Genomic DNA, 72,089 nt, shown 5'->3' on the forward strand with positions numbered 1-72,089 from the left:
TTTCAAATGGAAACATAGTAGTGTGGGCGTGGCCGAAGAATGGGAGGGCTACATCCAGCAATAAAGAACTTTAAAGAACATTAAGAACTTATTTCCAAACTGCAGGGTGCATAACACCTTTTTTGGGCACAAGACCATAGCCTCAGAATTGGAGTTGCCCACTCTCATCTCAACTGCTTCACACTCGGCTGAAACGTTTGATAATGATTATTGTTATCCGGAGAGGCTGAAAGGAGGTATACGTTTCTACGTAAAACCCTGGGGAGCTAACATTGGCAGAGTACGTTAGCACATCGTTAATTAGCGTTCGCACTTCTTGCACTTGCTACACCCTCTACTGAGGGTATACTAATTGTATATTCTGCTTTATCTTGATAATGGTTGTAACAGTGAATAAACATCTACCCAGCTTTACGGGAACATTGTCCTCTATCTCAATTACCTGGTGATGTGGTTCTTCGTCTTTTTAACCTGTTTTCGCTGCTGAATCAGTTTGACATCCTGGATGTATACTTCCAAGGCATATTGTAGATCCTTCTGTCTGAAGATCCTCCTTTTTCCATTTTTTTCGGCTTAGCGAACGGTCAACTGTCAAGATTGTCATTTCAAGCTCCCTGTTATTTTACATACATGAATAGAATGTATTTGCAGTTTCACTCTCAACCTTCAAAATAAATACTATCAGTCAGGCTGTGTATGGGGAGAAGAGAAATAAGGACAGAATGGAGGGAAGGAGTGGGTTTCAAAGTGTACAATGAGAGTGTGTGTGTGTGTGTGTGTAATTGTGCGTGCACACCTACACACAGACATATAAAGAATCCTTCCATCTCTTTCTGCCACACACACATATAACAGGCAGTAGTTTGCTGAGGAGCAGCCGATTGGTTCCGATTTTTGCCGGTGGGGAAGGAACCTGTCTGATTATTTAATCGGCCTTGGAATGGACCTCACAGGGAGCTTTGTGCGTATGTGTGTGTGTTCAGGTACTTCTATCTTTGTGAGGACTGTTCACGTTTTTTTTACCCATGCAATGAGAATTTATTTGCCTGATGTTCAAAAGCTTGTCAGCCATCTGGACTTTAGGCTTTAAAGTTAACTTAATAACCCATGACGTACAAATAAATGCTCACTCTTCCACTTTTCATCACAAATTGCCACAGCTCAACCAAAACCCCCTTTATGAAAGCTTTTATTTTTGCTCCTTCAATCACCTGAGGCTCTCATCACTGTGAACCAATGGCGCACAGCACAAGACCATCGGGTGTGGCAAGTGATTTGTGGTAATTTTTGTGGCCCGAGGTGCACAGCATAACTGCAGCAGAGTTCTCACACAGTATGGGATTAGTCAGACTATATTAGCAGCTGGTGTGGTGATGACCAATCATATCACCCCTGTGTCCTTCCCTGTAAAAGCAGAACCCTATCGGAGCAGAGTGGAGCCATCTGACCAAGTTGGACTCCCGTGCCCTTATGCAGAATGTGCCACAGCAGTTCAGATGAATGATCTTGAACAGAGGATGGAGTCAGTATCTCCGGACTACATGCATTGCAACACATTCTGTGGATGAACATAATTCACACCACAGACATAACTTGCTGTGGACGTCGGGGGTGCTTCCAATGTCAATCCTTATATACAGTCAGTCTGAAACAGCATAGACTTTGCTTTATAAATGACACAGCCCTGTTCTCTCCTTTGAGAAACACATCTAAGCCCAAAAGAGGGCATGGCACCTCGAGGAGTCTTACGGGGGGCTTAGCCCCCTTATTTCTATTTGTTTGTCCCTTCTGAATACTCAAAGAAGGATTGGACCCAAACACAGAGCGTTGAGGAGGCTACAAATATGATTTCTGTGATTTATTGAAGATTCAGCAGGTGGCAGAGAGTCATGCAACAGAACACCACATAATAACTGGTTTGGGAAGTCGGGACAGGTGAGCAAGATTACTAGGAAAGGGCAGACAATCAAAACCGGTGGGAAGAAACACACAAAGGCCGGAAGGGAAGTGATCTGAAGTAAGAGAGGAGAGTGACGAAATACAACAGGAGAAGATGGTGTGTATTGGTGCAGCGCTGTCCGTAGTCCTGAGACAGAGCGAAGAATATTGATTGACGGACAGACGGAGAGAGCAAACAGCTTTCTCCACTGCAGATTTTAACAGAGAAACATTCATGAATTCAAAAAATATTTAGCTTTCTGACAGCACTGCATTCTTTTGTGAGTGCTCTGATTCATAACTCTTTTCTGTGATTTTGAAACAGAAGCCTTATGCAGGCTGGTCCCGTCCAGAATTCGGAGCAAAACCTCCGAAAAATAACGGGCGGAATGTGTGAATATCCTACAATTTTATCCAACTAATGATGGACGAGGACATATAAAGACCACTAAAGCACACAGCAGACGGGAGAAGAGGTGGATGGGTCCATCAACCTTTCAGCCAGGAGACAATGTTGATGTTTTGTCACGTAAATACGTTTACTACGTACGTTTCTATTTCTTCTTTTTCTTCGTTAAATGATAGCGCACCTGTGTCCTTGCATGTCCATGCAGGATAAGGGGAGGGAATGTGACCAATGGCAGGTCCTTGCACGTATAGCTAAACAACCAGGCTTTGCAATGTTTGTGTGTGCCTGTTTTCCTTTGTGCCAACATCAAATGACTTTTCAGATAGCGGTGTGTTTTCATCAGTCCCACACTGACAGGCTCTATTAAAAACACCCTTGGACTCATTCTCATCACAGTTTGACGGGAGTAGTTACCATGGCCAGCAGGAGGACGAGATGGGGAGCAGGCAGGAGTTAACACGTATCCAATTTCAACGTATTTGTATTGAACTTGATTGATTTACTCCATCAAGCATATACTAGCATGTAGGTTCTTGGGCAGTAAATAGAATCTACAGGGCAAATAACTTGCCTCATTTGGATTGCAAGAAGAGTTCAGTCGTGTTTTTCTTAGTTTGTCAGAGGCAGACTTTCGAGTGAGCTGAATGAGGGTATTGTTACTGAGACTTGGATCCTGCTGCATCAGGCCATTTGTGCACACGGCAATCTGTCCTGTACTTAAAACTACTGCCTGAAGAAAGTCAATTTGCACAATCCTTGTGCCTCTAAAGGAACCATCTTCTTCTTCAGCTCGTGTGAAAGCATGGAGATCGCCGTAGTTTGGAGATGCAAGTTTTCACATGAAACCATCCATTCGATGCTTAACAAAGTACAGCAGTCCGACTCAATTTGGTCAATGACATCTCGACAACAGCTGGCCCTGAATCAGTCCTGTCGTACCCACCAACAACTCTTTTGTCTAAAAAATACGTTCTCATTCAACTAAACTGAATCCTCTGTTACGATTCGACTGAAACATATTTTCTCCTAGATTATGGTCGCAGAACAACGCATCAAAACTGTTTGGTTAGATTTAGTTAAACATAATTCTTTGGCTTAATATCAGTATGTTTGTTACAACACATACTTTACTATGTACTGTACGTTACATACTAAAGTTACGTAGGTGACTTTAAATGAGTCGGTGTTGACCTTTGGTTTCACACAGGACACAAACTGTGGGCTCTTGGTGAATGTCCTGTGTGTGTGTTTGACCCACCCATCAATGGACATATACAAACATATGTCAAGAACAAATGTAATCCAGCATGAAATATGTTTCCATCTAACAGCAATTGACAGTGCAGTTTTGTTGTATGGGAACATCATTTTTAGAAGACCCGGCTACTACTAACCCTGCTCAGTTGGAATGGCTCATCACAGTTGTTCACAGTTCAGCCAGTCGGTTGAATACAGCTTTTGTCTGGGCTAATGTCATCATTTCATACAATACCTTGAAACATATCGATATTCAAATCATTTTCAATACCATGGAGAAACTTTGAGGTTATCAAATTTTAAATTTGTATTCAAAGATATATAGCGCTGCTAATCCCCAAATTTGAGCTGGATCAACTAAAACGAACAATCACATTGTTTTTTTGTTGAACCTTGTGGTCAATAAATGCAGTTTATGTTAAATGGTGCCTCATGCATCTTCATCAGAAGCCAAAGGCTGTGACAGAACATCTGTATTTGACACCCAGGGAATGAGACCGGGCTGATAAACATCAAACAAAAAGTTCTGCACTACAAAAATCAGTAAGAAGTCATTAGAGAAGAACAGACACACTGGAAGTCAAGATAAGGAAATGTCAGCTCGTACATTTATTTTATTATTCACAGGTGAACACAGCAGAGGCATGGAGTGTTTCATATCCCCTCTGGGGCACATTCAGCAGGGGACAATGTCCACGTATTATCAGAAATAGAAATATGTAATGCGGGGCCGCATATGCCCCCCAGAGACACAACATTTTATTTTACCAACACAGTTTGAAACCATTCAACCACTGATCTCTATCAATTTTTACATTGTTGTTTTGTGTGCAAGAGAGTCCGGTTAGAGTTCTTGTGTCAAAGATTTACCAACAGTCCAACAGGCAGAAAGCACAGCACCAAAAGAACCGTGAGGATGGATCGCACACTGAAATAGCGACGAGTCGGGGAAAGCCCTGTGGTAATGGGACTCCCCCACTCTGGCACTGTACACACGGACATGCTTTCGACAGGAAGTGTGTGTGTGTGTGTGGTGGTGGGGGCTTGGTTAATGTTAAATGCAGTACATTTATTTCCACCTGTGGCCGCTTGTCTCTTGGGCTTTAGTCCGGAGTAACCTGATGGAAAGGTTTATGTTTGACAGGATGAAAGCGAATAGAGACAGATCCGTCCATTCTCACACAGAGGGATGGAAAGAGCAGAGCAGAGTTCTCTTCAAGTGACAGCTCAATCCGCGCTGCTGTCTCCCCTTCAGAGAGACAACTTTTCATTGAGTCAGACTGTGCAGACTCTCGCTTGCGAAAAGCCAGTCTCATTTCCGAGTCTGTGACTCTATGTGTGTGTGTGTGTGTGTGTGTGTGTGTGTGTGTCATTGCCTCAATCTCCACAATGTCCCCAGGAACCTGCCGAGATAAGAGGTGGGGGATGAGGGAGGAGGGGGTTGGGGCTCAGTCAATCAGGGGGGGGGGGGGGAGCATCAAAATGGCCGCCTCGCCCCTTGCCAGGTGTTGGGGCTTTGAAAAGAATCAGACTTCCGAAGATTATTCAGCTCCATTTACCTTTCCGGCATCACGCAGGGTGCAGGGTGCAGACCAGGGTAACCATGGCAACACATGCCGACCGTGACATCTTGTGCATCTGTGTCGGCTGGAAAAAAATCATCAAAAGCAAAAGGGGGGGGGGGGGGTCCTAGAGGAAGTCCAAAACTATTCATCCACTACACATTCAATTGTACAAAAATGATCCCAGTCACGAAGAATGAGACGATTATACATCTAAATACCAAATCAACAGCACAAATCTGGGCATGTGGTGAAATTCACTGCACACAAATCTCTTATTACGCTCAGTGGGACATTGTTTAAGTTTAACTGGCCACAACAGAACACTAGATTCTGAAAAGATGAGAGAGTTTGTGCCTTTTGAGGGGGGTATCAGAGTTCTTTGACCAATAAGGTAAATATGACATAATAGACATTGGCCAGGAAGTGTGGTCTGCCTCTCTGGCCACTGCTGACTGTGTCTACAGTTCATTTCAGATGAAACTGATAACTCACTAAAGGGAGACTGTGGTCCTTTTGAAAGACGATTGAACACATTCTTCCTCATGCAGTGAAGAAATCTAATTCATTAGACATAAAATGCACCATTGCTCAATTCAATACACTGAGGGGTATTTGCTGCGACAGCCTCACTTGGTCTGGTATGAGCAGTAACTTGTAGTCAGGGGTGTAGTGCTATTTGTTTAAGTACCTGAGCGCACCAATTATGCGTGCAGCGGCAGCGCTATGTATATATACACATCACGCGTTGTGCGCAGGGTACTGAGTGCCTGGGGGGGGGGGGGGGGGGCTGACACATGAATGTATGGCCCCAGAAAAGGCAACACAAGTCGGGGCAGAGAGAAGAAGAAAGAAGGAACTGCATCATTTTATAACCCGTTTGTAATGTAGGTGACTGTTCAGTGTGCTGCCTTATTGTAAGCTTTAAACATGTGTGAGGATCAGAAGCTTCTGCTGGATTTCTCTGATTTCTTTACACTAGTAAGTCTCAGAAAACAATTGAAATGTTGTCTTTCCACAACACATTTTTATATAGGTTTGTATAACGTAACGATGGCCTGCCTCGGTCGGCGCTAGCTGCTATTGGCCTGTCTCGAACGATTCCGTCTTGACGCCCTTTCCGGTCATTTTCTTCGGCGATCGCCAACCAAACGTAAATAATATTAATTCATACATATCAAATAATCTATGTGTCAAATTTCATGAATATATATGGACGTTTATATGTCTAAATACTATAGGAAAGTGACTTTGATGAGAGGAAGCAGAAAGAACGCTCGGGCGACGCTAAAACAGCTCAAACGGAAATTAAGGAGCTTTTATTGCATCATTTGGAGTTGTTGAAGCGTGATATATTATTGTGAAGGACAGAACTACGGTCCCGGATGTGTTGACAGCATTGATGGTCATTTTTGCGACCCTGGAACAAGCGAATATACCCGAAAAACCAGCAGCAGCCAGTGTTTACAACGAGGATAGAAGTCCCCACGGATTAGGCCAATAGCAGTGCACGGCTAATTCACCGGTGTTAGCATCATTTTAACGACTCTGGTAAAGGCAAAGCTAACTGTAATAATTACAACAATATTTCGTTTGAAAGGTACGAAGTTTAACTTCAGTTTAACACCATTAAATCAACTGAAAACATTACACGATCATTTTTATCAACATTGTAAGTGAATTGTATTGAAACATTAGCTAAAAACTGTCCGGTTTGGGGTACAACTCCGTTACATTTTGAATTGATCTATCACGGATTATGTTTTATTAAGATCAAAGGATTTGAAGTCCTGGTTAAGTTGTAGCCACACAAAATCGTGTGTCAGTGATGATCGCACCTTCAAGCGCTTTAAAAAATGTATATGCATTTACAACTGGATTATGGACTATAAATATTCTGTTTCCTTGGCGGCACATCATTCCGGTGCGCTCTGGTAGCACTACACCTATACTCATGGTGGCCAATGTTAGCTAACGTTAGCTAACTTTAGACAGATAGAAGTAGTGACTCAATAATAGCTATTGTTACGCTATGTTTTAGCATTTAGCATTAGCCGGTGAATGGTAGTTGTAGCTTAAGGGTCTACTGTTGAGCAAAAGTTACATAGTCTCGCTTCATTCGACTCGCATGGCTTTTAATGGAGTCTCTGAGTGCTCCATGATAGTCTAAATGCCGTTAACAATCTGTCTGAGTGAGTTCAGCACAAAGACGAAGCCGGGGGGAAAAGCTAACGTTACTACAAAGTTTAAGAACGCACCTTTTAACAATTCAAACGCTGTCTTTTTTGGACAGCTCATTGCAGAGGCTGCTTTGCTGTTGTCGCCTATAAATTCTACATTTTTCGAGAAGTTAGTAGTTATTCAGAATCGTTTTATCAACTGTGATGAAGTTAGGCTAGCAGTTGTCCCCTGCTTCTGGTCTCTCTAAGCTAGGCTAAACATGTGCACCAACATGAAAGTAATATCCCGTTTTGTCTAAATAAGTGCACACATAGGTTAAATGTCAGGCAGTTCCTTCATAAGATACAATAACCCATAAATAAATACATAATAACAATGGGGAAGCAGGGTCACTATTAGCAAAGGACATCTGACTTTTGAAATTCTATTACAGTTATTTGCAATTGCTGAGTCACAAAAACTGGTACTTGTGACACGATTATCATGTATTTTATCGCTTGATCAGATGTGATCAGAACTACACACAGTTATCTTTATTAAACACATGATTTAAAGCTAAAAGCCTGTGTTTGTGGCTGTACCACACTCAATTCTAAACCCCCTGCACCCAGAATGCACCTGTGAAAATGCAACAGCTTGAATGCCATGAACAAGATTCAAGTTTGCTCTATGGCAGTGGTTCTCAACTGGCAGGCTACGGGACCCACCATCACACCTTAATGACAAGCTGGGACCCACAACCCAAATTATATATATATATAATTTATAGATATATATCTTTAATTTATATTCTATCTATATTCAAGAAGTCTAGTAGTAGTAACGTGTCTGTGTAGTAAACAACTGTCAAATCAAATAAAGAAAGTCCACATCAATTATATTTTAACAATTATTTTTCTCATTTTTCAAATTTAACTGGCTGGATTATAAATAACACGTAGAAATACATGAATAAATGTTCTTCTCATTTCAAGTAAAATAACGGCTGGATTAAAAAAATTATTACGTAACGAAATTTAGTTCATTCAGTGTGAAGTGAAGAAGCCACAATATTATATTTTTATCATCTACTAAAAAGAGAAATGCGTGTTTGAAGAATTCACCTCCATGAGTCTGTCCAATCAGAGTCTAATGACTCTGGTCTCTCTGGACATTTTTCTCTTTTGGAGATTGTCTTATGATTTGACTTCCACAACTCACAGCTCAACAGTCCTGCTCTGCTCATATGTCCTCGTATCTCCCTGTGTGTCACGGTGTGTGTACATCTCACTCAAGTCAGGAAACGTTTCAGAATGCCCACATTTGATTGGCTGAGCTGCATCATGTGGTGTGATTCACAACGCATTGGTCTGTGTTTTTCCTGCATCGCTGAACAAGTACCGTAAATGCTGGAATAATTCCGCTGCATAAAAAACGCCCTTCAAAATAAAATCACAAATTTTTTTTTCTTCTTTTTGTCAGGCAAAGGCCCACTGAAAACGGGTCCGCGACCCACTTTTGGGTCGCGACCCACCAGTTGAGAATCACTGCTCTATGGTGTGCTACTGTATTTTGTTTACGGTACAATACTGTGATATGCTCATGTCATTTTCAGTTAAGGTCATTATGGCTGATGCTGTTATGAGTTTACGAGTATTGAGAGTAAACTTGGATTCTACGTAATAATGTTTCATTCACTTTTTTTGGTGTTTGCATATATTTAGTATTTGAAATATGTTTTTGTTCTGTGTGTACAGTTTGGACAAAGAGGACCCAAGTTTCAAAAGTTGTGTTTTGGCCATTGCAAAATACTGTATTGTGAAAAACACGCCATATAATTTTGGTTTATTTCTTCATGCGTTCTGATATTTGTCATCCAGTCGCCCACAGTCTTCTCTCAGTACATCCTGTCACATTGGGTAATTCACTTTTTTGTTGTATCAGCTCTTCCTCGAACCTGACTCACCTCTGCGCGTCTCTGACAGATCATCACGCATCGAGATAAATGCTCCGTGCGACATCACCAGAGCCCCCCCCCCCCCCCCCCCCACACAAAAAAGGATTTACATATGCGTTTCAGGGGGGCCTTTTATCTTTAACATCTCTTGAACCAACAGCAAGAGCTGCAGGAATTTCATATTTAGCGACTGTGACTGTGTTTGTGCATCTCTACTTGCATGACTGAGAAATGGCGGCGAAAGAGTGTGTGTGTGTGTGTGTCTGTGCGTGGGTGCATGTGTGTGTGTGTGTGCCGATGCGTCAGGACCTACAGAGTGTGAAATGGAGCAGGGAGGTTCAGGCTTCAGCCGCGACACACTGAAACACACACACACACACACAGTCATGCCTCTCTGTCTCTTGCTCCTTCGCCCTGTGCCACCAACCCCTCATCCTCCTCTCCTCTCTGCCTTCATTTCCCTCTCCTTCCCTGCTTTTCCCACTCACACCCCCCTCTACCTCTTAATTTTCTTCTTCTGCTCCTTCCTCAATTTTACCCCCAACCCCTTTCCATTTCCTCAACTTCTTCTGTATCTCTCCTTTATTCCGCACGCTTTATCTCTCTCTGGATAAAGCTCCCCCCCCTTTGCTCTGCCTTTATCTCCCGTTTGGATGCCGTGTACGCGCAGCAGCATGGAGAGAGAGGTCGACGGAGAGCGAGAGAGAGCGAGACAGCATCCCCATGTCGGGCCACTGATGGATTACAATACCAAAATACTGGAGAGAGAGAAAGCAGACACACGAGACACTCAAATCTGACGTGTGTGTGTGTGTGTGTTTGTGTGTGTGTCAGAGAGAGCGCGTGCGTGCACTTTTCGTGCGCGTAAATCTACGTCGCACTAATAGAACAATAAAAGGAATGCTTCTTTCCGAGCGTGCGCGCACACACACACACACACACACACCCTCCTCTATTCCTCTGTCACCCTGGAGGCTTTATTTCTTTCTCTCTCTCTCGCTCTCTGGGTTGATTTAACGCATGGCTTCCCTGCTTGTTTATTTCAGTACATATTAATGTAAATCACCGGTGTCCACTTCCTCCCTCCCTCCCTCCCCTCCGCTGTCTCTCTTCCTCCCTCCGTCCATCCCTCTTGTTGTCCTGCTACCGGGTGTCGGCCTGACAACAAACAGCAGAGACAACAATTAAAATGAACAAGGGCTCCTGGGTAAAAGTCTGCCGCCCTGGCCACGCCAATCACACACCCGCCCTCCCATGCTGATCTCAATTAACCCCCACTATCGGGGGGAGGGGGGGGGGGGGACCTGCTATCTACTTCTGTGCAATGCAGGGGAGGATGGATGGAGGGAGTGATCCTGAGGTCAGAGGAAACTGCTCATCACCTTTTGAATCTCCCTCGCTGTTACAGACAGAGAGCTCTGTGGATGCGTTCCAGTGTCTTCAGCCCGTTGGACTGGAATCCACCTCAGAGGTGGTTCAATCAGCCAATGCAAGCTGACTTGTTTCAAGCACTCTCTAGCATCAAAGCGTCATTGGTGACTCGTCCTGAGGCCAGATCACTGCTCTTTCCCGGTTGTAATAACCCTGTTTAGACTCACTGGTGTGATCCAACATCAAAGAGAATCCTCAGACTCAGCTCACTCTCCGGCTGTGTGCGACCTCCAGCAAGCTGCACCGGTGGAAATCTCAGCGAGCCTTTTCTGATGGAGTTGGAATTGAGAGAACGATTCATTCATGTGCAGATATCTGTTTATTGAAATGAATAAAAAGCTTAATCGCAGACAGATGATAGGCAATGGGTTCTGAGATTGCACTTCCCTCAATGCGTTCCAACTCTTTTGCTCTCCACACGGACTATTTATTTGCAGCAACCAAAGTAAACTCGAACATGATTGGTCAATACTACTCGGACTACCAAAAACAAAATCTTGTCCCCTTTCCATCAGATTCTGCATTGATATGCAGATATGTTTGTAGAAATGAGTGACTTTATTATATGATTCATTTTTCTCTCTCTCAGATTTCAAATTTCTAACAATACAGCAGTTCATTGAAAAGAAGAAAGCTATTCTTACAAAATCTGTTTCAAACTTGGGTATTTTAGACCAACATAACTGTAGTCATAATAATCAATCCAGGTGGGACTGAGACAGAAAAAGGAAATCTGCTGTGGGAAAATGTTGAACTGGCAAAGTCCTTTCTATAAATGACAGCGTTACTTCTTCCCCACCAACATGGAATGGGTTCTGCTCCAGTTCGCACACCTATTGAACCAATCGGAGCATTCCGACCGACAATGAAACGGTTCGAAACCCGAATCGGCAGCTTTTCCTGGAACAGAAGTGCGAACCGTGACGTCGTGAGTGGGCGTGTCAATTACTACAACAGGTTCGAAAGGGAGGATGGAGAAGTCAAGTGAGAAGGCGTTCAAACCTTCTGCCCTTTACAGTTTGTGTCGCTCACAGAACAGGACAATGGCACCAACGGGCTCTGTAGCCCATTCTAAACTGCCAGCATGCCGCCGTGTGCGCTTCCTGTGTGACGGGTGCTGTTCTCACCGCAGTCCTTGACGACATTTCACTTTCCCATTACTTGTATTTTTATCCTGAACATGGGCTTCATCCACTTCAGCTGCTTTAATCGTGACTTCATGTTTACAAGTGCAAACAGCTGCTAACGGCAAACTATAATATCAATAACAACATTGTCTTGAATTCAGCACTATGTGCGCGTGTGTGTTGAATACAAATGTACTACATCTGAACATTCTTGTCACTGTAAATTCAATAAACACAAAATATACAAGTTGTCACGAAGGCTGTTGTGCTCATCTGATAATGGGCAGCTGCCGTCGCTTTAAAGAGACGGCTCCAAAGCACGGATGTCTCATTTCTTAAACGCCTTGACTCCCCTCCCCCTGGTGTCCCTTCCTCCCCAAGGATGTACAAACTGGGAGAGGAGAAAGGCCTTCACATGGGATTTGTTGACCGTCAGAATTGCACTTCATCCTCTTTGACTTTATGTTTTAAGGTGCACAGTGTGGTTCACGAGCTCTCTGATGAAGCCTGATGAAAACATTTCATGTCAACATTTGCAGCCATCACTATGAACGAATGTTTGATTGTAATCAGTGGCATCTGTCGGATTGAAGTGGCTGATTGCTGTCGGAGTATTTGCTCTTCAGCCCGCTGAATGTTTAAAGAAGTATCTCAGGTGAGCCGACGGAGCTTTCCTCCGTTTCTTATCGCTGTTTCACTTGATGGACAGGCGCTTTGTCTGTGTTCACATAGAGAGGCCTTGGAGATTGTGTGTGTGTGTGTGTCTTTCTCAGCAGTTGCACACAAAGAGAAAGAGAGGTCAAAGTACACTGCAGAGCCGTCACCCCTCTCTCTATCTCTCTATCTCCCCTCATCCTTTCATTCCCTCTGCAGTTTATTTCCTCTGTGGCTCCAACAAAAGCACAAACCTCTTCCTCTCTTTTATTTTTGTCCTTGATGTGCTTTTACTTCTCCTTCTCTCTGCTTTTCTTTTCTTTCATCCTTTCCCTTCACCTCCTTTCATTCCGCACTTCCTCTTTGTGTCCTTTCATTATTTCTGTGTTAAATGTCTGTTTCCTCTGTCTCATCTTTGTGTCTGCGTCTCTTCTGTCTATGCTTTCCCCCCCTCTCCTCCTCCCTTCCTTTTTCTATTCCTACTCTTTTCTTCTCTTCCTCTGCTGCTTTATTCAGTATCTCTTCTCTTTTTTTACTTTCTTCTCTCTTTCCCCACTCTTTTCTTTTCTCCTCCTCTCCTTCTTCTACTGTTTAGTCTCTTCCTCTCTTCAGTTTCCTGTCCGCTTTTTCTTCCTTTACTTTTATCCTTTTCTCTTGTTGTGTTCTTATTGGTCTATTTCCTACTTTTTTTGTCCTTGCCTATTTGCCTATTTGTTTCCTCCTTTTGTCTCCTATCATCTCCTTCCTTTTCCTTCTCTTCTTTCCCTCTGTTCTCCTCTCTTTCTTGTTTCTCTTGCTTTCTTTCCAATCCCCTTTCCTCTCATCTTTTCCCCCTCTTCTGTCTCCTTGCTCTCCACCTTCGCTGGCGCCCCTGCAGATGGAATTTGATTTTACACGTTCCAAGAAATCGGAAAAGGGGGAAAAAAAAATAGTGTCAGCAAAAGATTTATAAGACACAGACAATCAAGAGCGGGCGATTCTCTCTGCTATGTTTGTGCTCCAGGGTCTTTTCAGTTCTCGCTATAGCACACTATTTTTATCATTGCCTGAGAGACACACACACACGCACACACACACACACACACACACACTCTCTCCTCCCTCCAGGAGCCTGTCAGATGATAAAGAGATGTTGTCAGGGACTGATTACCAGCCTCCCAACTAAAAGCAAGTAAAACATCAAACGCACAAAGACCACACAGGGACGTGGCCTTATTTGTTTTCCAAATTTATCCTCCATAAATCTCTCTCTCCCCTACTCCTTCTTCTAACTCTCTTCATTGTGACGCTGTGTCGGTGTCAGAAGTACAGCGAGTGGTTTTGTTGCCTGCTGGGGAGCTATTTGATTTGTTCTGCCGTTTTAGAGCTCATATTGTTTCTGGTGTATTGTTTTTATTATGACGGCTTTATTCATATCGGTGCCCGTGGCAGCCCGGGTCCCGGCCCCGAGTCACCGGGGAGGGGCGATAGGGACGGAGATAGAGCAATAAAGCAAGAAAGAGCCGCATTGGCTCAATACATGGTGGGCCGCATGTGTATGTGTGTTAGTCTATATGCGTGGCTGTGCTGAAGTGGGTGGGAACGACAAAGTGCAAGACTCAAATTATGACAAAAAGCTTGAAACTATTTTCTTTGCGATCTCTCTGCCTGATCCCTGCACGCAGAAACACACACGTCACACACTTGGCACTTGATGTTCATTAAACAGTGAGAGACAAGTGTGTGATTTGTCATTCGCTGTGGACGAGGGGCGGCAGCTAGTGGGGGGAGGATCCCTCCATCCATCACCGTGATAAAGTCAGACTGATGCATCATATATCAGGGCCCCCTTCCCCCCTTCAGTCATTGTTAGGGTGACCCTTGGACAGGTAAATCACAACCAGTGAGACAAATCATCATCCATCAAAGAGTTCAAAAATAATAATAAATAACAACAACAAGGTCCGACTGCAGCCGACTGGCATTTGTGTATGTGTGAGGTGTTCACATCCAAGCAGCCGCTTGGCTACGCTCCCACTCAGATCCGTTGTTTGGCCTGTTTGGCCCATCGTCTGATTTGACTACAAAAAATGCACCATCTATACGTTTTTTCCCGTCATTTTTAAATTAAAACGACCCTGAAATTAAGATGGGCCATTGGCTAAATGAAGGACATTTTGCAATTTTTGCGTAGCTGGCAATGATAGCTAGTTAGCAGACTTTTGGTTGATGGGTGTTCATTACTTTGACTGTGTTCCCGATAAAAAAGTAGATTGCTGGATTTTGGAGGAGCTAATGTTATGGGAAAATATGTCATCGTCTTATGCTTTAGGATTGAAGAATGTAAGTCTTTAAAAGTGCAGGCACAAAACCTATTTGAGTAGATGATTCTATCAGTTTTGCATCCAGGTGTCTTGTTTTGTTATCTGTTATCTTGTTATCTGTTCTCCTGTGCATTGTTTCTGTCTTCAAAGACAGCGACACACAGAGGTTTAGATTACGGTACTTCCTGATGAGCATCAGCTGAAGAGCATGACCCTCTGTATGTATATGTGATGTGTGATGGTAAAACAGGCTTATTCAGAATCTGTATTTCTTGTATCTGAACTCTTTGATTAGGTCACAGTGACCCAATCAAAGGAAGCAGTATAAAGGTCCATGTATCTGACTATGTTGTAGAGCACCTCTAACAGATGACGGCGATGTGTCTGTGAGACGTGTTCTCTTTGCTTGCAAGCAAATAAATTGACTATTACAACCTTGATCGTTCATCCAGACTCTGTTTCATTTGACATTGATTTGATAACACTTTAACACTCTTCTCCCGACTTTTCATAGAAATATTCCACAACAATTTGGCGTTGTCGGCAGGATTCGCTGTCTGTCTGTCAGAGCTCCAGAGGGACTGACCGGGGGAGAGGCCTCTCCCAGGAATCCACAACTGTAGTTTCCTGTCTTATACCTCATTGGCCGAGAGAGAGAGAACCGGCAGACCTGAGGGAGTTTCTGATTGACGGCACGCGAATCCAACGAAAAAGAATTAATTTCTACAATATCGGGTAAGAAAGTTAAAATTCCAATTGTAAAAGTAATGGTAAAATTATACTAAGGTCATATGATTTAACAGACACAGATGAATGGTCAAGTAGTCATTTTTATTTTTTTTATTTGGGTAAAACAATTGTTTTTGACGTTCGTGGTTTCGTTTTACGAATGTGGTTCATGTAAACTCCCTTTTTCATTTTCTGGCATCTCACTATTTGCACGCTTTTACGTAGAAGACAGGATTGTGTTATACGGTGATCGTAGACACAGATCGCTTGACTACAGATATAGGTTTGTTGTAAGACCGTTGTTATGCGCTAAATACGTGAATTCTACTAAAGCAATTGATAGAATAAGATTCGTGCGCCAATACGTGAATTCTATACTGATAGAATAAGATCGTGATAAATAACTAACGTGAACTTCAAATAACATTTGAAATAAGAATCGTGATTTTCCACAACATAACGTGAGTTTCAAACAAGTTTGACATAAGAATCGTGATTTTCCACAACATAACGTGAGTTTCAAACTAGGTTTTTTGCAAAAAGTTTTCCTTCGAGAGAATAAACATACGCTGTATGGTGACGACTGTACTGTAAAGGTAACGTTAACGTATCCACGCCTGAAAGATGGGTGGAAAAAGTAGTAAAAGCGCAGCGCCCTCGGGCCCAATAATTGATATGATGCGACAGAAATATGGAAGCGGGTGTTTAGAATGCCTCACGTACTGGTCAAAGGAGTTTGGTTTTCCTGAAAACGGCTGATTGAGCGCCGCGAAGCTCAAAATGTTAAGAGGGGATTTAGAAGGAAATTGAAACAGATTAAATGTATGAAGAAAGACCGAGTCAAAGACTTAGAAATAAAAAGGTGAAGCAGATACAAATAAGTTGATGTCCGAGAGGAATGCAGGGGTGACACACACACACACACACACACACACACACACACACACGCACACCCACAGAGGCACGCACACACAGAAACACAGAGATCTAAGAATTGTATCTCTGCATGAGACAACGTCTAACATTTACTGCTGAACTTTCGGCAGCTGTTTTGTTTTGTTTGTTTTGTTGATTTTTAGTCCTTGGTCCTGGTCTGGGGATTCCGCTTCCTGCTGTATGCTCCCCAGCCACAAACAACTTGAACGACACCCACCACTCAACACGTCGAGGATGAAGAAGACGAACGAGACTCGTCAAAATCTACAGAAGGCTTTCCGCCATCCATAAGCCTGGAGAACATCACACAAGAGAGTTGTGTGACATGCAGCATGCTGAACATGAGGATCAGTTCAACAACGGACAACAGAGAAGTTTCGTCAGCACAGATGCAAGCATGCCCAGCTGATAATGTATCAGGGCATGAGAGGAAGCTGAAAGACACTTTGAGACTTTGACACACACCAACTGAAGACTTTGTGTGCCATAAATGTGGCAGCTTGAACATTGAGGAACAGATGCTCACGCTCCATGAACAAGGAGTGGTGGGAGGGCTCGACAATCAGCCATCAGGGGGGTGCAGCAGGGACCGGAGTGAGACCAGAGCTGGACCAACGACGTGCACACAAATACAACACAGAGGGTGAGTTAACTTCAGATTCTTTAGATGACAAACTTGTACATTTAATACACACATTAGATACTAGACAAACACCACTCACACCCACATATGTATTCGAATGAGATTGAAGAATTTAGATGATTTAGAGAAGTGGAAATGATATAATGGTATAATAAGAGTCTGTTGGACAAAAAAGTACTGCTGCTGTCTGTTTCTCTGTGTCCCACACAATCTGAGTTTGTAAAGGGGGAGGATTCCACATGTTTCCACATGTTTCCACATGGTACAAGCCCAGGACTGGTGTGAAGGACATGTCTGACTGGCAGCAAGTCAGACTCAATTCACTGACTTCAGCAATATAGAGGATCCTGGTAATGTACAGTAACAAAGATGAAGAGCCCCTCTCGACACGTGTTTATGCCAACAAACACAAGAAAAGGAGAACGCACAACAAAGATGAAGAGCAACCACGACCAGCGCAACAACACGACTTTTGACTCAGACAATGACAACTCAACGACGCATAACTGTACCAGACGCACCGCAAAAAAAAAAAAAAAATTGAAACATGATCTCTCAGCTATTCACCAAACAGCTGACTATGTATTGTCATGTGGCAACTAACGACCAACAACTTGACCTGTTTCCTATTACTGACTATGCGGACGACTTTGACAGCGACACTGATTCCTTTGATGATTTTGATGCGCAGGTCTAAAAAACAGTTTTTGATTTCTGTCTTTTTATTCTTTTGTGTTAATTGAATTATATTGCCTGCTACATTTATGGGATCTTTTATCTCACAAGAACTGTTTTTCTTCAGATATTTCAAGTGATGTATTTTCAAATCATACTTTTGGGTAATACTTCTGTTGTTATTGAAATGTCCTTATAACATATTTTTACTATATTGTGTGATTACTATGTAATCAAAGAGTGGAATGTTATGGGAAAATATGTCATCGTCTTATGCTTTAGGATTGAAGAATGTAAGTCTTTAAAAGTGCAGGCACAAAACCTATTTGAGTAGATGATTCTATCAGTTTTGCATCCAGGTGTCTTGTTTTGTTATCTGTTATCTTGTTATCTGTTCTCCTGTGCATTGTTTCTGTCTTCAAAGACAGCGACACACAGAGGTTTAGATTACGGTACTTCCTGATGAGCATCAGCTGAAGAGCATGACCCTCTGTATGTATATGTGATGTGTGATGGTAAAACAGGCTTATTCAGAATCTGTATTTCTTGTATCTGAACTCTTTGATTAGGTCACAGTGACCCAATCAAAGGAAGCAGTATAAAGGTCCATGTATCTGACTATGTTGTCAGAGCACCTCTAACAGATGACGGCGATGTGTCTGTGAGACTGTGCTCTCTTTGCTTGCAAGACATGTATCTGACTATGTTGTCAGAGCACCTCCTGCAGATGACGGCGATGTGTCTGTGAGACTGTGCTCTCTTTGCTTGCAAGACATGCATCTGACTGTGTTATTCAGAGCACCTCCTGCAGATGACGTGATGTGTCTGTGGGACAGTGTTCTCTTTGCTTGCAAGCAAATAAATTGACTATTACAACCTTGATCATTCATCCAGACTCTGTTTCATTTGACATTGATTTGATAACACTTTGACACTCTTATCCCGACTTTTCATAGAAATATTCCACAACACTATATATTTTTGTTCGTCGTTGACAACTTAACCAGCTAATTTCTTTAGCATGCTAAAACCTTTTTTTCTTTGCCAACGTAACACGTACTAACCTTTTTAGATGTCCTTATTGTCACATTTCAGGAAGCCAAAAGAGTATGTTTCTGCATCGCCAGCAATTTAATTATGTTGCAAGTAGATACATATAGAACTAGTCTGCTTGGGAATGTTCTTAATTTTAACAGAGCCGCTCCGATAAAATAAGCCGACATCAAGTGATGAACTACATAGAAAGTTACCATAATGTTGCAAACAGAATGCAACATCGTGGTAGATGTGTTTGAGTGCTAACATACTAATATTTTGTTTTGCAACACCCTTGCAGCCTAGCATGATATGTTTGTTATTACGGCAAGTTATTAGCATGGTAAAGTATGCTACGGTAATGTGATAAGTGCATTGTGTGCTATGGGGAATGGGATGAATCGGAAAGGGCTTTACGATGGTTAGCTCCTCTGCTAAAGGCTCACCTGATGAATGGAGATGTAGCCTAGCTAGCTTGCTACTTTCATCATGGTACATTTGTAGCCTCTTGCTAACAAGTTAAACATTAACTATGCAGTCGTTTCTACTCAGCTGCTTGCCGTTATTATCTGTACGATATGACGAGCCGATATATTTATTCTGCTCACACATCTTGCCTAATATTTGTGTGCTAGCAACCCAGCAAGCCACTCGAATTAACATCTTTTATTTCTGGACCTTTGACAGGAAGAGCTACATTCTGCTCATTGGCTGATGGCAGCATGTGAACACCTAACACGACTAGACCTTTTGTGCTCCCGGGACATTAATACACCACTGCAGCTGCAGTAAGACCACATTAAACAAAGTATCATTTTCAAAGGAGGAGAAGAACGAAGCGAGGAGAAAAGTGAGGAATCAAGAGGATGCTACTGACAAAATGTGAAGTCCATTTCTCCACGATGTCTCCTATCATTTTACAGCAATCAGTCCAGGATTGTTGGCAGGTCCATCATATGTGAGCGTGTGCGCGTGTGTGTGTCTTCTCTGTATCTTGTTCTACCCCCAGCTGAGGGAGGCAGATAGAAGCAGAAGGAGCAGTAGGATGGCTTTAGGAGGGCCGGCGGTGAGGGAGGCGGCCCCACCTGTCCCGGGGGAGCCCAGGTTGGAGACGGTGGCCCTCTCCGAGTACAGCGGGATGACATCAAACTGGCCACCTTCATCGATCACCTCTGCTGTCTGTGTCTGTTCCTCCTCTTCCTCACTCTCTACCACCTAACAGCGAGAAGATGGAGACAGGAGAAATCGTTTCTCAATTAAGATATTTTCACATTTCACACGATACTTATTTAAAGAAAGCAGCAGAAAGAAATGGCTCTCCTACACTCTCAAATGGTAAATAGTGAAGATGAAGTTTGCGCAAGACACGTGGATATGATTTGGTGATTCATAATTCATATAACATAATTTGTCAAGTTTTAAATTTGAACTTGAATACGTATAAAAAAGAAGTACATTTGAAATTGGTTAGAAATTATATAATAATTATGTTTTAAGACTAAAGCTGATCAAACGTAACTTGTAATGAATCATTTCAATTTGGAATTGACTTTAATTTCCTTTAAGAATAGAAAGGAAAATATAGTATATCGTAAAATACAGTTGATGTCAGGCACAAACCATCTCTCTGAGACATATTGAACAAGCACAGACAATATTATATCATCCTACATACTTCATACTAATAGTATAAAAAGCGATTGATGCATGATGTGAAGCCTTTTTTCATTACATTTTTTAATTTTATATCAAAATCATTGTAAGATAAATTATTGTGATGAAATAAGTGCACATGTTTACATGTAAATCTTTTTTATTTATTTTTGCATGTCAAATGTCATTTGTAATAGTCACGTAAATTGTATTACAAAAGACAGCTTCAAAAAAAAAGGACTGATAGTTCTATACAGCCCAGCCCATAGACCTCGGCATTGTGTTCATATTGGAATAATGTTCATATTGGACGCTTCCACATGGTTCATTCATGTGTAAAATTTTTAATAACTTTATAATACAGATAATTACAAAACGATCAGCTTGATTTTGGATTTTTCAGGGATTGCCAGGTGTCCATCATTAAACAGATTCATTTTTAGCAATGATTTTGAAGACTCATTCATTCTGCTGATAGAAACGCTTCAAAGTATCTTTCTAAAGGATTGTTACAAACAGGTCATTTGGAGGATTGTTTTATTTTGTCGTGCTGCCATGTGCAGATATTAGAAAGAACTCATTTTCAAAATGTAGAATTTTATATTTTTGAACATTATTGAATTGAATCGTTGCAACACAAATGATATCGATAACATCAACATTCTTGTCTGAAATTTGACTCAGAAGCAAACAAACATGCACAGTACAGATTATTGTTCAACACCTGCTCGAACAAAGATCTGCCAATAAAGATCTGATGCCATGTTTTTTATATCATGGAAGTGTAAAATCAAGGATGACATTACTCCTAATGCTTTGTCATGACATCCATGTTTGTTTCGCTATCAAACACCAGGTCCAACATATCATGCGTGTCCATGATGCGAGCACTTTGATGGAGACGCGTCTTTATTTCAAACTTTCGAGCAGTTGTCGAGTGTGATTCACTGCAGTGTTATGGGTGCTGACTGCTGAGGACGCCCAGCTGTTTGGCCTCAATGATATGCACTGACATCTGGAGGAGCCCCGGGCCCGCGCGAACTAATTGTGTTTCCAACGATAATAATGCAGCACTCCATCATTTCATTGAAATGCTTCATTTGATACCTGCTTGTTTTATTGCGTTCAGATTGTTTTTGAACTGATGTTTTTCGGCTCATTTTTAACTTTTCATCATCCGGTCTGACAGTCGCAGAAGTAAACAAGGCAGTTGTCTTGTTCCCCTCCGGAGCGCAGACAGATGATGGTTAGCTTTTTCTCACTTTTCTAAAGTGATGTGAAATTAATTTTGTTCATTACCAGTAAAATAAATACATATCTAATATGTATTGTGCGTTTCAAATGAAAGCCGGACCAGCAGTAAGAGCACCTCCTGTCTCTGCAAACAGCTGTTCTCCAGCCTATTCTTAGTCTCCCTCTTGCACTCAGAGTCTTGTGACCTTTTCTTTGATCTGCTGCTATTATAACACACTTGTGGGGGACAGAAAAAAAAAGCCTGAAGAACATTATTAATATTTCTTTGAAGATAATTGGAAAGAAGAAGACAGGCTTGGGTACTTTTCAGGACCAGCACATGTCCAGGAAACATGTACACAGTATTTGTTAATGCTGTCTTTTGCTGTAATAAGAATATAGCTGTTATTGTATTTTGTAGTAGACTCCATTGCAACCTGGTATTGGTATGGTAAATGATAAATGATAAAATTCACAGCACATTCATCCAAATGGCACATCGTTTGGGAACAACTTGGCGTTAAGTGTCTTGCCCAAGGACACATCGACATGGACTAGGATCGAACCACCGATCTGCCAATTGGAGGACAACTCGCTCTACCGCCCCACAGCTTTCCTCATCTACATCTGTAGTGTAAAGACACACAGAACACATTGCAGTCTGCATGTGACTGGATTAGATCTCTAATAATGTACCATAAACAGAAAAAGGCTGTTACTTTTTAATACTCAAAGTAACGTCACTTTCAAATGTTCTCTTATTGGCTGGATAGCCCTCTGCCAGTAAAATGAATATCTCTACAAAGAGGAAAATGAGCGGGCTACTGGTATTCAAAATGCCATTAGAATCCCACCTCACTACACATCGGATTGCCTTCCTTGGAAACATGTAAAACAAAGAGCAGTCATCTGTGTGTCCAAATATTTTTCTTCGCTGCCTGAGTACTCTGCTTTTTGAAGTGAAACCTTTCAAATTCTGGAAAAAATCACTCCGGAGAAACAAGCCAAAGCTCCTCGGAGAGACGAGACGAGCCGCTGAGTGATGGACGGCTGAGGAGATGGACGGCTGAAGAGATGTGCAGCAGGTATGGATGAGGGGGGGATGATCTCAGATCAGACAGACAATAAATGAGGAGAAGACAAGGTATAGGATTGGAGGAACTACGGAGAGAAGAGAAAGTGGGGGATTTGAAGAGAAAAAGGGGGGATACATATGGGCATGAATAAATTCATGCTAATGAAGCCTGACTGATGCACTGCTTCCAACCAGCACCTCATCTAATCCGCTCACTGGGAGAGAGACACAGATGGACACAGAGAGGGAGAGAGAGAGAGAGTTGGAATCCCCTCTTGTCTGGCGGCCCAGATTATCTCTGGCAGCGAGGCATGCTGGGAGCCGGGGAGCCACAGCAGATTGCGGTCCACCCAAGGTTACAGTAGCCAGCGCCCACAATTGGATTGGACCGCGTTTAACGGTCAGCGTTGGGACGAGGGCAGCAAGGAGCTGAGCTCTCGAAAACACATATGTGTTGGCAGCATATTTCAGCCCGTCTGCACATTACTGAGCTGGCAGACTCAGACCCGATCCAACGGGACTGGAATCAAAACACGTCCGGGCCAAGACTCGTCCGCGTGCCACACTGCCCGGAGAGGATGCGGTCGGAACGGCTTGAACATTTGCTTGCTTGTGGTTGAGGTGTGGCCCTGAACCCCCTCACCCCCCACACTGCTCAGCACCAAATAGGAGAAAATGTATATGAACTGAAGGATCGCTTGTTTCAGATCGGAACATTTTCACACTGGTTCAATCAGAAAAATGCTGTTCTATCCAACCATTATCCTGTTCAGGGTACATCCTGGACAGGTCGCCAGACTATTGCAGGGCTGATAAAATTAAAATAATATAAAATAATAATAGAAATGCTATTAATGTGTAAACACAACAACAACAACCTCCAGAGGTTTTCAGGCTGCCAGGCGTGCCCGTTCATTTACCCATCCTCCTCCCCCTCTGCACTTTAACATGGTGCAGTCCGAGTCCCCTCCACTGTAAAGCCCATTCCATGACCTCACTTCTGAGGAGGGTTCTGTCACTGAAGGCTACTTTGACCAATTCTTAAAAAGTTTGCGTCCCACAGAAAGTCCTAGAAATCGTCAAAAGGAACACACTTTTTAAACATTCCCATCTTTATAACTGCTGACTAATACATTTATTTGATGTTATTTTAGGTTTTTTTTTATTATCCACTTTAACCGTCTTTTATGGCCAACAACTGTTAACACGTTAGCAGTAGGTGCGTCTTTGCTGTGAATGAAAGCAGTAAGTGAGCTGATGACGTATGCAAATCCACGACTTCAGCGTTCACCCTCGAGGTTGAGCATTCACGCTAATGCTTTCCCTCGTCTCGCAGACAATAGGAGACCTTAATAAGATCCCCATCTACTTCTTCTGTTGAGGGGGGGGGGGGGGGAGACCCCCCAGCAGATGGTTGAGCGGGCATATCGTTTTTATATTTTTGTAACAGGCATTCTCCAGGTTATCTTACATCTTCTTTGAGTTCTGGATACTGTAAACTGTATTCATGAGGCCCTTCCCACCGCCTGGACCTCAGCGCCCCTGTTGGATGGTACGCTCTCTGTAGAATCTTTTGAAGGCTTGCCAAAGTGCTTTGATAATTCCATGCCCCAGAGCTGCTCCTTTGATCTTCAAATCTGATGCTGAACCACTATTATGTTCTACTACCGCCGAAGAGAGGTTTGATCTTCTCATGAGGATGACAACTGTCAATGAAAGCCTGATCTGATCAATCACAACTAATACCGAATGACTCATTCAAAAGAACGTGCAACGTTCCTCATAACATGTCCGTATATATGCTAAGAGTAAAATGCATTAGTGCACTACAACAGTGGCTGCCATTCAGAGCTGAGTTACGCATCGTGTTAATCTGCTGTTAGTGCTGACTAATATCCTCAGCACTTCCTGCTGCATGCCGCTTCACAGTAAAAGCCTTCCAGTGGCGTTCCATTGAAGCTGTGCATTACCATTAATACACTGCAATCTTTACGTCAATCATTTTACGAGATAGCAATGTGTCTCTGAGGTCTTTAAAAGAAATCTATGAAAGTGAACCAATCGTTGTGTTGGAATCTGTATGTTAACTCTGATGTGTTGCACATGGACGTATTTGTTAAAGGTGCCCTGACGACTTTTCTCCTAAAGAAACAAAAGTTCAGTTAATATTGAATGTTACTCCCCAAAATACATGTTGTGTATCATTGGGCTCTAACAAATGTGTTGAATGCATTTCCTTCCGCGTGAAACATTTGCAAAGCAGATTAGTATTTTAAATCCTGCGTTGTTTGCATCCATGTTCACTTGCTGTCCGTGTTCTTCTTCACTGCCTTTGCAGCATATGTTGCCATGTTACCGCCGCTTTTACATCAGTGAGATACACTCGAGGCCATTGACGGCTCAATAGGGCTCCTAGAGGTCAAACACTCCACAGGGAACCCTTAATGGAGGTCATCTTTCCTTTTTTAAAATTCATGACTTATGTTGTTAGAACTCTGCAACATGGATTCTATATTGTATTTGACTGCATTCCTCGACAAATTGCTTTGGTGTTGCCGTTGTTTTTGTTCTTTTTGATAATCAATTAATAATATTAATAATTTCCAGGCAAATTGTTTTTACATCCCTGAAAAAATTAATGTCTTTTGGATATCATTTGTCATTTGGACGGCCAAAGACATATATAAACGTCACCTTGAGCTGTCTTTTTTAGCAACGTAAGCAGCAACAATTGGTCAAATGGAGGACACAAACCAAAAGTGAATCGTAAAAGTAAAGTAAAAAAACTCATTGAAAAACAAATCCCCAGCATTGGAGATAAAACCAATGCAACAAATAAACACCATGCTGTGTGACAGTGACAGGATGAGCTCAGACCAAAGGAAATAGAAAAGGCCCCGGGACAAAAGGTCATTTGAAATGCGAAGGCAATGTGCGTGATGAGCTGAGGTGGTACTCACGATGTTGTTGTGCTCTGGCAGGTGGTTGTTGCTCAGCAGCTCGTCCTCATGAACCAGCGGGGAAGGTCTGGGAGCCGGAGGGGGGCTGATGTCTGCAGGCAGGGAGCCGGGGCTCCCCATCCAACTGATGGAGTTACCTGCATGGAGACACAACCCCATCACTGCCTGTGTGTGTGTGTGTGTGTGTGTGTGTGTGTGTGTGTGTGTCTGAACCCTCCTGGCCCCCGTGCTGTGATGCTGCATCTGAGTGGGCGTGAACCTACATATCTATTTGGCAGCTTTATTGTCCGAGCTGTCGGTGGCTTGATAAATCACTGAGTTTTATGGGAAGCGCATTGACGCATCGATCCCGGCTTTACTGTTTGGACATACAGGCTCGGTGTGTATCGACGGCCTTATCGACAGCTGCTGTGATTGAGTGACAGCCGGAGGGGCTTTCCCCTCCGGCTCCGCTCCTCGTACCTCCTGAGCCCTGCAGAGGCCCGGCGCTGCAGACACACACTGCAAAGCTCTGATGAATGCTGAGGCGGTAGCATGTGGCTGACACATAAAGAGGTAGAGTTCGGTTCATGCTGTGAAAGGCGCTGCAGGAACCAGCAGACAGATTCAGCAGACATTTTTTTAAAGTCATTCCCTTTTAGTTGTTCCTCAGAGTGTCTTCGATGGTGACACATTAATTCTGTTTTCATAAGTCGGGTCCTCAGATACATGATTCAAAATAGGGGTTATTAAAACAATATGTATAGCAGTATTGTTGGTAAGTCTTTTAAATGTGACAAACAATATCCAAAATTCTAAATAATCAATTGAGTTTGGGTAAAAACGTCTGAAACTGCACACAGGGCACCATAGGACAGGAATATATAACATGAAAGCATACGGAATAGTAATTATAATAGAAATAATTTGCTTTTAAATTCTATTCTTGATTAGACCTGAGAAAGAGCCTCTAAATAAATAAAAATATGTACATGCAGTAGGAATCAAAGGAATCTTTCAACTACATTTGCACAAATATCCTGAACACCAAGAATGAGTTAAGTTCCACATTTTGGGAAAATATTTTCATTTTGAAGTTGAGAAGATTGAAACAAATCTCATGTCTGTGTTTTTAGTGTCGAGCTGGATTCAGGATGCGGTTAGCTTAGCTTAGCATAAAGACTGGAACCAGAGGGAAACAGCTAGTCTGGCTCTGTCCAATGTTAGTTTTAATAAACACACGTAGAACTGAAGCTCACTCATTAACATGATATATCTCTTTTATTTTATTCAATGTAAAACAGAGTTTTACCTCGTGAGTTAATTTAATACCATTCTATTTTATTGTATATACTGTGCATTTTTAATTTTCTTTAAATGTATTATATTCTGCTCTGTTATTTTATTGTATTGTATATATTGAGCATCTTTCATACTTAATATCTTTATGTTTACTCTGTAACTTTGTTTGCTGCTGCTACAATCAAAAATAAAGTATCGATCTATCCATCCATCCATCTATCTATTCATCCATTCATCCATTCATCTATCTATCTATCTATCTATCTATCTATCTATCTATCTATCTATCTATCTATCTATCTATCTATCTATCTATCTATCTATCTATCTATCCCTTCATCCATCCATCTATCCATCCATCCATTCATCCATCCATCTATCCATTCATCCATTCATCCATCTATCTGTCTATCTATCTATCTATCCATCCATCTATCTATCTATCTATCTATCTATCTATCTATCCATCTATCCATCCATCTATCCATTCATCCATTCATCCATCTATCCATCTATCCATCTATCCATCTATCCATCTATCCATTCATCCATTCATCCATCTATCCATCTATCTATCTATCTATCCATCCATTCATCCATCTATCCATCTATCCATCCATCTATCCATTCATCCATTCATCCATCTATCCATCTATCTATCTATCCATCCATTCATCCATCTATCTGTCCATCCATTCATCCATCTATCCATTCATCCATCTATCCATCCATTCATCCATTCATCCATTCATCCATTCATCCATCTATCTATCTATCTATCCATTCATCCATCCATCTATCCATCTATCTATCTATCCATCCATTCATCCATCCATCTATCTATCTATCCATCCATTCATCTATCTATCCATCCATCTATCCATTAATCTATCTATCTATCCATCTATCTATCCATCCATCCATCCATTCATCTATCTATCCATCTATCTATCTATCCATCCATCCATCCATCCATCCATTCATCCATCTATCCATCTATCTATCTATCTATCCATTCATCTATCTATCCATCCATCTATCCATTCATCTATCTATCCATCCATCTATCTATCTAAACAAAAATAATTTCTCAAACTGCCTCTTGAGAAATAATCCCTGCACTTATGTGCAATGTCTCTGACTTCTGTGTGCGTTGCCAGATACCATTGCTGTGCACAGGTTTTGGTTTTGCTCTCTAAACAGGCACGCTGGTACCAAAACTGGCAACCTCACTGTGATAACAAGGTTGCGGTCGAAAAGTCCGAAAATGACCTCCTAACGTCTATTCCTAACCAATCATTTTCTTGACCTCTATGGAAAACGTCACAGGGTCAAGGAAAGGTGTGAAGGAGAATGCATGAGGAGCTAGGAAAGGACAGCCGTGGTGCTCAGAGGCTCTGACTACACTTTGGTAATTATGATGCAACGGCGGATGTCACATGACGTAGGTTTGGCATGGCGAAACTACAACGAAGAAGGACTACAAAAAGCACAACTGAAACATAACCCCATCAAATCTATTTTTTTCTTCTGATGCTTCTTGTTGTTACAATTACAATTTGTTCGTTGACAGTTTTCTGTATTTACTGTTCATTTTATTTTGTATTATTTTTTAAAACTTTGTTACATGTTCAAAGTATAAATATACATACAACTAAACTAATTGGTTGTCACTGTCTATTCATATTCATTCAAATGAATCCCATTAGTTTATAACTGTATGAAAATAATTGTGAAACCTGTATAAGACAGGTATATCATTAGTTTTCATGAATGGTGCATTACTTTAAATGAGGAATTGTGAGGCGGCATTATCTTCTGTCCTTTGGTAAAGGATGGTCTAGTGTTTCCTAAGCTAAAGGAGCCAAGAAGGGAAGCATTGAAGCACCTCCTTAGCATTTAGAGAATTCAAACTGCTCTTATCATGGCGGCCACTTGGATACTTCCGGGCTAAAAGCACTTTTTGACCACAGCCCAGGACTCCGGTAAGCTCTGCAGAGTCATGGTGCCAAAATGATGTTAGCCACAAAATAGTTCCAGCACATAACTCGCTCTAAAACGAAGACATGTCATGTTTGCATTTAAGTTTGTGTTCGGATTAAATGGACAAATTGGCAAATGTGTAAGCTTTGAAGGTGTTTTTGAACTACGGCCATACTAGCTGTTTCCACCTGCTTCCAGTCTTTATGCTAAGCTAGGCTAACCACATCCTGATTAAGCTCCGTACTTAGGCACCTTTCAAAGCAAGCTTTCTCAATCCACTCAATCCACCTGTTGCTTCAGACTGAGCCCTTGTATCAGTTGTCTATGGCTAGATTAATGAACAAATACAAGTTCCACCTCCTCGGCACGGTGGGGCTCCTTTTGGTCTGATTTTCACCAGACATTTTAATAACCTCACTATAAAAACAACAACAATAACAATGAGCAGAGGGCCATTATTGAATCCCCGTTCTTCCCGCTCTATGTGAATTAGTGTACACAAGTATCCATCAGATGCAGTGCACGTAGTAGAATCCATATGGCATTTTAATTCGATAGAGCCTATAGAGTCCCAGACAGCCACCAGTTCCCCTCTCCTGAAATACCTGCCGGCCCAAGGTCCTGTATAAATGATGTGGTAATTTCATTAAATGCAAATTTAGGTGATATTGTGATATAGCGGTGCATACTCCTAAACAAATTAATCAAATGTCCACAATCAAACTGGCACATTTAAAACCAAGAGCTCTGGTGGCCACTGGGCCAGTCGGGTCATTCTCACTCCCAACTCGTGAAATACAGCAGCTTGGTCAGTGGCCCTTCGCTTTCAGACTGTGACTCTCTAGATACCCGTCTGGTGTCAGTTCTCAGCTTGTGCACGTACAGTTTCTTCCCTTTACGAGCACAGAGTCTCTTTTCAAAAATAACTTCCAAAGTTTACTGGGTTTTAAGGTTTACTTCAGGAGAAAAAAGAGGAAAAGATTGTGGTTTGGGTTAAAATAAGTACGACTCTTGTTTTGCAACGGACGTTAATACGTATAAGTAATGTAACAAAACTAAGGGAAAATGAGTAAACCCCGACTTTGTTTCCCACTGACAGCTGTCTCCTTGGTGAAAGTCCTGTGTTTGTGACCCATCCAACCTCCCCTCCCATGCACCTTACTCTCGCTCTTTATACCCCGTCAGTGTCTGCGTAACAGGCAGAGCTGGAAACTCAGTGGCTATCTGCAGGTCTTGTTGGCGAGCTACTTCGGGCGGCAAGCTTATGTTTCAGAACGGACGCTCAACAGCGAATAGTTTAGAATAAAGTGCAGAGTACCAAGCGTCGATATTTGACTTGTCAGGAGGGGGAACGGGCTGCCCAGCCTCAACGGCGACATTTTGGATTAGAATCAGGAGTTGTTTGGTCTAAGAAAAATGCTGTATTAAAAGTGTGAAGCAGTCAACACATCAACTGCAAATACAACAAGAAATGATGATAACAATGATGATAAACTCTCTGAAATCTGATCGCAATGTCATCGCTGTATCCCTTCAGTTTGAAGGGACTTGTAACAGTCCAATGGACTGGTGCATCACCCTCCAACAGCCTCTTCAGCCTCCTGCCTTCAGGGAGAAGGTTCCGCAGTCTCCGTTCGAGCTCTACCCGGCTGAGGAACAGCTTCTTCCACCAGGCGGTCAGGATGCTGAACTCTCTCCCTCCCTCTCTCCTCTCGCTCCCCCTCTCTCCCCCCCTGCCATCTCTCCCCTGACCTCTCTACCCTCCCCCTCACCCACCTTTCCCCACTGCCTCAAATGGAACATACCAGGACATCTACTCCCCCTCACACCCCTTCCCTCATCCAGCACCAGTCACTTTTTATCAGCACCAGTCACTTTTTATCAGCACCAGTCACTTTTTATTCTCTGCTGCTACTTGTTTAATCCTTTATCTAGGCCCTTATGTTCTTAACTTTATTCTATTTTATTCTATTATATGTTATATGTTCATGTCTATATTACACTGTGGGACTGCGAGAAACGGCATTTCGAATTTTCTGTATGCATAACACATGTGGAAACTTTGACAATAAAGTGAACTTTGAACTTTGAACTTTGAAGAGACCGAACACAGCATCTGAAAAGACCAATACATGACACACGTGTGTGGCGTGTAGAGACTCACGCAGGCAGGTGTTGTGGGTGAACATGCGCTGCAGCCTCAGACAGTCCTGCCACTGGTTGCCGCTGCCTTCACAGTTACACCACAGCGACACGTCTGAAGAGCTGTTGCTGACGTAGTTGGGTGTCATGATGGTACCTACAGGTCAGAGGGGTCAAAGTTGGCAAATGTTAGCTTCTGTACAAGTTCAAGGACCGAGGGGTTTTACTTTACTGTTAATCTGTGTCACAGTAACTCAGGGATGTAAACACAATCACCAGATGCAACATTAGCCTGGAAGCCTCTGCTGGCTTCCACCCTGCATTTTACTTTGAGCAATTTGGGAGGAGAATAAGCTAAATTACTTACACAGAAAGAGGATGCTGTTCTTCTACTTCAAACAAAGCTGAAACATAGCCGGTAGAAATAAATGATGTAGCCTCTGTGACTTCTCATAGGGGAGCTGAGAGGACATTTTGAAGTTCGGAGTTGGTGTTTTTTTTTCCCGCTCAATGCCGTCTTGGCAAATTTTAGAGGCAAAAAGCCGAATTTTGACGATGTGTTGAAATCTGGATGAAGCTGAGGCGGCAAACATACCATAGCTGAGTGTGACACACACTCCCAAAGTATCCCACTTTTATGTACAAAAATTAAGAAAAAACACTTCACCATTTTGGGAAGTGTACTGACTGGCTTTCTTTCGGGGGGGGGGGGGGGTCATTAACTATGACGTTGGAGCTGGGTCAATTAGCCTTGCTCAAAGTTCTATAATGCACCGAAACATCTGTAATACTCACTAATTAACATGTTGCATCTAATTGTGTTGCAGCTTAATGGTCGTAACACCTGTAGAGTGCCAACAAAAAAACAATATATATTTCCGATATTGTTATCTTCTTCAGGGAAACAATGCACTGCAATCACATTATTTCATTATCTCTGGCAGCTACCCTTTGGTAAATATGTGGATTATGCAAGCTTTAAGAAAGCTATGAACCTCATAGAAAAGTCATTCATCACTGTCAGAGCAGGCAGAGAGACTCACTGCCTCATATCCACATCTCTTGTCAGCTATCACGCGTCCTCACTTTCTAGCTTGCTGCTTCTTCTCCTCCATGTCGGCTCCGTCTGATCACCTGGCTGACACACTTCCTGCCTCCCCCCCCCATTACTCTCCCGACCAACTGATGGTTTGGGCCTCTATGTATGGAAGTTCATTTATGAAACAAAAGAACGGAAAAATGAAATAAACCAAATACTAAATTGTGACAAAAAATGTGGTTATTTCCCTGGTTTACAAAATAGTTAAGCCGCGGTTCCATTCATTCTACAACTGAGGGTGCACCTCGGTGTAGCGTCCCACTTATGCACAGCTCCCGATCCACGCTCCATTCCAGTTGGTAGCGGTAACGCACCATAACATTATTTCCCAGGAATTCAACTCCATTTGGCTGTCTATGTATTCCTTAAAGGCAAATTCTATCAATGTGGGTAATAGCAGATTTCCTTGACAACAAAACAAGAATCCCTTTTGTTATCTTCTTCTCTCTCCTGGCAAACCAGCGAGAGTTGGATTCATTTCTTTTATCTTGGAGTCTGCACGGACCCTTGAGGAAATCAGCAGATGGCGACATTTATGGACCCCCGTGGACACAAAAAGTATGAATTGGCCATGATGTTTTGTTGACATACTCATGTAGCCTAGTAGCTTAGCTACTTAGTCTGGGAGATTGGTATTTGATTTGTAGATGACAGCATTAAGGAAGGGATTGAAATAAACATAAATAAACAAAGAACTCTTTGGTGGTTTATTTATATATATATATATATATATATATATATATATATATATATATATATATAAAATTGGTTCTTGATACTGAAGTCTTCAGTGGTGCACACTGGAACAAGGCTGCTGTACAATAAATGAGATGGTGGGATCCAACAGGATCCTGCTTTAGTTCTGGGTCCAATGCACTCGTGACTGCTCTGCTCTGAGGTTGGATCTGAGCACCAACATCAGTTGTGATCACAATACTGCGCTCTCTTGCTCCTCTGAGCTGACATCGTGACTTTATTGGTTATCATTATCTTTTTTTCCCATTTTTCTTTCTGTTTGCCTGCTCGGTAGCTCTACCTCTAGTATTTCTACTTGGTAGATGTCAGTAGTTGATCAGAAATCAAAATGACTGCCAAGTTATGTTACATAGTTCAAGTGCCCAAGGCCTCTCAAGTGTCAGGGAAATCTGCATTAGGATTTTCAAAATGTCCTACAGACAAACATATAACTTATCAAGAAATCCTCTCCTAGCAGTTATGTTCTGCTGGCAGTGAGAATGAAATTCACACCACTCCTCCTTTCCTAACCGTTCCCCCTGCATCCCGTACCGATGAGTCCAGCGTAGGCTCGGAGGCACAGGCCTGCTGAGTCTTTCAGACAGCCGCTGGGCGTCAGAGGAGATGGCTGGCAGTTATTAAGGAAATCCGCCAGTCTGGACCTGGCAACAACACAAACAACAACTCAGCATCAAACACAAGAAGTGGGTTGGAAATGCGGGTGTGCATGTTGGGGGTGTGTTTGCATGTAAATCAATTTGGGTTCAAGAGATGTAGGGTTTTCAGTCCAACACCGTTTCATATCGGACTTTGTGATTTCTATGCATTGTTGAGGGCAAATACCAACTTTGCCGGTTTTCAACATACACCAATTTGTATCACTGTTCTCTCGAATCATTAACATCACAAGATGGAAGAGCCAATCAAACTAAACACTACAATTAGTGAGCAATCATTGCACGAGATTTAAATCCGTAAATATATTAACAGAAGAAAAGTAAATCTCCAAGAATCGTCAGATAGAATGAACTTTGACATATGAATTGGCAAAGTGGACCAACAGCAAATCATCGCGACAGTGCTGAGCTCTACTTCTGTGTTCACACTACCACCAACAAAGCAACAGGCTTTTCATTGCACGAGTCATTTTCAAGAGAGGAAGCTACAAACTGAAGGCACATGCCACTGTGTGACGCTCCACAATTTAAAGTTTAACAGACCTCAAAGTTGACCACAAGCGTCTACCGATCATATTTTTTTTGTTTCACTATTTCCGGTACCTTTCTCCTTAACTCCAATTCCGTTTCACGACCCTTCGCCGTGTCGTTGGAGCGCTGAAAATCATTGATGTATGATTTGATGTATAGCATGTCTCGGCCCGTCACGCAGCAACAAGGGTTGGGCCTACAGTTGTAGCTTCATATCACTGGCTTCCATTGAACACTTGAAGCCTTTTGCTTTGCCAGTCGTAGTGTGAACATAAGGAAACAGGGCGCTGGAGAGGCCCACGCACTACACAACCCTACTGTGTCAAAGCATAAGCTGCTCCACAAATACAGTTAGAACATTTGAATTAATATATTTTACGACAATTTAGACTGTTATATGTTGGTTAGCTGCTTTTGAGGATTATTTGCTGCTATTCTACCTTGCCACCTGAAGTAGCTCGCCAACAAGCCTTGCAAATAGCCACTGAGTGTCCAGGTCTGCTTATTATACACACAGATGCATTTTGCTGTACATGCAACTGTGGTTAAATGCATACAGTGGGCGGATGATGTTAATAAGCTCAAATGTCTTTCTATGCCTTGCCCAATATCAGGGTATCAACAATGTGATCTTATTTTGCTGCCATGGGTTAATGACTATAACTGTTAGCCAGCACTGTGGGGGATCAATGAACCATTGATAATCGAATGTCATAGTCGCCACCAATATTTAGAGACAGTAGTCTAAATTCCCTGATTCCTTTATGGCACCAAATAACACTTCAACACTCTACAATAAATATGTAATCAAACTGTCTAGAGGTGCACCGATTGATCGGCTGACAAACCAAACCAGCCAGTCAGCTGATTGCTGATTGGCCATCACCGGTGACCAGCCGATCAGCCTCTTGAATCATGTTTTTTTAACACTTGTGAAACAGAATGTAGGGCCAAGCAAGTGTCGGAATATCGCATCGTTTATCAGCGGATGCTTTCTGTCAACACTGGGTCCGTCAAACATGCACTTCTTCGATTATGTCATGTAAACAAACCACATACCTATCAACCGTGAACTTGAGATCAGACTGGGGACATCACAAATGTTTGTGTATGCTGTCAATTAGAGTTTTTAGGAAGAAAATCTGAGAATCTGCAGGTCGGACTTCAAAAAAGAAAAAGAAATCAGCCAAGAAAATAGCAAGCGGTGCTTCTCTAAAACTGCCTTGAATAATCTTATAGTATAGCATCGGCCCCCTACATTGGTCTGGGCTTCATGTCTAACCTGCAAAGGTCGTCTCGGCGGCAGAAACTCTGCTGGTGGAGGCAGTTCGGTTGCAGACCCTCCATCTCCTGAAAGGAGCAGGACGGGACAATGGTTTTCCTCCTCCTCTCACCACACAGGGTGTCGGTGCAGGGGCAGAAGAGGACGCCCAGGCTGTACTCCTCAGGCACCCGCTCCAGGAAGCGCCGCAGGCCCCGGTGGCACTTGTGCTGGTTGCATCGGTTGGTCCCGGGCACCCGCTTGGTGCAAGCCAGGACATACTCTGATCGCAGAGAGCCGCACTTCTCGTACAGGCCACAGTCCTGTGCTGCCTTCAGGCACTGGTTCTCACCATCCAGTTGCATGAAAGATGACGCTAAAGGGGTTGAGGAAAAGTCAAATTAGCCGAACGCAAAGCACCAGTGTGTGCAGAAAGTTGTGAAGAGTGCCAAAAATGGAAGTGACAAACCTTGTACGATTATTGCTATGGTACATTTTGTAGCTTAGCCTGTGAGTTGCAGCAGAAGTAAAGAACTACATACTACATATAACATGTACACTGTTGAAGATGGAACACAAACTGCAAAACACGGACAGACAAGGAATCAACCCACTACTCTGACAGAAAAGACACTTTAGGAACATTTCAATGTGTGCTCAGTGTTTGAGATGGTGGTGGTAAAGGAAAACTCATCTAATCTCCAAAATCAAAACGTGTCCAACCTCTAGGGTGTCTCTGCATGTGCCTCTGCTCAGTAAACTTTTTTGCTGCCTAAAAGAGAGAAGGCAAAGAAAGGGCCACATTGTGAACAACGATCACTAATTGGTCAAAGAAACTTTGACGGAGGAAAATCTTTTTTTTTGTCTCGCATGCCTCGCAGGCAAACAAAAACACGAAAAAGTCTTGACGATTTGAAGTGAATGGGCTCAGCTTAAAACATTTAAACGGAAGGTTCTAGCGAAGATGGACGTGTTTCGAAGTTACACTGCACAAGTTGTGTGAGTTTGTAAATGTTTTGATTAGTTTTGCTGTTTCCCCATTTACCTCAATTCAAGACAAGACGTTTTCTGTTAGGCGTTGAGAAAAACAACATCTTCTTCAACAATTCAGGGTTACATGGGGTGAGTAAACTATATACAAATGGTCATTTTGTGGGGGAAGTATTCCTTTAAGGAAATTTAAAAAGCACTTTTCAAAGGGAGCGATGGTTGAGGAAAGATCAGGGAGTAATAATTATCAATAGAAATCCTCCTCTGGGGTCTGTAGATGTCAGTGTTGATCTGGCCAGCAGGGTTTTGCTCTGAAACAAAGTGTTGGCGTCCATCCTTGGGCTCCACTTCCGGTGGGGAAAAACAAAATGAAATGACTGACTGCAGCCAGGGAGCTCATTGGACCAATCCAGCCCAGGGCATTTCTTTTATTCTTGAGGAACTTAAAAGTGTTGTAATTATTTTTTGGCCCGACAACTGAAAAACAAATTAGCTAGCTAACAAATCAACAGCTAGTTAACCTTCCCCAGGTTACCCAGCACCATGTGCAAGCACAAAGTACAGTATGTGTGCGTCCTCAGCTGCTCACTAGGTATTACATCTTCATTGATTGATACATATTGATCACCATGTCTCAGGCTCAGTGATTCACTGGCATACTTGTATGACTCCATGTGTGACAGTGATGGACACCGACTCAAACTCATGAGTGACTCTGTGTGTGTGTCAGAGTGTGTTTTACCCGCTACTAAAGAGGCCATGCGAGTATCCATTAGCGTGTCGTCATAGGGAGATATTTCCAGCTCATCGTCCCCTGGAGAAACGGAACACACAAACGTTGGCAAACAATTGAGTGATCTCTTAAAGTGTGACCCACAGTAGCTTGGCAGGAACAAATGTAAGACAAACACTGTGGCAAAGAGAGCAAACGGTAATTGAAACTCAATGTGAACTCCCTCAAAAGCAAAGTAAGGGTATATTCAGTGTAATCTAGAATGAGGCCATGAAATGATTTGAAAAGATGAATAAAACCAAAGCATGACTATGATTTTCACACTTTGCCATGAAACTCTGAACTTTGGGGCACACCAACATACAGTAACTATTTAGCCTCTTTGAACAGGACTTCCAGAGGGAAAGAGGTTTCTTGATAGAAATCTAAACCAGTCCAGAACTCTGCTGGAGAACCCGAGTCACAATTCAAACCTCTAAATGAATACATTGATTTTTTTAACCATTCAAAAGTACTTTGATTTACAACTTTAAGCAAGACTGTTTCCGTGCTATTTCTTGCACAAAAGCCGGATCGATTGTTTGGGGGTATACAGCCAATGCAATTTGATAGGTGAAGAGAAACCAAGACCTACGGAAGCCCAAAGAGGCAAGTGACAAAATGATGTCTGGTATTGTTAAAGTCGGATCCGAATGGTTTAAATTCTTGTGTTGACGACTTAAGAACAGGTCGAACCTGACGCTACACCTGGTCAAAGCATGGAGAACAAGCTCCAGCTAAAAAAACTCTCCCATTACCCTTTAATGTGGGAGTATTTTAGACATTATTATTATTATTTTACATTTATTAGCATAATGCTCTGTGGGCACGAACATTTCCGAAAGTGAAAGCATCCTGGAGCGATGTGTCAAGGCGGCAGCAAGACAGCACCGTTGTTTTTACATTTTGTCTCCACCAAAGCGTGATATATTAGGATCATCGACATCTTTCTGTTACAGCAGTCACTTCAAATGTATTTTCTAAATGTTTCCTCATCGTGGCATGTTAAGAGTAATTTCGGCACCACTGCTGTTATGGTAACGTAACATTACACCATGCGTCATCTAACTTTGGCATTCGGCCATTTCATAAGTTCTGTTTACTTAATTGGCCGAGTTTCAGTGCAAAAATGGCTGAAACACAATAATACATTTGAAAATGATTATCTTAATTCCTTATTACTCGAGTGATGAGATACATACATGTCATGATAACCATTTGAAGTACTTGTGAAATACTGATCCTCCAGTAGTTTTATTCAAGGAGATCAAGGATCTGACAGATTAGCTCTGTTATCTTGTTTTTAAGAGAAGATGATTGAATATAATATTGAAATGATAATCAAACAACTTTCTGAGTCTCTGTGTAAATTAAATGTTGTATTGATCTGGAATTGGTTCAAAGAAATGTCTTCAGAATATTAAATAAATGAGTTGTTACATTACTCAACTATTCCAAAAAAGAATCGTAACATTAATTGTTAAAAATAATTTTCTTGATTCTACACCAAGAAAAGCTAAACAGAAAATGAACTTCTCCGTTTCATAAATCAGCATCAGCTGAAACAGCCGGAAAAGCTACTGGTTGTTTCTAACGACACATTTTAGCATAAATAAACAGGCGAACGAGTACTTAGCACTGAACTGCTGTAAGTAAAAGTTTAAGTCTAGAAAGTTTGATCCCAGTTTTAAAATTGCTACATTTTCCTTTAAGATAACAAGGTTATTCTAGTGCTTATGTCATGGCACAAAGAGTCAAGATAACACTTTATGGAGGTACGACTAAGCAATACAGGAAAGAGATATGACGGTGGTGGAACATCTCCCAATGATAAGAGGACCATGGGCGTAAACATGACTCATCTGCAACATCAACACATGCAGAATGTTCAAATCCCCCGACAGTATATTGCAGTCATAACAGATAACAGATCAAACCCAGTAAAAGCTGCCTCACCATCATGCTGCTCTGTGTAAATTATTCCGTGACATATTATATTCTATCTCTAAATTAAGTCGTCACTGTATTTTCTGACAGTTCGCAGCATGGACCTGACGTTTATGTTACAGAAGTTAGTTAGAAGAGCTGCCTCCCATGCACTGCAGAGGGGTCCCTGAAGTAAAACCACCCCTTTGCACAGCCTCTATGAGTCTGTGATGAATAACGCGCCAGTTTCTCTTAAGTCACTACGCGTAACATCACTAAGCGTAACATCACTAAGCGTAACATCACGACGCGTCTTGCATGTGATTTGAGGTCAGGCAACGTAGTAGAAAGAGCAAGAAAGTCCGCCTTTGACCTTATTTACAGGGACTACTTAACTTCTGTATGTCATTTACGTAACATCCTTATTTTAACATGGACAACACTCTGTTCTTGAACACAACCAAATGGTTTTGTTTGAATTCCCAACGTTAACCAAGCAATGTAAAGTAGGACTGTGCGTCCGTATGTGATGAGTAAGGAATGAGAACGGGGAGTAAAACGACAAAGCGAAAAGCTTTAAAATGTGGAGAAATTTCCTGAAGAGATCATGATGGCATGCGAGTCGTTAGAAGGAGGCCATGAGTTTAGCACTACACAAGTGACGAATTGCTGTCATTCTACAGGTTGTTTCATTTCTCATTTAAAGAAGTATTTCAACATTTTGGGAAATACACTTACACTATTGTCTTACAAGAATGAGATGAGAAAAAAACGGCGGGAAACAGCAACCCTGGCTCTGTCCAAAGTAAAAAAAGAATCGTACCGACACCTTTTAATATCATTCTTGTTCATCTCATTACTGAGGGCTCTCTCCCGTGTCACTCAATACTACCCCCCCTCTGTCATGTGATGTTCACCCTCAGTAGCCGACATAAGGATGGGAGATTGATGGGCAGTCACCATGAGCCTTGAGTGACTAGTGGCCGAGCCGCAAATGATCTAAAACACCCTCAACAGTTCAAACTCAATCAACAATGTAATAGCATGTAAAGTGTTTATGTATGTAAATCCTATTCTACACTATATATTTATGGTAATGACACACTAGAGCAGCCTAGCAGCGTTAGGAGCTGAGGAGTGTGTAATTACACTAATGCTCCGCTGACTAATAGGCCACAGGGGAGCAGGAGTCCGCTGGCGAGCGGTAGCTCACTTACTGATGCACACGTCACACCAGCAGCACGGATGTGCCTCAGTTACCGTGTGGGTGCTGAGAGTGAGGTCTTTTTGACGAGACCTCACACAGATACATGAGGCTGGATTGGAATGATGACACTTTTGGGTGGGTTTTCACGACGACGCAGCTGTGACCGCCCTATGAAAGCAGTGCAGAGCGGCGTTCGTCAGCTAACCAGTGCAGGAGCATGCCCTAGAAAGCATGCGTAGCTGGCCTGGCAATGTTAACAAAGCAAGAGGAAGCTCGGACAACGACACGTTCTGCTCAACTAGACATTACTCCATTATGTCTTTACATCGCAAATAGCTTGTTGTTGCTGTATTAATAGCTGGCCTTATTGTCCGTGTTAACAAATCTGATGAAAACAGCTAAACCAACAATAAATAGATTGTTACTACTGAAAAATTGTATCTGTGTGTCCAAAGACTGCCATACACTCCATTGTTGTCCACAAAGACATGAGCCACACCGTTGCTCTAGGTCAGACACACACACACGCACACACACACTGCAGTTTATTTTGATTCAATCTCACACCGTCTTGATTAGGGTTGGGTACCGAAACTCGGTGCCAATATGGAACCGGTTCCTGTGTATCCGGGTTAAACCTGGACCAGGTGTTGCCTCCTGTCGTGGTTGTGTCATACATTGAATGTGCTGTAATTACATTGAATGTGTTGTAATTCACTATCCTGTTCTACACATGACATCATTGCACTTCTGTCCATCCGGGGAGAGGGATCCCTCCTCTGTTGCTCTCCCACAGGTTTCTTCCTCTTTCCTCCCCGTTAAAGGGGTTTTTGGGGAGTTTTTCCTGTTCTGATGTGAGGGTTCCGGGACAAGAGGATGTCACATGTGTACATATTGTAAAGCCCTCTGAGGCAAATTTGTAATTTTTGATTTTAGGCTATACAAAAATAAATGGAATTGAATTGAATAATAGGTCAACATTTCACATAAACTATACAGTATTTCCAACACTTCGCCGCAGTATCAAAACAGAAGCTTGCTGAACTCGGCGCTTTCCGTAGTCATTGCATGGCAGCTCGCCGCAGGCTGCACCTTACCACTGCCCTGGTGTGTTTTTGGAGCTCTGATAACCGCGCACTGTATTGGCTTTAGCCCCCCAGGACCTTGAACTGGATGAGGTGACAATGAATGGAAAGAGGGAGACCCAGTTTTAGATATGCCCCCCCCCCCACATACAGACATGCATCCATGTCCACCCCCACACCTCAGCCCCAGCAGAGGCCTGACTGACCTGGCAGCAGGCGAACCCTCCAGTATATGCGCAGGCACTGCTCCTCCTTGCGAAAGCCACGCTGGCACTTGCAGGCCACGAGAGCGGGGTGCTTAGCCAGCAGAGCGTCCTGTCTCTCCAGGCACTCGGCGGCCACCTGCTCCCCCAACGGGGACACCGCTGCGTCGGCCGCACACAGCTCCAAGCCCCGGTACAGCGCCTCGCACCGGGGGTCGGCGGAGCACACTCGGTGAGCTTCAACACAGTCAGTGGGGGAGAGAGGTGGAGAGGGCAACACACCTAAATGAGTACAGAAGAGATGGAGAGAGATAAGTTATGTGTCAAGGCCTGCTCACACCCAGGCACAGATAATATGTGTGTTTGCAAAATATATGGTTCGAGAAGCTCGGTATCGTAATGACCCTATTTAAACCTGGCATCAACACTGTTGGGTGATTCGATCACAAGTTGAGAGCAGAAAGCTAGATGTCCCAAGTCCCAACAAATCCATAAAACACTGATGTGTCCCGGTTTCAACAGACACTACCAAATTGTCCCGGTTTTCACCCAACTAAAATAATAATCCCTTCTAAAGAGCTCCAGGAAGCTTACTCTTTCCTTCGTAAAGTACCTGGCCATTAAGATACTTCTTCTTCATCCTGCAAGAGTACATTTACGGTCGTGCGAGGTGGAAATGCCGATATGAAAGATCATATTAAGATGGTCAGATAGCAATACACAATAGCAAGCATTTGGTGCATGCATAAGTGAATGTGCGGTACACTTTAGGGTCCCGGTGTGGAGGTTTGAAAATATGGTCACACTGGTGTTACCAGAACTCGCCAGAGTTTGTTTGATTGAGACAGGTCTCAGATCATTTTCTCCTGATTCGTCCATGTGGATTGTGAATAAAGGGTCTAACATTTACTTCAGGGACAACGGAGTGAAAGAATCGGTCATAATCTGTGCTAACATTCGCTTCTCCACAAAGTGAATAGACTCAGGACCTACTTCAAAAGGTCCAAATTAGTGGTGAAATTATTACAAATGAACTGAGAGGAGTAAACATGAAGTCACACTGTGCCAAAATGAAACAGCGCTTACTTTGAGAGCTCCTGTGAAAATGCACAAGAGCGGCATCGTAACTTCATTTCATCCATATCTGTGAACCTCATCAACGTTCTCCTCTTAAGTCATTTCCTTTATCGTTCGAGTTGTAATCTCTGTAAAGATGTCTATTTTTCCGTCCTTGATCTGGCAGAATCAGGAAAAAGGTTCCGAACATCTCGTCTTTGACAGTTACCGTGCAGTAATTTAATGCTTTGGGTATGAATTCATGCTCTGATAGAACTTCATACAATCTCGAATTGGTCTGTTTTTCTTTCACACCAAAAATGAACCATGCCAGATTGTGATTGAAGGCAGATAAAACCCGATGTTTTCAAGAATGCTCGCTGTGGTTGTTGGTCTACATCAGAGTTGCGAAACAGCCGAACTAAACAGAGTTTGTTTGAAGCAGTTTGTGTGTTTGAGGTGTGAAAGCACCCTAACAGGTGAGGGAACACTGTGGGCCAGACGTCATGCCTATAGTCACACAGGCCGACTTCCACTCATCCCACTTTCAAATGAGGAACGTCCCATTTTCAACCGCATACCTTTCTGTTTCCTTTTCCAGAACACCAAAGTAGATTCTCCTCAGCCAAGACATTCAGCCCCGGATAAAGTTACCCCAGATAGTTTTCATTTATTACAGGCGTCTGCACTGTGTGGAACTTTCTCCAAGAGAGGAACCGTTGTTTTCTGAAGTGTGTCGGCTTCGATTTGCAATAGCAAAGAGAAGAGGCTTCATACGGGAGTAGAAATAGGGGAACGGAAAGACGGATGGGAAAATGGAGAGGTGTGGGGCGAGGGAGAGGGGCGAGAGAGAGGGGCGAGGGAGATAGAGGCAGAGGTGGAGAGCGAGCGTACCAATGTGAACCTTGATGGGTTGGACACGCGCACAGTATGAGACACAATCAGCATGCACCGCCGAAAATGAGGTTCTTCGAATCACACGAAGATGCGCATATGCACGCACACACACACACACGCACACACACACACACACACACGTACACGCACAAACACACGCACAAACACAGGAACACGCAATTACAAAAGAACAACACGTAAGCACACACACACACACACACACACAAGCACATGTCTGCCCTGGGAAGGACCCTTCTATGTGTGTGTCCTGCTGGGAGAGAGACTGGGAGGCACAGAACCCATCATTACTACCAGAATACAATACTGCACAACCACAGGGGAGGGGGCAAAGCAATCTGTCTAAGACACACACGCATACATACTCGCATAGGCTTCCACACACACAGACACACACACACACATATCTCGGTGTCAGAATAAAGTGGCTGAGAGAGCATAAACAGCTTAACATTCGGTGCCGGATCAGTAGACAGTATGTAAATTGAATACTGAGTGTGCTGATGAAAGACTAACCACATACATAAAACATTGTTGGTTGAACAAACAGCCTTTGTGGAGCGCCGCTTCCCGACGCTGTGCCGCAACTCACTTTGTCCACACATCAGACGATGGCTTGATCCCGACCACCTCTCTCTCTCTCTGAGGTTGTCCTTTCTCATGCCAGCGCCGCATCATCAAACTTTCACAAAACATTTTTTTTTTATCTCTGCTAAACTGGAAACACTGCGGTTTCTTCCCTTTTTCATCCCTTCAGCTCAGTCATCCAGGTAGTACGACGACAGTTCAAAATAAAACAATATATCGCTTCACAAAAAGAGTCCAATGAACTCCCTTCAGGGATTTGAAGAAAGAAACTCCAATGGAGTCCATCTGGCGTCACATAGTCGAAAAAATATTAGCATTCAGATCAGTTGCTAAGCCGAGGCAACAGATTAATTAACTCTGTGAATGGACTGCTAAACTGCATGCGCTTTAGATGCTATTTTTGAATGACGCTTCCAAAGCCAGAATGCATCTGGCATTCAGAATAAAAGTGTGGAATAATAATTCTGTAAAAAGAAAAAATGCAACCATCATACCAGTTAAATCATCATGCTAGTTAAAGCTACGACAAGGAACTTTCCTTGTTGTGTTGAATTTGGCGGCCCCTGTGGACAAAGCAGTCGTGTTTCCGTGAGCACCCTGCCTCGTGTCGTAAAGATGTGCAGCTGCCAGACTCCCTTTAGAAAAGCTCTCGTTTTACTGCTGCAGGGTCTGACAGGCTTCACCTCTCAGTCCTGGTTCTCCCGCGCCTCCCTTCCCTCCAGCGGGCCCAGCAATACGGCATCGGCCTCAAGCAGGCTTTGTGCTGCCGGCGGCCGCACTTGAGTTCGAGCTAACGGAGGTTCTGCCAAACCTGCGTACCGAACATCGTCTCGTCTGGTGTTGCAGGGATTCAGACCTATGACGAATAACATATTTTGAATATATAGAACAGCCAATCCTCTCACCAATGGTCTTGTTTGCTTATGTATGTAATATAGAGGCATCACTATTACATTGGAACTGTTTCATAACCAGTTAGAAGTTAATTGTAGTAACTTTAACTGAAGGAGCAGGCTGCAGAGGTCTGGTAAGATCACCGTCAGTAGACCTAAAACCAGCATGAAAACCATTGTGCAATTCCCCTTTGATTGTTAAAGAAATAGTTACATTACAGGAAACATGCTAATACGCTTTATTGCAGAGAGTTAGGTGAAAATCGTCACACCACTCAAATATAACACAGACGCAGACAACACACCGATATACCTTCTCCAGAGACCCGGTGAGCCAAGAAGCCTTGCTGTTGCTTGAGACCGTCTCAGTGATATCAACTGTTGGATTGCACAAAAAAGTGCAATATCTGCTTATTGTTAACGGATCAAACTCTTGTGACATTGAAGGATCATATAGAAATATTAATTTAAACACAGAGATGAGAAGATTAAAAAAATGACAAGCAAAGCTGACATACCGTTATTAATTCATCATGTCATCATATGATACTTTGACATTTACATTTCCATATTGGGACACTAATCAAAACAGCCTTATGCAACGCAGATGAGTGAATCCGGCAAAAGCAGACTCCTATGCTTAAGGCCGCCTAAAAGCACATCATGAACAGTGTCTGCTGGTCTTTACGGAGCTTTCTGTTCGATTATACAGAGGGAAGTCCAGGACGCATAAGAAGGACACCATCTTTAGTTCATCCACTGCAAAAAACCTGTTGTAAACAATGGAGTGAACCACACATTATTATAAATGTCACATTCATTTTGAAGGAGCTTTTACATTCTTGTCTTCTCAATCTCAATGCTGGTGAAGTAAAAAGCAAAGTAATGCTACAGGAGCAAACACAACGCCAACTACAGCCAGAAACAACTTTTGTTGCCGTATTACTCTGCCCCCCCCCCCCACACACACACACACACACACCACCACACAGCACCAAAGGAAGTGCTCCTGAAATGAATAAGGTAGTCAGTGTTGTTGTTGCCTAGTAATTGTAGTCGTAGGCCCCTTTAGGAGTCTCTCAAGAGGTGTTCCCACAGGAAGTCCAAGCCACAGTGTGTGATGTTGCCAAGCCAGAGGGCCAAGCGGTGAAGTTGTTTAGCTAAACCTAACTTCGGCAGCCAGGCTTTTTTTCCTCCCAGACTTCAAAATGTTCAGTCAGAGAGAGAAAGCTCCTCACTAATTCATCTTCACTGTAAAATAATGAGCAGTAAATGTTGATGAATAGATGTACGTGCCTCCATCTCTGTAGAATTACCCAAAAAACCCGTTTGACATCAGTGGATCGCAGAAGGAAAGATAAAGAATGTTGTTTCCACTGTGTCTGCAGGCAGCGAGCAGCCCCCTGCATCAGTGCTGGTGGAGTTTATCATTGTTTTCCCATTGAAAACAATGAGCATACAGTGTGCCATCTGCTGCACACCAGCTCTGTGTGAACAAAGAGTCTGGAGAGCTGCTTCGAGGAAGACCAGCATTCAGACCGAGTAGCCTGTTTGTTTGACATTCACTCGATCCAGCAAACCAATGGGTCACGTTTCTCAACAGGCGCTCCAGGTCCTGAGCAGAATGTGACGCTCCATTTGGACTCAGCTAACGTCTGTACAGCTAGTCCATTGGTGGATTAAAACAGATTGCAATAAAAACCTCTAGGTGGAGTAGCATGCCACCGTTTTTGATCCAGTAGTTGTAGCACCCTCTTTGGGTCAATGTAGTCCTCAAAATTAAAAAAAACACGATATAGTATTTCCTCAAGTGTCAGAATGCAACTTTCATCAATTACATTTTTTTTCATGTGCCGCAGTTTTTCGACCACTTTAAGTAGCTCTTCAAAACATCTGGCGATTGACAGTCACAAGGAGGGAAGTGCCCCACTGATGAATGAAACCCGTCAGTTTGACCCGGCCTGGACTGGCTGGTACTTTTACTGCTATCTCCAAGCGCCAAAGCAATATGTTTAATTTGCAACGAGTGCCTTGTGGTCATTAAAGAATATAAAATCCGGAGGCACCATATTGAGCGAAGGACAAATGTTCAGAGTGGGATCAGAGGAGAGGGCCGCGATCACAGCCGTATGACCCTGGTGTGTTTCTGAACTCTATGCTGTGCTCGGGTCCGATATCTGACCGAACTTCTTTCATTTATTTCAGAAGTAAAATAACAATCTTTTTTTTTCTTCTTTTTTTTTGTAAGTTCATTAATTGTCATTACAAAAGCTAAAAGAAAAGTTTGAAATATGCTCCTGAAAATGTATGGCTCGTCTGCATTCCCAGTATTAAAATCAGGCCCAGTTGAATTTGTAACTGAAAATCCCTGCCCTATGGCAACGATGTGTAAGGAATAGGTCAATACAACTTCACCTCACCCACCACATTGATTCTGAGGTGGTAACATAGCACCGGCTCCTCTCGGCCATTACGGTGCATCTTACAAATCATGTGCCACAGGGTTGGATTTAATGTGAAACCTGCTGGATTTGTTTACAGCACAAAGCACACTACTGCAGCTAATCCACACTGTGATTCCACTAACATTATTACAACTGCACAGTCTCACTGATTTACCTGGTCAGTATATACTGGCTGTTATCGGCTCTTGTCCTTCTCTCTGTACAAACATCTCCTTCTTTTTATATTTGCCACAGAGAGACTCAGAGAGAAACGAGCTGTGGTGAAGAAACAAGGCAAAGAAGTGTTTCTGTGGGTGAAAGTACTGCCACGACTGTGATGAAGTGGAAGTGATGCGTTTCACATTTGAGGTTTGCTTGGTACAAAGAGAGGAGTTACTGGTCGGGTGGAATGAGAAGTGATGGCAACCACAGCCGAATGAACAGACAAAAAAACTACAAAAAAGACAGCCATCTATAAAACACCAAGCTTAAATTGACATCAAAGAAAGAATCTCAGGGGAAAAGTAGAGACCCACCAGTTGAGAATCACTGTTCTAGATGATACTTTCGTACAGTTAACCCTCGGGTGGGTGATGCATTTTTTCTTATATTTATTGAAACTCTCTTGACTTCCCAACATGATATCAATGAATCAAATGCTCTGACAAAAAAAATTGTTGTTTACGTTCGTCACGATCGTTTTGGAGGAGTGGTTTTGGCATGAGGCCTGAAGGGACGGGGTGTCACTGTTGCCACCTTGACGACTTCCTCGCTAGAGAATGCTGCTAGCTCCCTTCATTGGACAAGAGTTGGCAACACTGGACCATAGACTGTATATTAGAAGTAGTCATGGCAGAAGTATTCACTACGTCATGGTGCCGTCACCCATTGGTTTGTGGACTGATATTATGAAGCCTCGCGTTTGGAGGTTTCGCCGTCGCCATGATGTTTTTTTCGCAACCAATGAATAGAAGTGACCGTATTTGTAATGCGGAGTGACGTATACAGCTCTGGTAGCTGCAGCGACCTGTCAATCACAGTAAGCCCGCCCTAAAGTATGCTCTGCTTTATGGTCTGTTTGACTCTAAATGGACCATCATGTACTAAATGAACATCATGCTGTATTGAAGACTTGAAACTAGAGATTGAGACCATAAACTCATGTTTACAATGTTTACTGAGGTAATAAATCAAGAGAGAAGGAGAGTAATTTTCTCGTAGACTTCTATACAATCAGACTTCTTTTTGCAACGGTAGGAGTCGCCCCCTGCTGGTCTGTAGAGAGAATGCAGGTTTAAGAGACTTTTACATCGGCAGAACCGGTGTTTTTCTGTTGGATGCTTTCAAAATCGACCTTACTCTTGCCGGTTTCTCCAATATTGTCGACCCCAGCTAAAACTCATGCATTTGAAACAGCAGCTTGTCAAATAATTATTAAGGGCCGCTAGCTTGGATTTTCTTGAGCTTTTTGGGGGGTTTTCTAGAGATTTTATCGAGACCTTTCTAATGGTACACTTATACATATACAGTATATATGGCAATACAAGAGGTGAAGAGGAGTCTGTGGGTGTTTTTATAAGAATGTTGAACTTTCAGGTCAGGAGTGCCTATGGTTTGCATGTTCCACACTTTATTATAAGTGTGTTATTCAGTGTGACACTCCAGATGGTCTGGTCTTGGTCTTGAATTAGTCTCAACCCCTTAAAACCTGGACTTGTCTTGGTCTCGATACACGCTGGTCTTGGTAATGACTTGGTCCTGGTTTAAGTGGTTCTCGACTTAAACACTGTCACGCCCACGTACACATACACACACAGGCTAAAGTCGATTATCACTAAACTTCGGAATTAATAATACAGATTTTTTTGCTGAAATGTGTTGAAAATGATTATTTACTCCCCATGGACTCATGCCTCAGTCCCCTCTTTATCATATGTTTTGATGCTTCTCACTCCTCACTACCGTAAGACAAAAATGTAGGAAGTATAAAACACATTTGATGCAGTGTTTCCAATTATATTTAGGATTTAAAGAACCAAACTAAATGTCTGGCAGACGCCCCCCTGCCAACATGGAAGCCAGTCTGTTAGAAAGACTAACTGGGGATCGTGGCTGCAGCCACAGATCTGAAAACAGTCTCGAACACATCTGTCATCGTGATAGCAGATGGGCCTGAGGTCATGCCGCAGCTGACCTGGGATCAGCCCTGGCTCTGACCACAGAGCAGCGGTACCTTCAGGGACTAGAGTCAGACACTGAGTTTGAGTAAGGACACACCAAGACACACACATACGGCACTCAATCTAAAGCCTCTGCATGCTTGACACACACACACACACAGAGACAGCCATGGAAGCAGAAGCCAACACACCATCTGCCGCTCCTGTGTTTGAGTTCCAAATCCCAGTTATCAACAAAACACACAGAAGACCTCCAAACTAACTCTTGGATACACCATTCCCTTTGAGAAGAACGTTATCACCCACACACACACACACACACACACACCTCTGCACCCAGATCAGATAGAACCAGGTGGATGGAGGCCACGTGAGTTGCTCATTTTTCATTAAATGTGACAGAAGAAGGAAGATAGATTTCCTCACTTCTTTCACGAGTTCATTCACCTCACAACACTTCCAATCCTCTCCATCTGTCTGTCTCCGTCTCTCTGCCCCCCCCCTCTTTCGCTCTTTCTTTCTCAATTTAATTAAATAAGCTTCAATATGTTGCCAAAGAAGAACAATCCACAATATATTACATACAATATAAATTAGAAAATGACATCACACCTTAGTGTCTCAAACAGATAGAAAGCCTTTAAATAAAATAAAATGAATTACGGTAAAATTATGAATACATTTTGAGAATGAAATACAACCTCAGTAGTTCTAGTTAACGTTTTCTTCTGTAGCATGGTCACATACTCTGCGGGTGAATGTATGAATTGTGGTCCTCTGCTAAACAGTTTAGTCAGTTCATCACATGTTGTCTCTGCCGCTAACGTGGTTTCTGACAGCTTCATACAGCGGGTAGCCGTCTGGGTTTCCAATCCTCATGATAACAACCTGTTTCCATCTCTACTTTATGGTCGCTGAGTCTACATTGTGAACATCCATCTGGGTTTTTAACACTCACAAGGTATTGTGCTATATTCTCTTTTTCAATAAATGATGAGGTTCCGCTTTGGTGATGGATCTTGTTTTAGTTTTCCAATGTTCAATGTATCTGCATGTATTTCCCTTGTCGATTGTGTTTGGATGTGTCTTTGGATAGATGATGGAGTTCTTGGTTTTTGAGCTGGTAGGTTTCTTGATGATTCTCAGAGGATCTGTCTCTGGGCAGAGGCTGTCACTTGACAAGGCTATGTGATGGGAGTATGTGATGGGAGTATAAAAAGAGTTTCCAGAGACTTCAAGTAGCGTACAATGACGCCATGAGAATACTTTTAAAGAGACCGAGATGGAGTAGTGCTCGTGAAATGTTTGTGGCTGCACGAGTCAACACTTTCCAAACTGTTTTAAGAAATCTCATGTACAAATTCATCTGTAGACTGAATGACTCTGCAAATGGGATCATACTTGTTTTAACCAACATAAGGTTTAGCAGCACACGCTACCAGTCCCAGCTGTGGCGACATTGGTACAGCTGTCTCTTTGTAAGGCATTGCTAGGCCTATGTACTTTTATTGTTTGTGTCTGTTTTTTTATGTATCTGCCTGTATGGACCCCGAGTCTGAAATAAAGTATCTATCTGTCTGTCTGTCTGTCTGTCTGTCTGTCTGTCTGTCTGTCTGTCTATCTATCTATCTATCTATCTATCTATCTATCTATCTATCTATCTATCTATCTATCTATCTATCTGTCTATCTATCTATCTATCTATCTATCTATCTATCTGTCTATCTATCTATCTATCTATCTATCTGTCTATCTATCTATCTATCTATTCAGGATCAGCTCGTGCCAGGTGAACCTGGAACTGGATTTCTCTTCTCTGGTTTGGTCTGTTTCTGTGAATCTTTAGGATTACCTTACAGAACTGTAGACATGTGGGACATGTGTGTGTTTTGTCCCAAGATAGATGCCACTGGTTCATTAGAAGCCCCTCCACAGTTCACCTCCCAATGAGGACGGGTTGAATGACGTTACTGAATAATTTTAGACAGATGTTCATTTGGGGGAGTTTATTTAGAGATTTCCTCGAACTAGTCATTCATTCTCTCTCTATTCCGAGCAGCTTTTCACACTTATCATCAAAGTAGGTTTATGATGCTCATTTCTCGGGCTTCATTGCTCTTCATAGACGTCATTGTCTGTCGCCGGAGATCAATACTGATAGGACAATCTCTCTCTCTCTCTCTCTCTACCGACTGGAGGGACTCCTGTTGTTCGAAACACACACCCCTGCAGTGCTGTGGAATCTTCAGTAACTGCACGGTGTGATAGCCTGCAGCCCACACTTTCAAACACCTGACACCTGTGTGTGTTTTAAGGTTTAGATGAGGTCATTTCAAAAGAAAGACCGCTCTCATATTTGTAACAATATCAGTTTTTTTTAGCAGCTAGCTCATCGCCTACATCTCTTCACCAATTAGCCCAGCCAGCAGTCACTACGTCACCGAGCTTCCACAATATTTCACAACATTTTGTGAAATGAATTTAGCTGAGTCACTCTCGGACCAGACCTAAAGAAAATAACCATAGTGATGTCATCAGGGTTATCTGAGTTCAGTCTGGAAGACTGTGAATGTTGAACAGAGAGCATGCATTACAAACCGTTTTGGAAGAAGTGAGCATTTATCACACAAATGAATGGTCTCATGAAATCTGGTTACATGATGGACAATGTTGGGTACATCATTTTGGAGCTTGTTCCATGCAGAGGACGAATGGTTTAACGGTTTAACTATGAAACCATTGCTTTTATGTGTTAAGACCTCCAACCCCAAGAAGTGTAGGCTAAAACTAAATCACCAGAATACTCATTTAAAGGACCTATGTTTTCATTATTATTATTCACGTCAAGAAATGTGTTTGTCCATAGAGACTATTTTTTGTGTCAAACACTTTCTTTCCAGGAAATTAGTCAAATTCAAGTTTTCCAACGATAAGAAATATGTATATGATGAATTTAGCCTTGATCAGACCACAAATGAGACATGAATTACACCCTGCAGTCCGTCTCTTTGTCGCTTGGAGACTACTTTGCCGGGAGGAGAGCGGGCACCAGCTTCAGAGAGAGTCTAGTAACTTGATTTTCAGCCAGCAGTCCCTAATGTTAGCGTCTCCGTCTCCGGAGCTGCCGTGTGCTCTTCTCCTTGCTGTAGTCTCCTAGCGGCGGGGAGGAGGGACCCTCCCGCTGTTCTGCTCATTTCTTGCAACCAGTCTAAAGCTTTGTTTATAGCGTACAAACAAAATGAACACTGAGGAATCAAAAAGACATAGAGTGTTACCCATAGATATGCCCATAGGCTGTAGGTGTAACCTGCAAAAGACCATAGCCCAACCTCCACAATGACGAGGATGTCTTATAATTATCTGTAAACGCATATCTCATATCTGGACTACTGTATTGCCTTTATACAAACTCTGTAAACAAACAAGTCAAGTATTGCATGCATTGCAAGGAAACTACGTTTTGATATTCTGTAAACTATTTGATTTGGCTGTAAAAGTAAAAATGTACTCAAATAAAGAGACAAATTCAGACGTGCACGACGAATGACTTGGTCGCGGCGCTCACGCGCTGGTCGTGATTACGTAATTTCCTGGCGTGCGCGTGCCTTACACCTGCTACACTATAACGAGTATAAAACAACCTAACATTAGCGAAGGTAAGGTTCACTCTGGACAGGTTGCCTGAGACAACTATTCATGCTCACATCCACAGCTACGGGCAATTTAGAGTCATCAATTAACCTATAGCCCACCTTTGGACTGTTGCAGGAGAACCCGTAGAGAACCCATGGAACCCGTAGAGATCCCATGCTGACATGGAAACTCCACACAGAAGGCCCGTCTAGCCTGGGAATCAATTCTGGGCCCTTCTTTCTGTGAGGCAATGGTGTTAGCCACCACACCACCGTGCAGCATTTTCAGAGGAACGGAAAAGTGAAACTGTACGTTAAAGGGGAGCCTAAGAGGAGAAGGTAAACACTCCCTGCGGGCAGCTTCAAAGGATCAGTATCAGTATAGGTCTTCAAAAACCCACTCTTGGCATCTAAGGAAAATGAGCCCTGTCCCGCACCCTCCCACCCCTACAAATACTCACAAACACGCACACCTGCCTTCGCACCGATAAGACGTCAACCACTGCCGCTCTGAATGTGTTTGCACACCGGCATCGGTTGACTGCACTTCCTCATTGACTGACTTGAACAATTTATTGTGACGCGCCGCTGAATCCGAAGGGGAATTTAGATTGAGATTGAAAAAAAAGAAGAAAGGAAAATCAGACGCGACCTGAAAGCGAGAGAGATAGAAAAAGGGGGGTTAACCTGAGGCCAGGGAGACAGGGAGAGAGCCTGTCACTCAACATTACAATGTCACTACAAGCTGGACAATCATTAACGCGGCTAATGAACACAGCGCTGCAGTACAGAGCGTGCACACGTAAAGCCACTGTGGGGGAATTTCATTCGTCCTGCTACAGCAGTGATATAATCCACTGATTCCCAACCAGGAGGTGCGTCTGCTGTTACCGGGGGAGGGGTACCTGAGGGGCTTAGCGTATATAAAAATTGAGAAGAAATGATAAAAACATCCACATTTCTGTTGTTTAGGAGTACAATAAACACACAAACAGGATTTGAAATTGGTGGGAACTTTATTGTCGCAATGACATTCCAACTATATTAGTCTGACTGTCAACTCCAGTCGACTCCAACCTGAGGCACCTGTAACAGCTGCCATTGAGAGTGTCATGCATGGTTAACACTTGTAATTCGTGCCACTCAAAGGGGGGGAAGTGCAAAGTACAAACTAAACCGAAACTCGTGCAAACTGGAAAGGTGCACTCGGTAGAGTGCAGATCTCCGCCAGGTGTGTCTGCAACGACCACTGCTGTCATGTGTGATTGAATGAATACTAATTGCTCCTGACGCAACAGATACACTGTCCTGCACCTGCTCTGTTTAGTCAATAAGCGTGAATCACTGCAACCGCGAGAGGTCTCTGAGCATGCGAGCACAAAAAAACATGAGGCCAATGGGCTCAGCGGAATTAGCTGTGGACAGACAGGGACATGCACAAACACACGACCGAACATGATCTCCTGGCGAGATAACAAGAGCCCTGTATCAACAATAAAAAAAGACTGCAACACTGACGTTATCATTTTTAGAATTGTACATATCCTATACCTGACAGATTTAATGTTATGTGTGGATGTTCATTAATACAAAGAAATAATAAGTACATTTGAGTGGTACTAAAAGTCCACATCTGGGAATGAGACGTTTTTGGCATGCGAAGTCCAGCTGAAACAGAAAGGGATTCGTCATCCTGTTGGACTCCACCTTTTCAAGTAGGTCAGACGACCTCCCACTGTGACTTCAAGAGAAACAACAAGAAAAACACCAGCAATAGCCAGATATGGGAGTGCCTCTGTGAAGCGCTGTCAGTGAGAAGCGCTCGCAATCCGATAAAACAACCGGAAAAGAGAATCTTTGAATGCACCACCACGTTGCGATTTCTGGACATTGACTACAGATTGAATCAGTTTTATACTTGTGTCTCTCTGTTGACTCATCTTCAGGCCTTTGAAAAAAGGGTTTTCGGCCGACCAACAAGGGCCCTTCAGACTTATGTTTCCCACAAATCTTCTTCTTCGCATATGATTTTTGCGAACAAGTACTCAGCAGTTTGTTTTCCTCTGTTCAGTCATGATAACTTCCATTGTCAGAGACAAAGAACAATACACCGGTCTTTGTTTCTTTGTCCAGTTTTGGTAGATCTGCCTTCGTACACGGACCCATCTGTAATTTATGTAATAAAGTGTAATAAAGAGCAGTGGACACTCACTAAAATGCCCCTTTAGCTCTTGGGCTAAAACACCTGTCCGTAACTCTTAACGCTGTAGTTTAAGGCTTTACCACAACCCCGCTATTGTGCTACAAACAATAGAAACGTTCTCTCAGAGTGAGTTTATGATGCTGTAAAGACGCCCCTTTTTTTCCTTTCTGATTTTTCTTCATTTGCAAGCTTTCAGTGGCCACACACAGGCTCCCAGACACACTAACACCATACAAAACACACAAAGACACAAAGGAATAAACGAAACAAGGTCATCGTCACGACAGTAGCGCGCTCACACCCGACAGCAACTTCATTAATTACAAAGTGGTCATCCACACGCAGCGTCAATACAAGACCGTCAAATCAAATCAAAACTTTGGTTTGAGATTTTGAACTTTTTAAGAATTGTTTTTCCTGTGTGTATATGAGAAGCCATTCAATACAACTGTTCATATGTTTTTAAAATCTTTAATTGTTTGTATATAATGTATGGTCTTTGTGTATCAATGGAAAAAAATAAAGATTATTTTTAAAGTCAAAACATGGTCTAGTGATTCTTAATAGAACATTTACTGTAAGTAGATATCAACAGGCATGCTATTTTTAAAATAACCAAAAAAAACAACCTGTAAGCGTTTATAGACTGTAGGCACAATCAAAAACATCCCTTAAACATCTTAAAAATACCTTAACTGTTGCTTTTTTTGCATACAAAAATAAACTATATATCAGCACTTCGCAGTGGTCTACGGATCATCAATTTGTGTTGCTCTAGCAATGTTGTTCTCGTTTGTAGCAATTGACATAAATGGGACAAAAATGGCATCAAAAATCCCAATTATTTCAAAACCACAAACTGGTTCGAAGACAAGCTAACTTTAAGCAACAATTTTATTAAAAAATTTTAATTTTTAAAATGTTTCAAATCAGAGGAATTGTTCGAGCTGTAAGACAAACAACATATAAGCATGTCTAAACTGCGGAGGGTGCGTCTTTTGCCGTCCGCGTGTTTCAGTCGTGGCATGAAAGTTTCAGCGCGGGGCTTGGAGCTGGGAGGGCGTAGCCTAGTGGCACTTCTGATGATGGAACACAAAACCTTGAGAGATGAATTGGCTTGCTTGAACTAAAAGAGCACAGAACCTCAACCAAAACCGGAATTATTGAGACCAAAATACACTTGCATTTTTTAAATATTCACTGCCAAATCAAACGGGTTTTTTTAAACTCTGCTGAAAAGTTGTCAGGAAAAAACACACACACACACACACACACACACACAAACACAGACTTCTTCCCATCCATCCCCGGGGCTCCAAGACCGTGAAATGGACCAAAACGAGCCGTAAAAAACGCACCTCGGAGTAATGATAACTAGAAGACGCAGAATATTTTATAAGTTTCTCTCATTTTTCTAATTGTAAAAGTCAAACCAGTGAACGTACCTGAGAAGAAGAGAGCGAGCACACTCCCGATGAGAAACATGTTTGCAGGGTTCGGGACACCGGATGGGGTAAAATGGGAACAAGAGACTTGGTGCGTTCTGGTCCAGCAGCACCGCCGTGCGCCCCGCAGACGGACAACCCAGCCTGCCGCTACATTCACCGCGCCAACAACACGCGCCCGTTCGCCCTTTGCCCGCAGCTCGGTCGCTGAAGTTTCAAATCCTCAGCAGGAAGACGGAGGAGCCACCGAGGAATGCGTCGGAGCAAAGTATACGCACCGGAGAGGCAGCCTCTGAGAGTCACTGTTGTTTTTTGTGCCAAAGGCTTCCAGCTTGCCGCCGCGCCGCTTGGGGAAAAAAAGAGAAATCACAACTACTGGATGGAAGAAATGTCAAGCGTCACCGGGGGATGCAGCTCTGCCCGCGGACAGTCATCGCGACGCGGCTCCGCTGGTCAGGGGGTCCCGGTACATTCTGCGATCATGATGCTGACAGGCAGAGGAGGCTGGGGTTATTAACTGGCGATATCCCTCCTCCTACTCCTCCTCACCCTCCTCCTCCTCCTCCTTCTCAGATCATCATCATCATCACCTTTAGGGACAGTAATGGATTGAAAGAAGCCTACTGAGTTCATAGAAGTGCATTTAAAAAAATGACATTCATAATCCTAAAATAATTAGCATTTGATGCTGTTGAAATCAGCGCCCAAGAGCAAAATATAAAACCCCAAATATTGTGCATTGCTAATAATTATAGTTTGTTGCAAATAACCCAAAGATTAAATATCATTTTAACTTCTACGCTACAACAAAGTCATTGAAGTCTAAGTCTCTTGCAGAATAAGCGTTGGCATTAAATTACTATACAGTCCTTATTATTTATCTGAATTGTTTTGAAAATTGCATGATGAAATGCTTCTGCATCTGTTTTACTTTCGTTTTGCACAACTAAATTGTGGTCATTAGTTGGACATAAAGTGTTTTTTTTGGCAGCAATTTAAACAGCAGTGTTGTTTCAACAAATGAGTGTTATTCTAATATATTGTAACACAATTAAGTTCACTTTACCAGTGTTTATCATTTCACCCCAACAGATCTTGTCATTTTATTTATAGATGACAAGATTTATGACATATGTTGCTGACAAACAGTGAATAATCACCTGACTCTCTTCCCCTCAGCTCTGCAGAGCGTTTTATCATCTTTCAGCTCATTGTTGCTTTTTTTTCCCTCTAAACTGTTTTGGTTCACGCTCATAGCTGTCATCAACCTCCTCTGCCAGCGGCAGGCAGCTGTTTTCAGTGAAAGAGCTGTGATAAACATGTCACAGCTTGAGACTGGCTGGTCAGTATAGTGGAGCTTTAGCGGCTAAAGGGACATTTCCTTCAGGGTATCGCCTTCAGGAGTTGGTGGAGACCAAAAGGAGAGTGAATATTGGACTTTCATCAGGTGGTCAGAAACACTGTGTTCTGTATCTGATAGATATGTAAGCAACTGTTTGTTATTACGTAAGCTATATCAACTTTATATTGTAATATGTCAATTTTGTGATTACATTTTGTGCAAAAGAAGGAAAAAGACACATTCGCAGCTTTAAAGGATAACTGCTGAGCCCAGTCACTATAAACCCAAACCAATTACATCAGACATTGATGTTACATTTAAAAGTTAGCTTTGTGATGAATACACAAATAACTACTAAAATATATCAAATCCAAATAACATAAATGTCCTATTACACTAACTTTAAACGCATGATAAAAAGAAAAGTATTTGAAATGTGTGGAATATAATATAGATATTGCTACGTACACATTTAAGTACCATACGGTTGCCATTGTTTGAGACAAATGTAGCTACAATTTGAATGTTAATAGTAAGAATGACACAAAGGCGACGGATCATCCTCCAACTAAACCTTTCTTTCTGCCACACGTACTTCGCTTGAAGCTGAACTAAGTTGAAACACTGTATTCAGCTTCCCAACTCGTCACATATCTGTGTGTGACGATATGGCCCGTTGGCGTCAACTAGGTCTGGGCAACAAAAGTACTTGGTTAGGTTCATTAAAAGATGATGATTTGGGTTTAAAAAAAACATGTTTGCTGCGTACTTCAGTTCCCTAGCCTATGTTACTGATGTGATGTAAGTTAAGTATGTTTTGTAAATTAAGTATACGCAAATTACTTACGTAACTTAAAATAAGTCAACATTGACTTTTGCTGAACAGCGGTCTCCTGGTGAAGGTCCTGACGTTGTTTAACACATCCAAACCGGAGCAGTTGCTCTGAGCGGGTCACAAACAGGTCACGTGACTAGCGACTGACGTGACAAAATGTCTACATTTACTTTTCGAGTTGACACTGGACACTGGTTTAGCTTCGCGTACACTTGCTGAAGGGTGCATACGTGCGTCGGTGTCAGAGTCCGAGGAGCACTTGGCACGAGCCGCAGTTTTTGACGCATTGGGAGTGAGAATGCGTCGTGTGCAGCGGTATCAGGGCAGTGCCAAAACGTCGGTACTTGACATCCTGGGAATGAGACCGGGCTGATTGCAACATTGTCAAATAACTTTCTGGCTATTGTGTTAAACTTCTCTTTAGTGTGTTAAAACACTTCACCCCAAATAGCTCCCGCAGGCTGTTCCTGTGAATTGGTGTGAATGGTAGTCCTGATGGGCAGGTGGCACCTTGCATGGTAGCCCCTGTCATCAGTGGATGAATGGGTGTGAATGGGTGAATGATGACATGTGTCGCTTTGAGTGGTCGCAGGACCAGAAAAGTACAAGTACAAGTCCATTTACCAGTCATGGCCTCAGGCAACAAAAGAGAGGGAAACTATAAAAGAAACCAAATTTGGGAGGATTATGCAATATTACAACATTTCCCGTTATGTAGCCCCTCCAGCAGTGGGGTCATTGAGAGGGCTGCGGGGGCTCCACCTCTTAAACCACTGTAGCGTCACTTTTATTTTCATTTGCACATAACAGCACAACAGAAGAACAAAATAACTCTTACTGCCTGCGGTATGAAAATGTCTCTACATTAATCATTGCAAAAACAATTCATGTCCCTGTCTTCTGTGACGTTCCTCTAGGATCTGCTCCAGTCTCCTAAAAAGCAAGACAAGTCATTTCAACTGAAGTAATACCTGTTCTTTCAAAGTGTTTGTGGTTCTGTACGTTTCCTGAGAGCTTCTATATATTCATCAGCAACAGATCATTGAGTCATGCAGACATTCTAAAAGGCATATGACTGAATGTCCTGAATTCATTGTGGGGTCCTGATCTGAAGGAAATATATACTTGTATACAATGTACGTCATTACATGTCTGAAGTAAATGAAAAACCTAAAGGAATAGTTCAAAATGTTGGGAAATATTTTTTTTTTTTGATTTTCTTCAGTATGTGATCTTTGAGACAATGTACACTGTACATACAGATCTTCAGATGATGCCCATTTTAGGTATACACATATAGAACAAGGAGAAAAAACGAAAGAAAAAAAAACAAAGAACATAAAGAAAAAATATATATAACTCGGGAGTCTTCGGTACATTTATCGATTTATGAAAATAAAGTCAGCTCTATGTATTACGTATGTAACCCATTTTTCCCAACATGACAAAAATTGTTCCAATTTGTCGTTGACAGATGCTGTTATCGTCTCCATTTTGTAAATGTCCATTGTTATGTCCATCCATGTATTGAGAGTGGGACTCTCTTCTCTTCAACCATTCCTTATGAAATATTTGTCCATTTTAGGTAAATATCCAAGATACATGGTCTTACTTTCTAGGGGTATTTTATCTTTAAAATGGCGGTGTCCCTCTCCAATAGTCTTTGATAACAGAGAAATCCCCAAAAATATGATCATGGTTTGCATTTTGGTTTCCCATCCTCTCCAGCAAACAGGATTGTTATCATCAGTGGCGGCTGGTGGAAAATGTTCTAGGTAGGGCCATCCTATCAATTTCAGCAAACATCCCAGTATGATTTAATGCAAAAAAATGAAAGTATCAAACACGCATTATTACTTGGTAGTTAAATATTTAACATGTATTCCAACACGAAAACAATCAGTAAATAACACTTGTATAGTATAATATAACATGTTTATTTATTTAGATGTCCCTATGGACCTTGTTATAGGAGGTAAAGATCAGGAGAAGCAAACATGAAGTGTAATTATGAATACTGATGTTAAATTAAGCTATGATGAGTTTTCACTGTTAATTTAACATCTCTATTACATGTTGATGCCTCCATCACCAAGTTAAGCAGATGAGACTGAGGACAGCTATGTAGAAGAAAAGATGTTCACTTTGTCTAATATGTAGCTTGACAGAGTTCTATGTGTGTCCGGGTGTTCTCATGTTTCCTTACCTCCTCATCCCTCACTCCCTACCCTGGTGTTCTCATGTCTCCTTACCTCCTCATCCCTCACTCCCTACCCTGGTGTTCTCATGTCTCCTTACCTCCTCATCCCTCACTCCCTACCCTGGTGTTCTCATGTTTCCTTACCTCCTCATCCCTCACTCCCTACCCTGGTGTTCTCATGTTTCCTTACCTCCTCATCCCTCACTCCCTACCCTGGTGTTCTCATGTTTCCTTACCTCCTCATCCCTCACTCCCTACCCTGGTGTGCCCCTGTTTCCTTACCTCCTCATCCCTCACTCCCTACCCTGGTGTGCCCATGTTTCCTTACCTCCTCATCCCTCACTCCCTACCCTGGTGTTCTCATATTTCCTTACCTCCTCATCCCTCACTCCCGTAACTGTCCGTGCTGGATCCGTCCCCGTTGTTTTAAAAAGCTAAATAAATGATGAGCAGGACGTCATCCAGCTCTGTCTGGTGTACAGCGAGTGAAGCTTCGCATGTAGTCTGCTGTCTGATTGTGAGGTCAGGCTGATCTGATATCAGCTCTTTGGCTGCAGAATGTCCACCAAAGTTCTCCTCTCAAACGGGTCTTGGAGGAGGAGTGCTCGCGCTGGCGCGGGCGCCTGTAGAGACTTCTCCTGACGAGAACGCGCAGCTTGGGGCCAGATCGTTCTGGCCCCAAGCTGAATCTATTTGAGGGCGCTGATTGGCTAAATTGTATGTCACTCATTTATATCTTGAATCAGCAATTGGCTAAACTGCTTCATAGACCCGCCTCTTTTGGGCCAAAACGATCAGGCCCCCCAAGCTGCGCGTTCTCAGAGTGTCGTGCACACAGACAGAGAGGATGAGCAGAGAGCACACAGACAGAGAGCACGAGCAGAGAGCACACAGGCAGAGAGCACGAGCAGACGAGCAGACAGGCAGAGAGCACGAGCAGACGAGCAGACAGGCGGAGAGCACACAGGCGGAGAGGACGAGCAGGAAAAGCATATATTTTGCGCAGATATCATATTTTACACACATTACTGGGTTCATTCCATAGTTCAAAAACACAAATATTGACAATTTGTATAATTTATTATGATTATAATTCTTCTTTTTTTTTTCTTCCTTTTTTGTGTGGCTCATGGTGGGGCCATGCCCCATGGCCCTCTATTGACCAGCTGCCACTGGTTACCATCATCGTGGCATTTCTATTAAAATACCGTATCACATTTTTCCACCCAAACTGCAAGCTGGTACACTTCCATTAAAATGTCCATATTGCTGTCCAGATATAGTTATTCCTCCTTTGTTTTAATATAAGAATGCTGGATGTATTCTATGGTTAAAACCCGGTAACCTCCCTGTGAAGACAAGACTCTGGGAAACTGTTCAACGCCACTGCATAGTTTCAAATTGATTGATACAAATCATTTGTATTTGTGACTTAATTTCAAGTTTGAGGAAATAGAGATGCATAGTTTTTTTGCCTATAGCTCTCCAGTTGTTGTCAGTGCTGGGAGTGCAGTGTCTGGGTTTGTTGCTGCTCATCCACAGCGCTGTGCTGTGAGCTGTTAGTGCACTGCTGGACTAGATGATTCTATGAATAGAGGAGGGAAGAGCTAGAGGACCATATATAGCAGTTACAAAAAACCCAAATATCTATAATGTGTATTTATATATAACACTCACAGACAATTGCATACAGTCTAGCAGTGCTTAAATGTCATAACATGCAAATATGTATAGTTGGTGACGGAAGCAGCGGCGATGGCACACAGTTTTATGGGTGAGCATTTGCAAATTGCCAATGCCCGAGTGTCACAGATTAGTCTCACTTACAACAGGGCAAACGAGGTAATATAATTAGAATTTCAACTGAACTGTCTGGTTTTCTTTTGCACAGAATCATGAGCATGAGATCAGCAAGCTCCATTGACAAGAGAACAACAGGGCACAGCGACAATGATGGGCAGAATGCTTTTGTTCCTGTTTTTACAGCTTTTTCAGCTCCACTTACAAATCCCAAACTGTAATCAGTGAGTCCTTTTTTAATGGTGGCATGCACACTCACACATATATACTCCCACACCTACACACACACACACACACACACACACACACACACACACACACACACACACACACACACACACACACACACACACACACACACATACGTGTTACAACCTTGTCCCATCAAGCAAATTACATGGCTCTCTGTTCACCCCCAGAGGTCATTTGACCTCATGGCCTGTCGGGCAACAAGCTGCTCTGCTAATCAGGGGAGAGCTTCCTCTCTCCAGGGAGAGACATATGGCGAGCAGCACTGTGACATCACAGCAAATAACAACCACTGTGACGTCACAATGAAGGCTCTGCAGTGGCGCCATGAATCTCTTTGTGAGCACATCTGGCTCCACTATGGAGGTCTACTGCCAAGCTGGCTGTAACGTCCATATACACAACTACAAGGCTGGAGGAGTTTACACATCCATGTTCTGCAGTGGTGTCTACAGTGTCGGGCTTCCGGGCCTTAAATTAGCGGCGTTTTTTTTTTAATCTAGCCCTGAATCTTTCTGACAAAGAACAAAAACTACAATCATCATGACATGTAAATCATTGCCAACCACCCCGACCCTTGATGCTGTGCTTGTGCTTGTGTGTTTTGAGACTAAGGTGATGGGGGGGGGGGGGGGGGGGGGCTGGGTAAAATGCTTTTAAAGCAACCATTTAGAGAACCATTGGTTCATTGACGAATGTAGCTAGCTAATTGCATACCTGTGATAGCATGCTGCTGGTGGTGCATTCTGATGTGCGTCTAGGCTAACAGCGTTGCCTGAACATGATAATTGGTCAGTAGGCTAATGTTAGCCGCTGCGTCGTTTAGCTCCTGGTAGCCTGTGTGTGTTTAGGTATAGGCCTATGTGATGCTACCTTTGTTTGATGGTCGGTCAAAGGTCATCATCTGCTGGACATTTAAATTCAATGTGTCCTGCTTTATGGATGGATATATTGATTTTTTTGGGAGAGAGCAGGCTGGCAAGCGGAAGAGAGAAGAAGTTAAGTTGAGTTGAGTACAAAGGGTCGAGGGGACAATAGAATGTGTTGGACTAGAAGTCAGGCCAGCTCAGCAATAAGAGCATTCCACATAAAACATAGAATAAGATAAAAGATCAGATAAAAAAAGATGATGAGGTAAACTACTCATGATACTTTGAGTGTTATGATAATCTGAATACATTTGAAATAAATATGGAGTGTGAAAGCACCTTTCACACACTGAATGACACTGTGGGCTATGCAGTGTAAAAAAGTGCTAAAAAGTACACTAACAAAGGGACTAAAAACATGTCTGTCTGTCAGAGGCTGTGACAGGTTAAACTTGTTAAAGGGACGATTGAGATATCTCCTAAAACTAGAGATTCCTCAGATACTACTAATAACAATGTGGTATTGGTGCACTGGGTGTCTGACATTATTTATGCATCTCCCTGTTCTTCAGAAGTCCATTTTGTCCATGCAGAGCAGTTGTCTTAGCATTACAAAATAAAATTTCAAATGTAATGTCATGTTTGCACAGTTTTGGCAGTAGGACTCTAGAAAGAATAGCAGAGACCACTCAAAAGAAATTCCCTCCACATGCGAGCACAAGCCGACCTCAGCCCTGGATAGTCTGCGCTTAGACTATCCTAAGGCCCCTGCTTCCTGCTGCACAGAATGATTTGTAATTACTTTGACAATATTCCGATTTTTCATCAGAAGATTATTTTAGCATTGTCATCAAGTCAATGATTTACGACCAAATAGCCGCAGAACTAATAACATTCCCATCAGCTTCAGCTATACTGTTAGCATGCTAACATGCTAAATGATATGGTGAACATGGTGAACATTATACCTGTTAAACATCAGGGGCGGGTTGCACCAGCTGGTCTTTACTAAGCCCGGCCCTTACTGCTAAGTGTCTTTAGAATGGACTTCATGTTGGTTGCACCAACCAAACTTAAGCCTAGTTTTAACTACGCCTGGTCTTAGTAATGCACGTTTGTGTGAATGCCCAACTATTGCCTGGCAGCATGCATTGCTCGGATACACTGTTAAAAATCTCCTGCTATCTGTTTAATGTGTAGCCATTCATTTCACATTTGCGGCAAAATTATTATTTGTAGTCCATTTTAAGCTGTTTCAACTCATTCTGGATTTGGCTATCGGTGTATTTTACAACATTAGGACTGAAATAAAGACTATTCAAGTTCGTACTGGGAAGTTAATTTACCGTTGGTTTACCTCAAAAAAGAAAATATGGGGAGAAGTAATTTTGGGCCCAATGGCTCACCTACCGGGAAGGTGTAAGTACACGGTTTGGCCACTTTGTCAGATTTTCAAATTTGGCTTCAAAGCCCGCCACTCTTCCTGGGAGCTTGGTTAATACACTGACCTTAGCACTTAGCACTTAGCTTAAAACTTGCTGTGCCTAAACCAGCGGTTCCCAGTGTGGGGCCTCAATAAAAACTAAAAGACCAGGTGCCAGATCATAAGGACGCATCAAGAAGAATCTACTAAAACGGCGGACACAGCATCTCAAAAAAAAACTAAAATATAAATTAAATATACAGTGTAAATACATATCAGAGTCAAGCCATACTCGAACAAACGTTTTATTAGGCAGAAACAGAATAAATAGTAATAATTTGGAAATGAGAGCCGGCATGAAATGACCCGTAAAATGTTCTTAAAAGTGAAATGCTATTCATACACCTTGTTATTTACTGTGTTACTATGTGTGGTCAGGTGATAGTCATAGGAAGACCGTGTACAGTACACTGGGAGAACAGGGGGGTTCCTGGGGGCCCAGCAGCATATGCTTGCCCCGTGGCCCTATAGCGCTATGCCAACACCCTTTGCTATGATTGATTATTGCTTAATTGAAGTAGTCAATGGGCGGTGAATGAAATGAATGTGTTTGGATCATTATAGGATCTCCCTTTGCTTCTCTGTGTTCCACATGTTTGGCAACAAAGCAGTAAAACCTGCCCCCATGTTTTAAGAAATGGATCATTCAAATACAATGGATTTCTTGTACTTGTACATTTTGGCCATTCATCCTCTTTTTTTTAATTTCAGCTATTTTCTTGGTAAAACAAAAAGTGTGTAAAAAAGCTCAATGGAAGGTGTATTCGATGGCGCAGCGTGGTTGAATTCAGTGACATACACTCCTTGGCATAAGTAACAGTAGACTTACTTCTAGATTGCTAATTTAATTTCAAATGAAGTTTCCTGACACACAGTGAGCTGACTTGTCTTAATAAATTTAAAAAAAGTTTTTGCTGAAATCCAATCAACGTAATCAGCGTAAATGTGCCAGAGTTACCTCATGCTAATGGGCTTTGTAAGGACCTTGGCATGTACGCTGCTTGGCTAATATTCACAGTGCAACAATGAAACCACTGACACAGAGGATGCAATCATCTGCAATCATTTTAATGCAATTATTTGAATGGATTTGTACATATTTATAAATGGTGATGATGTTGCCGTCCTCAACAAATGTTATATTTAGCTGCCTGGCAAGCCGGTGAGCACGGCTTTGACTGGTGAAAAGATTTCACGGCCCTTGAATAAACCTTCTGCAAATGGCACTGCTGATGAATATAGAGCCATTGAAAAGCTGTTTGGAATAATAGTTATTATATTATATTAACAAATGCAATTATAAGCATGCATCAGAAAAACAGACTTACTAACAGAACAGGGAAGTCTAACAAATGTGTTTTAAAAAGGGTTTTTTATCATAGAGGGACCACAGGGAGGCTCTGAGGTGTAATGTTCACTACCAGGTGAACCCATAGACTGTATATAAGAAGTGACTGTAATCACTGTGACGTCACCCATTGGTCACCATCGTGGTTATCGGCCGTTGCCGTTTAGTTTTTTTCAACCAGAAGTGCCGCAAGAGGGTGAAGCACAACTGAACACCCAACTGAACCCGTAGGAGATTTTAGGCAACCAACATGTTACAATTAACTTAATGAACCGTATCACACTGAAGGGTTTAAGTTCTAAGACTAAAACACAGACACCCAAACTGGACAACGCCGTGATAGCCACCTGTCAATCATAAGGTAACCCTGCTCAAAGCATCCCCTGCTTTATGGTCTGTTTGACTCTAAATGGACCCCAATTTACTGAATACACATCATGCTGTATTGAAGAAGACTTGAAAGTAGAGATTGAGACCATAAACTCATGTTTACAATGTTTACTGAGGGAATAAATCAAGAGAGAAGTAGAGTCAGTTTCTCATAGACGTCTTTTTGCAAAAGTGACAAGACTGTAAAAAGAGAGCTAGAGTTCAAACCACTGAAAGACAACTTATGCAACATGTGTGCTAATATTCAATTATTTCATGTGGATTATCTATAAAACATGCTGCCCTCTCATATACTTCTAAACAAATGTAGATTCCCAACAGGAACCTCCTCTCCTCTGCTGGTACTTTGCGTCACGGCTTCTTTTTTTCAGCTCCTTGTCAAGCCCTCTCTTTGATGATGCTGATCAAATGGATGGTGCTTCTGTTGCAGAGAATCAGCCTAATAAAGTCATTGACATCAAATACACTGTTCCTTTTCTTTATTTCACTTTCATTTTGTAGGCTTTGTCTGAATTGTTTTTGTCTGAATTGGGGTCAACGACGACAATTACACACAAAACAGCCCTTTGACGGAAATATGAGTAGTCTTTTTGGGTTCAACAGCACTGCCATCAGTGCAAAACTTCGACAACCCCGAGCATTTAACCTGCTCGGGGGTCGTAAAAATACAGAACTTGGGTCAGATGTCGTCAAGTGGTTTATAGCCAAAAATCCAGCGAGGCAGTAGCGCTGATACACAAAAACTACATTTCTCAGTAGTTTTCTGAATCGATTAGCTTAGCTTAGCCCTTTTATTGATCAAGTTTGGAGGTAGCATCCACACAAGCTACAAAACAAAACTCGCCAAAGAAACGCACTCCTGCTTGAGTAAAAAACGGTGCTGACGTTAACGGAGGTTGCACTTACGTTTAAGCGCGCAATCAAGCTCTGTTCAGTAAAAATGGCTCCTGGGCGAAGGTAAAGTATTATATTTTCATCATATGTTCAAATGTAATCTTTTGTAATTTTATTTTTGGCGAAAATAGATATACAGCCTGCAAAATAATGCTGAATAAAATGTAATCTAAGCAAATATTTCAATAAAAATGCAACTAAGTATTTCATTACCATATGAAATGTGTATTTGTAAACAGAAAAACCCTCTAGCTGGCAATAAAGTAAAAGGATAACATTTAGAATATTTGGCTGTTTACACTGACTTCGGGATAGTTGAGTTTATTCTTTCGGGCGGTTTCGGTGGTGATGAAAAGAGTTAGTCTGGAGCCTTGTACACCAACTGCTATGAGACAAAAATACTGATTGGTATCAGCTCTGTTGTATGAGCCGATACGGCTCATCGAAGATGGGCAATCAGTATCAGAGACAACACTGTGATTGGGGCATCTCTAATTGTATTATTAAATTGTTATACCATTTATATTATATTCGTTATATAAAGAATAGACGTATATTTACATCACACCAGCAACTACAGTTTTTATGTCGATATCTGTCGAGGATGTGAAATATTTATTTCTAAATTAAACACTTCTTGTTTGCGTGTCAAAATAAAAGATCTTTATGTGGAAAAAATGCCTTCATTTGTTAATACAAGGCTTTTATTCTGAAATATTTGCAGGACAACGTGACTTGTGCGGCTCCATAAATGAATAGAGTAAGCTACAGGCTATTAATTGTGGATTGTTAGTATTAGTTACAAATGAGCGTACGCTTCTTAACAATTTTCCTGTCGAATATAGATATTGTCATTTATGATGAAATGAAATATTCTGGCCATTATGAAAGGTAAAACTGTGGGTGTTGTCAGTCGTGAGTTAGAACTATCCATGTTCACCGGCACAAAGTTGTTCTCAAATGTCAACCAGAGATGGCAATTGCCAGCGGTCAACTCAGGCAAGTTCCATGATATACACGAAGAGACAAAACAGGTGAATTCATCAAGAAACCCCAAACGTTTAACAATAAAGGGAGCAAACAGTAGATGTTAATGATTGCCAATATTTCCAAGCAGCAACTATCAAGAATGTGGAAGACGTCCGTAAGCAGAAGAACTATTACAGTAAATCCAGCATTGACCTTTGAATTCATTTGGTCCACTTCATGTGAAGTATCGTAACTGACTGTGACAGTCATGTGGTAATTACAATGTGGTCACATGACCATGCGCTTTCCAAAATGATAAGGTTCACCCAAGTGCACCATTAATCAAGTAACCAGTGATGGATTGTGGGATATTTTTGGATTGTGGGCATCAAGGGATGTATTGGAAAAAGTCTAAACAAGGTGAAAGAATGCCGTATTTCTTAATTAACTAAATGGAACAGGCCTTGTACACCCATTATGATGTATTCAGCAGTGTTTAAGGCCTCGGGCCAACGACCAGTTTACCCGTTGGTGTACACGCCATCCATCCCACACACACTCCTGTAACTTCAAACTGGGATTAGAGATAGCGCCATTGAGCAATCAAACACACAAAGAGGATGTGGTCGGTTGAATCACTTGCGCTATATATTGCCAATTTGTAGAAGGTAATTTCAATAAATCAGAGTTCTGCTTTGTGAAACCAAGTGAACTGTGGAAAGTCGGTTTGAAACTGTGGGGAACTGCAGAGTCCAACATACATTTGGTCATGACATGTTATGAAAAGACATTCATTCAGTGAAATTACTTACTGGCATTATTCTAACCAAATATTAACCAATCGTGATCATGATCATAATAGCCAAGCGGATAGATGACTTCTCAGATGTGTTGATAAAATTAGCTTATATATAGTTTTAATCAGCAATTAGCTCATATACAGCTTAATCAGCAGCTAGTTTATATGCAGCTTTAAGTAGCAACTAGCTTATATACAGTTTAATCAACAGCTAGCTTATATACAGCTTAATCAGCAACTAGCTTATATATACAGTTTAATTAATCACTAGTATATTTGTAGCTTTAATAACCATTATCTTATGCAGCACTATTAACCACTTATACAGTGCTCACAACACAGCAAGGCCAGAGAGAAGCAGGTGAAAGGTTACTTATTTAACTGCGTCACAAGGAGCAGGCAGCCATCTTTCAAATAGATAAGACAGTGAGATTCAAGCGAGGGCCAACGCCCCAGCTGAGCCCGGCTTCTTCACACACTCTTTCTTAGGACCTCTCGCTTGACGGAAACCAACGCCTATTGGGAGGGGCCAAAGGTGAATGGACATTCACGGCTTCCAACCAAGCGTAATACACGGCATAAACGTGCTACGTTTGCATCTTTGACTTTGACTAATGTATCAAGGGGGCGGACCCCATATATTAAGGATCATGCTGATGTGTTCAAGTGTGTTCGAATGGTGGAACTCTGCGAGTGAAGCTATTAGTGACCCGTGCACGTATTACTGCAGGGCTGAATAACTCTGTTCGATAAATAAACCTATTGCTTTTGATTTAACTATACGCCTCTGAGAGCTTCTGTTTCATTCTTAAACCTGCTCTAAGTGTGAAAGACAGCTACAACATTTTTTCACAACAAAGTGGTGACCCCGACGTGATCTGATACGATACAGAGCTTCAGGTTGGAATGTTAACAGGCCTCTCCTTTTGATTCCAGATAACGGCGCAACTCTCCCTTCGAGGCTGGGAACCCGATAATTGCCATCGGAGCAAAATTGCAGCTTCGGGGAGTCTGAGACGCACCGGTGCACATCTCAAGGTGAGCAGAAGCCTATTTAACTGAATTCTGCAACATTGTATTCATAGACATATTCTAAATTTTGCTCAGACTGTCCGAACTGTAAGTATTTGCTTAAAAATAGAGTAATTGTAAAGATTAAACACACAGCAACAGAGTTGTTATACAGCCATTTGGGGGGTCTGTGAATATGTATGAATGAGCCCATCAGAAAACGTCAAATAAAGGCGAGAAATTACGCACTTGTGATAGCGTAGATGTGAGGTGTTGTGAGCGGTGTAACGCATCTGCTCGCAGACACGCGCTCCACGCTGAGCACTCAAATTCATGTTACAAAAGGCGTAATTTCTAACGTACTTATGGGATGTTTTGGGCTACGAAGAAATTGCATAACATGACGGGGATATATGTATATGTCATTGATGTCATTGATAAACTGTATTGAGAAAACTGACTGCGGAATTCCCGTATTAAGAGCATCGAGCCTTCGGGTATCAATTCGTGAGTGGCGTCCAGTGAAAAATTATGTTACTCTGTTTAGAGTTTCCTCGACGGAGTTTCTGGACGAGAGCACAGAATTTAATTATATCGGTGTGTTGTTAATGACGGACGAGATTAATGAAAATGGCCAGAACGTGTACAGGTCCAGAGATGACCTAGGATAAAAAGCAGTTAAATTGTATTATTGATGTTCTACCCTGATGGTGTAGTGGTTAAAATAACGGTCTTTGACGCGGTAGGTCCGAGATCGGATCCCGGCTGTAACATTGTTTTTGACAATAAGCAGCGGCCGTTGTGATGTATTAAAGAAGCAGAGCTCTTTGATATGTGTGTAGGATAGGGACAGAATTGATTATAATTTGACTGATTGTTTGCTGAAAAAGCATTTGTTTTCATTTGTATCGTGGT

The 72,089-nt window shown here is 42.3% G+C and overlaps 1 protein-coding gene across 1 annotated transcript; it reads right to left on the minus strand.

Annotated features, from left to right (window-relative positions):
• Window positions 1-19,369: 19,369 nt before the first annotated feature.
• Window positions 19,370-57,223, minus strand: LOC306777994 (GDNF family receptor alpha-4-like). The gene is made up of 8 exons (XM_079269314.1): window positions 56,986-57,223; window positions 41,633-41,911; window positions 37,179-37,250; window positions 35,468-35,822; window positions 33,530-33,639; window positions 31,166-31,300; window positions 25,738-25,874; window positions 19,370-20,031 (listed from the first exon to the last, which is right to left on the minus strand). Exons 1-8 carry the CDS (start codon window positions 57,023-57,025, stop codon window positions 19,816-19,818), a joined length of 1,344 nt encoding a protein of 447 aa, XP_079125440.1. The 5' UTR covers window positions 57,026-57,223; the 3' UTR covers window positions 19,370-19,815.
• Window positions 57,224-72,089: the final 14,866 nt, after the last annotated feature.

The sequence above is a fragment of the Melanostigma gelatinosum genome (genome assembly GCF_949748355.1).
Source record: "Melanostigma gelatinosum genome assembly, chromosome: 5".
NCBI classification, from domain to species: Eukaryota; Metazoa; Chordata; class Actinopteri; order Perciformes; family Zoarcidae; genus Melanostigma; species Melanostigma gelatinosum.

Excerpts from the sequence above, each read along its gene's own strand:
- LOC306777994 (XM_079269314.1), bottom strand. The coding sequence starts at position 57,025 with ATGTTTCTCATCGGGAGTGTGCTCGCTCTCTTCTTCTCAG. Across the intron at positions 35,823-37,178 it reads CATGGCCTCTTTAGTAGCGG|CGTCATCTTTCATGCAACTG; the intron begins GTAAAACACACT and ends CAACCCCTTTAG. Across the intron at positions 25,875-31,165 it reads CACCCACAACACCTGCCTGC|GTAACTCCATCAGTTGGATG; the intron begins GTGAGTCTCTAC and ends GTCTCCATGCAG.